This window comes from Mizuhopecten yessoensis, unplaced genomic scaffold, assembly GCF_002113885.1.
Source record: "Mizuhopecten yessoensis strain PY_sf001 unplaced genomic scaffold, ASM211388v2 scaffold357, whole genome shotgun sequence".
NCBI classification, from domain to species: domain Eukaryota; kingdom Metazoa; phylum Mollusca; class Bivalvia; order Pectinida; family Pectinidae; genus Mizuhopecten; species Mizuhopecten yessoensis.
Genome location: NW_018403506.1, coordinates 44,834 through 95,771, shown reverse-complemented (window position 1 = coordinate 95,771; position 50,938 = coordinate 44,834). Strand labels below are relative to the sequence as shown.

At 36.1% G+C, this 50,938-nt stretch overlaps 2 protein-coding genes across 2 annotated transcripts in view; one reads left to right on the top strand and one right to left on the bottom strand.

Moving 5' to 3' along the window:
* LOC110446585 overlaps nt 1–664 on the bottom strand; it is a 16,230-nt gene extending 15,566 nt beyond the window's left edge. Inside the window, exon 1 of the mRNA XM_021491798.1 lies at nt 225–664. Coding sequence (XP_021347473.1) covers nt 225–542 — 318 coding nt within the window. The 5' untranslated portion in view covers nt 543–664. The remainder of the gene's footprint in view (nt 1–224) is intronic.
* Nucleotides 665–9,437: 8,773 nt separating this feature from the next.
* Nucleotides 9,438–39,084, top strand: LOC110446594 (sodium-dependent proline transporter-like). The gene is made up of 13 exons (XM_021491811.1): nt 9,438–9,925; nt 18,287–18,418; nt 20,308–20,623; nt 22,387–22,519; nt 26,360–26,494; nt 29,713–29,816; nt 31,661–31,785; nt 32,466–32,578; nt 33,041–33,169; nt 33,596–33,692; nt 34,042–34,142; nt 35,594–35,764; nt 36,129–39,084. The coding sequence occupies exons 1-13, from the start codon at nt 9,700–9,702 to the stop codon at nt 36,285–36,287; spliced, it is 1,941 nt and encodes a 646-aa protein (XP_021347486.1). The 5' UTR covers nt 9,438–9,699; the 3' UTR covers nt 36,288–39,084.
* Nucleotides 39,085–50,938: the final 11,854 nt, after the last annotated feature.

Genomic DNA, 50,938 nt, shown 5'->3' with positions numbered 1-50,938 from the left:
GTTTTTTTACAATCAAAATACGGGAATTACCACAACCGTATTTTAATTTGTTATTTAGAGTTCTCAAATATAAACATAGAATGGTACTTGGATGTTGGCAAAGTAGTAACACATACAAGGACATGATCTTAAAATCTCAACAGTGAGAAAAAAACCTTATAGATGTCGACAGAAAACAATAAAACATGTGAATACCAAAACAACATACATAACATAAACCAAACCTCATTATCCTCCGGTGTCCACTGGCTGGGACTCGTGACGTAGTCCAGATCCGTTGTTGATTCGAACTCGGAACCTGTACTGCCGTAGAGACACCTCAGGTCACGGAGATTGTAAGTGAAAGCCTCACAAGATGCCGTTGCAATGCAACTTTTTTGACACGACGCAAGTGTGTTTTGGATCTGTGTACGAAACACTGAGGTAATCGACAGCTTAATACCCTTCCTGTGTTCTCCAATGCGAAAATTCAGTGCTGAAGTTGACTGCATGAATTGTAAGTAAACGCATAATGCGATTCCAATCGCTGACATTTTTACCATGTTTTTTTTATAAAAATAAAATATACAACATTTGATATAACGCTCTACCTAGCTAACATAAGCCAATCTAAAGCGCTTTAAATTAAACTTTAGTAGGTATATACACGACAGTCTGCCTGATTGGCGAGTGCCACACTGGTGTACTGGAAAGTGCCGAGCAGTACCTATGACGATTATGCAATATAACACCAACCATAATGTTAATTTATGCTATGTGTCAATACACACATCGTTGAATGCGCCAATGCCATATGCGCTGCTATTCTTCCTTCATGGAGCAAATAACTGACAGCAGACAATCCTTAACTGATTCTATCAGGCAGAGCAAAGTAACACATTTCTCTATCCAATATACATTTGAACTATTTTAATAGTGTGACCTAAATTTTACTAACCAAATAATAATTAAACAAACAGTATGGGCGTATGGTGACTGAATTAAATCTAGTTTTAAAAACAAAACAAAAATGTTTATTTATTTTTTTACATTCGAGAACTCTTATTGTCGCGAACGTTTGAAAAGCTTGACTACTACCAAGATTTCGACCAATTTGTCCGTATCCTACTCAAGTAGCTGAAAGAACCCGCCTATTTTTACAGGATGCATGTTCGTACACACACTACGTGTGTAAGCGTAAATAGCAGGCCTTTCTCATTTGTTTAATGTGACCGGGCGGAATGCTGGGTGACTTCGGCATGGTATTTCAGTGAGATAGCACTTTAAAGTCGGCATACAATCCTTGCTATCACAAGGAGGCAAATACAACATCAAAACCTGCTTCAGGCACACATACACACATGGAGGCACGTCGTTATATGACCTTAGCTGTTGGTGGGACAATAAACCATGATAACCAACCAACAAATTGGTTCGTCAAGAGGAACATTATGTACGCCCATCTCGGTCGATCATGTAACGAATTCTCCTCCATTAACCGGAGAGCGCCCTGTGGTCTAAGTATACAATGGGTTCTGTATCAAGGCCGAGTCATGTCAACGTCCTTAAATTGGTTGTTATTATTCCCTGCTAAACGTTTAGTATTTCGGGTAACCGCATTGATCAACTGGTATTGTTGGAGCACTATTCTAGCGGTGTTAGTGTAGTTCCTTCGAACATGCGCACTATCTTTGTCCTTCTCGTCTCAGCACGCAGTGATCTTATGGCGGGAGGCAACCAAAGTGGTGCAACTGTGCACACACTTACGTCTACACTCAAGTAAGGTTTATTTTTTAAATTCGAAATCCACACACTCAATCATTACAAAAAGTAATCTAGTTATAACATTTCCGATGAAATTGTCTGATCACATATTAAATAGACATCGACTGATTTATTGTGAAATTATCACAGAAGCAAAATATATCAAACGTGTTCAGCAAATGACACTAATGCCCTAATATGCATATATGCTAATGTAGCAAAAAAGGCAAACAAATAAAATTATACTGGCTAATTGAACGCATATTAAAGCTTGGTTTGGTTTGTTTGGGTATTTAAGGACGTGAAATGCTTTGGTAGTGCAGGAAAGCCTGAGTACCCGGAGGAAAATCACGCACCAGCGGCCAGTACCTGGCGACTGCCCCACGTAGGTCTCGAACACCGCGACCCAGTCTTGGGGGGCTAGTGGTAGCAGAATGTCAGACGACTTAACCATACGGCCACCACGGCCATTATTAAAGCAAAATAACCTGTCGTTGGATAAATCAACATTGCTCTGAATTCGTTTAATCACATTCTCCCGCCGCCATGTAAAATTCGTTTCAGTGTTAGATAATGGTCTATGAATAGTTCCAACGACATTAATCTTGACACCCTGTAATATGTACGTATTCCAAGTATTATCATACTTCAAGTAAATTAATGGAGGAATGAAACAAAAGATTCTATGAATAGCAACATGCGGTGACCTTTTAAAACATTAACTCATCCGCGGAATTCTCATACCTGAAATTTGTATAAACTTCTATCAAAGTATGGGATAAGAAATTGAGTAGCTAGATTGATAACACTAATTCATGTTAAGGCTTTATATATAGCAACAGTGACGTTGGCCTTGACCTTCGAGGTGTTATCATACCTGACATTTGTATAAAGTTTGATCAAAATCTTTCAAAGAATGTAGTTGATATATTGTTTACATTGAGTTTCGGCGCAATGTGACAAGAGGAATATCGACAACACTGCACATCTACATAAGAAAGGAAGTTTTAAAAATTTCAAAAATCAATTCGGTGAAAAGTGGCTGCTAATGACGCATGCGTGAATGTAAATTCAAAAGACGGCTTACTTTGACACTGCAGATAAATGTTGCTTTACCCAGAGATACGGTCCTCAATCTCAACACCCAGACGTATTTTTTCTCAATGACACCTGTTTCAGATTTTAATATTATGACATAATGTTAAAACCGTCGTTAATTCGTCATAACTTTTGTTTTGTTACAATACCATTCAAAGCATCAATTTCTAGTTTGAGGAGGGGGGGGGTTGCGGTGGCCAAGTGGTTTAGGCGTCTGACATTCTGCTACAACTATACCTCCATCACTGGGTCACGGGTTCGAGGCCTACGTGGAACAGTCGCAAGGTACTGGCCGTAGGTCGTTGGTTTTTCCCTGGGAACTTCGACTTTCCCCCACCACCAAAACCTTGCACGTCCTTAAATGACCATAGCTGTTAACAGGACGTTAACCACAAACAAACAAACCCAACCCAGTCTATTTTAAGGATTCATTGATATCTTCTTACATAAAACAAGGTGTTCATTTTATTGAAGATGTTATGGAATCATCGAAACATCTAAACGTGTATCAACTTCAAAATAAAAGTTTATAAAACGAAGTATGTATACTCATGTTACTTATTAATTAAAGGAAATCCTTGCTTTGCAATACCTCACTCTTGGCTTTAACGTTGGGTGTTGACTTGGGTAAGGTAGGCTATGGGTTATGTCCCCAGGCCGGGAGATACCAAAGTCCTAAAAAACGGTAGTTGTTATTCCCTGCCTAACGTTCGGCATTTGGGGGCTAAGACAACAACTAGTTCACCCGTTGTCAGTGTAATGTGACCGGGCGGAATGCTGTGCTGGGTGCCTTCGGCATGGAATTTCAGTTAGATAGCACTATTAAGTCGGCATCAGATCCGCGCTATCACAAGCAGGCAAGTACACCGACATTCCCTTATCCGGCACACAGACACACATGCACGATTAAACAACACACATGGATGCACGTCCATAAATGACCTTTGCTGTAAAACAATATAAAACCAAAAACCAAACCAAACTTTAGTTGTCATTCTATTTTAAATGGCGCATATTTCCAAACTGCATGTAAAACAATGACCACTCAAACCGTTTCCCAACGACAATAAGGGGTACGCGCTGTCTGTTTCACTACATTTATTATTACATTTTTAAGGGGCTATCAACAGAGAAGGGGTCATTACGGCCAATAGAAGGTCGAGATGTTGAAGGAAATGACAGCAAACAAATGAAACGGTAATAGACAAACGCCAACTTTGTACTTGTATTATTGTTGCGCCTATGAGTCGTATGGCTCTCAGCTTATAAAGAATCTGAATCTAAATTTGAAGCGTCTCCAGATATTACCTCTGAAATTAACCTATAAAGTAAGCGACATCAGAAGATATGTTATTCCACAGGAGTTCGGTTTCAGGATACTTTCGGTACCCTCAATTTTACAAGGTTTAAGAATGTGTATAAACGCCGGATAAAAAGTGTTGATGTTATTTACTGGTGTGTACATGTTTATTACTGACCAAAAGTATCCCAAAACCGAGCCCCTGTGTGTTATTCATATGACTTTAATACACCTATGTACAAAACTTCGGCTAGATATTTGAAAAATTGACTGAGTTATGATTAATTGAATTTACGATCGGTGGCGTGGCACACGTGTGTAAAGAAATATACAGATCGTGAAGCGTCTTTAAACGATATCTCTAAAATTAATCTAAAACGGAATCGACCTCAAAAGATATGTTATTCTCGCACCTCAGACATACCCCATGCTAGAATTTTCTATCTCGTCTGATCTGTCTTGTACATTTACGTGACATTTCGCGGAATTTTTACACTGTGATGTATTCATCCGCGCGTTAACTGTTTGAAATTGACAATTTGCATTATAAATGTTCTGTTTTGTCGTTATATGTATAATTTTGATGTTGTTAGATATTTGATGTTGTATATATAATCTACACTGGGAAATTTAATGTCATATGTGTAAGGACGGACTACATTTTTACGCGGAAGCATTCAAATGTAGCTTTAGTAGCGAATAGGTCATTATCATTTGAGGCCCAAGGCGGGATACTTGTAGTTTTTAGCAAAATTGAATAGTTCTTTCGAACCAAAAGGTGCGATAAAAAAAAATCAATTACCTGTAACTGAGCGAGATCGGGTTATCTCATCCTCGGGTTAAAATTCTCTAACAGCTTACGCCTCGGTTGGGATTTTGTTACAGAATCTTAACCCTCGACTAAGATAACCCGATCTCGTTCAGTTCCAGATAAAAGATTTTATTATTCATATGACTATAATACACCTTTATACCAAATCTAAGTTTGATATTTGAAAAATTGACCAAGTTATCGGGTCAGAGGCAAAATGTTACGATGTACAAGTATGTAGATTTACAGCGTATCACACATGTATACACACATAGGACTTCGCATATATATATTTATTACATTTTTGCCAGTGAAATATCGGAATCTATCAACTTGATAAAACTGATATCTTTCACAGTGTGACAAATATCAAAAGTGATATTTTCAGTGTGAAAATATCACTTTTTAGTATTGACCAATCATAACGGTATCTTCTATTCGCTGCATTCAAAGGCAACGGATTTTTGTTCAGGTTCAAATGAAGCGACGGTAGAATAAGTGGTTGTTATGGTAAATGTTTGGTACACAAACTTAAGTATTTACATATACATACCAGTTATGACATTTTTATAAGCAATCATACCAGAAAATAGCAGAAAACGTCGAAATTGCGTTGAGAATCCCATTCAAAATGGCGCGCAGCCTTGTTGTCAAGCGTGACGTCATTAAGATGTGGCGCTAATAATTACGCTTCTGATTTCCGCCCTTTTTTAATGCATAACATTTTTTCATGTTTTATGCTTTTAAAATGTAATAAATAGAAAATTCAATGGTGTTTTCAGTAACAACAAATATATTTCACTCGTGTGGCTAATATTTTGATATTAGCCACACTCGTGAAATAGATTTGTTATTACTGAAGACACCATTAAATATCCTCTATATATATAGCTGAACAGGGCCAGTCCGGATGGAACTGCTGTGTAACCACTGGTATATCATTTTGTTTGTTTTGTTATTTTTTGTTTTGTACTAACCACTCACCCCTGTTTTTCATTATTTTGAGCATTTTCCTAAAGTAGGACCTCAACAGTTCAGCAGTTCAAAAATTCATATTCAATTGGTTTTGTATATATTCTATGCCTTTTTGCTGCTAGAAAGTACCCACTCAGTAATATTTTTTTCCGTTTTCATAAATGCCGAGTTAGGGAAATATGGGTAGTCCACCATAGCTCTTTATGAAAGTAAAAAATAATATTATTTTATTTAGCGAGCGAGTTTCTGTCAAAGTGAACATTTGAATACTATTTTTAACGTTACGGTTTTAATGGATGCACAAAATCAATACATCAAAAAGTTGAAGGTTTAAAGGATGCGTCAGTTATGAAATTATTTAGATTTGCTCAAGACAATATTAATGATTTCTGCTTCTGAATACAAATTTGACGTGGTCACAGCTGCAAGGCTTTTAAATTACCTCCAATACAATAAAGTCAAAACCTGCCACGCTACGTTTTAAATAGTTTTGTAAATTCTACACTTAACTACCACAACTGTATATATCTCGATGCGTAAGGCTATGAATGTAAATAACATATTAAAGCACTGCTCGTCATGAAGTTGTGTGCAAACTAATAACTCAATTATTTAAACACCTCACAAACGTGATATTTTTTTTAAAATATTTATCTTGTCTGGACTTGATTTCTGAGGAAGTGTTTGGTCAATAGTCTAATTTAGGTGTTTGTGAACAGGTATCTCAATGGTCTATGGTAAGTGTTTGTAAACAGGTATCTGAGTGGTCTATAGTGAGGGTTTGTAACCAGGGCTCTGTGTGGTCTATAGTGAGGGTTTGTAACCAGGGCTCTGAGTGGTCTATAGTAAGTTTTTGTGTCAAGTTACCTCGGTGACTCAGTTGTCCATAGGTAGTGTGTCTGTTAATGTTCGTGACCAGGTACATGTGCCTCAGTGAACTATTATTAGTGATTGGGACCAGGTATCTCAGTGGTTTATAGTATAATTAGAGTTTGTGACCAAATATATCAATGATCTATAGGTAGAATTAGTCAAAGTCATGGACCTAGGTCTAGTCTAATTCCTTGGTGAAATGACGAATTATATCTACATGAAGCTTTTTTTTCAGTTCTCGTGAGATACGTCCCCTTCACACCTTTCGACTCATAGGTAAGACCACGGAATTATATTGCATATGACATGTTGACACGAACTAACGAATACACGATCGATTTATCACAGGTAACACAATGACGAGACTATCGTCACCAGAATCGATATCATTCTGCTTCGACAAATACGGAACCTTCGGCACTTTCTGTAAACGAGAAAATACGTATTTTCTCGTTTACGGAAAGTGCCGACGGCTCCCGATTGTGCTTTGACATGTGCTTTTAGCTGTCAAAACAAACACTCAGAGACTCGGTTCCGCGTGATTGCGCAGCCGCAACCAAAGACTCGCGGCGTAGCTTATGCCACTGCCTGGAAAATATGATCATGCGTGATTTTGCGAGATCTGCGTGAGTTGCCAATCTCTGCAATACATACTTCTCTGGTACAATGTACTTCTGTGTGCACATATTTGATTAAAATAAAAATAAAATCATGTAATTTTCACTTTTTCGTTGTGTATATTCTTTCGAGTTGTAGAAATAGTCGTTGTATTTATATTCGTGATTCCATAACAACCCCGAAAACAATGATAGTTTATACACACGAACATTTCATGTTATACAGTACAGCGTTATCCCACTGCATGTCGTAAAAGGCAACGAACATGGGTCCCCCTTTTGAGAATTGGGGATTTGCTGATTTGTCGTCTACTGAGGGGACATTGAAAAATCAAATTTTGACCTTCTAGTTCACTTACCCCAATAAGATAGGCTTCAAGCATTTTAGCTCCATATTACGTTATGGAAACGTGACATCAATAGTTCTTTCTCGATGTTATTTTGTCCGCAATTTCTGTTCGGCTCTAGATTTCGAGATGCAAATCAAACATTAGTACTGGTTAATGCTATTTTGCATATATGTATGTTTATATATTATATTTATAAAAAATAATTGTAGGTTCGTGATGTATATGCAAACAACTTATAATAAATACATTTCTTCTGAACTTGGACTAAATATACCTACTTAACATTTTAAATGTTATTTTTTCAATGGGCTTTTCATTTGACGTATGAATACAACAGCATAATATCAACCTGCTTACTCCTTTATTCCGCGGTGCATGGGTAATAGTTCTATAAATAGATTGTTTTCAAATTGTTTTGGGGATTTCTTGTCAGTTTTCAATGGAATTAAAGAAACATGATTTACATCTTAATTTGGTATTTTTCGCTGTCATCAATGCAAACAAGTTATTTATCTAAAAAGGACGACATCTTACAGTGAGTGATGAAGTCATAAGCTCCGGTACCTTTCGTGGTGTTAGACTTGCACAAGAACGATACTTTAGAAATCATCGAAACAAATATCAATATCGCACTGAATGTTAATACAAGGATATGATCCTGTTTTGTTGATGTTTAACAGGTATAAACCTCAATGGGCGTGAAAACAAATTCAATGTGAACGGCTTCACAACTAATAAAATTTGTCTCACGACCAATTGAGGTCTATACCTCATAAACTTAGCAAGACCAACGTAAACGTCAGTCTATTTCTAGCGTCTCCAGTTAATTGACGAAATGTTTCCAGCGGGAGCAGCAAATAAGAAATTCTTCTACAAATAGTTTGGTTTGTTTGTGTTTTACGTCCTATTAAGGTAATAGGATTGTGTCGCCATTTCTCAGTAGAATATATTCAAATTTTGTAGTTATATTGTTTTGAAGTAAAGAAAATTTTCTGCCAAAAAAATTATATATGTTGTCAGAATTTTAAGGATTTTAAATGGAAATTTATGTAAAAAGGAGTGAATTTTGAAAAAAACATTTATTTTGCAAAATTATGTCAATAAAAATGATACTAACATATATTAGTATTGCATTAATGTATATCAATTTCATAAATGCTGAAATTGTGTAAAATTAATCATCTATAAACGATTAAAAATTCACATTTTATAATAAAACCATATACACATAGTAATTGCTTGCAAGAGTTATCGTTCTTGAATAACTTCACAGTAGTGAAATAGGTAGCCGGTTTCCTGAAGTACAGAAAAATGGACACATGTGAATTAATGCCTGGATTGCTTTGCAATACTTTAATATTGAAAGAACACACTGTTATGTCAATAATAGGCATACAATATTCATCAGTTTAATATTAAACATTAGAATATGCGGAAATTGTGATACTGTCTCCCTACATTGGATTTTCAACTAAGGATGTACTTCCTATTTCCGTTTAGCAATACACTCCTATGACCTTAACAGCTATGGTCATTTAAGGACGTGTCAGGTTTTGGTGGTGGAGGAAAGCCGGGGTTCCCGGAGAAAACCACCGACCGACGGCCAGTACCTGGCGACTGTTCCACGTAGGCATCGAACCCGCGACCCAGTTGTGGCTAGTGGTAGAAGAATGTCAGACGCCTTAACCACTTGGCTACCGCGGTCCTCGACTCTGTTGTAACACCGATACAGAAAGCTAATTGAAGGCTACACATATATGAAACAGACTATAACTAAAAATCATCCATGTGTACCTTTTGATATGCACCGATTTTAACGTCTCGTTGAATTAAACAAATCTGTTTTCCAGTCAAAACAATTCCGTGTGTCTACCCGTGTGCTCGGTGACGGTTCGGAACAAAACGTGGTTATATATAAAGATATAAACGAGGATGAATGACAGAGAGCACATCGCTGAAACCGTTGATCTGGTAACAAAAGAAAATACTAACCAAGTTTGTATATCACAGTCTGAGTCGGACAATGGTGATGAGACTGGAGAGCCTCAAAGAGGGCACTGGGCAAACAAAGTCGACTCGTTTCTGTCCCTGCTCGGATACTGTGTTGGCTATGGAAACATATGGCGGTTTCCATATTTTTGCATGCGAAATGGAGGAGGTATGTATCTTTTAACACCATTGACAGCTGAAAAATGTTTAATATATTTCAGTGTTAAATCTTTCAGTGCATAACATTGACGGCAGATTCGGGGTTTTTGTTTGGTTTTATTAGCTCACCTGGTCCCATGGTGCAGCGTCCGTCGTCCGTCACCTTTTTTCTTGAAAACGCTACTTGTCCTTAACGGCTGTGAGGATTTTGACCTTATTTGGTCTGGAGCATTTTTGGCACAAGGGTTCTCAGTTTTGTATAAAAGGAGGGTATGGTCCCACTGGGGGCAGAAGGGCGGGGCCAAATAGGGGGGAAAATCGGTAAATCTTGAAAAATCCTCTTCTCAACCATAAGGAGGATTTTGACCAAATTTGTTCTAGAGCATTTTTGGACAAAGGAGCCTCAAGTTTGTATAAAGGTTTTTTCTCCTACTATTCAGGAGGAGGGATTTTAACCAAATGCAGTTTGAAGCATGCTTAGGGACAAAAGAATCTATTTTGTATAAACTGAGGTATGTGGGCCCCCTTGTTTTGGGCAGATGGGTAGGGTCCATTAGGGGGAAAAGAGGAAAACATTAAATATCCTCCTCTTTCTGTACCGTTGAAGGTATTTTAACCAAACTTGTTCTAGAGAATTTTCGGGCAAAGGGAATTTAATGATTTAAAAATGGAAGATGTGCCCCCACCCCCGAGGCAGAGGAGAGGGCCCAATAGGGGAAATAGAGAAAAATATTTTCCCTTCTGTACAAATAAATGGATTTAAACCAAATTTGGTCTGAAGCATGCTTAGGGGAAAAAAACTCAATTTGTTTAATTTGTATCAAAAGGTGCATGTGAGGCCCAATAGGGGAAATAGAGGAAAATTCGGACATATCATGGAAACTCATTTTCTTGGTGTTTTTCCCACCAAAACAGATTTATATGTAGTTCTTTTGCAACTTTGATTATTGTACTCCTTTGATAAACCTGTACGTTACTCAGCAGGTTTTAAATTGAAAAATAAAATACCTGGTGAGCTATTAAGGCCCATGGACCTCTTGTTTTGTTTAACGTCCTATTAACAGCTAAAGTCATTTAAGGACGTGAATCCATGTGTGTTGTGTTAGCGTGCATGTGTGTATGTGTGCCGGAGACAAGGCATGTTAGTGTACTTGCCTACGTGTGATAGCGCGGATCTGATGCCGACTTTATAGTGCTATCTCACTGAAATACCATGCCGAAGGCACCCAGTGCAGCATTTCACCCGGTCATATCATACTGGTTCCTTTTGGTGTCTGGTTCTACGAAGAGGACATGGAAGAGACCAAAATTGAGCTACTGCGCCCATTAAACACCTGGCATCTTTGTACTTTTCCTATCCTTTCTATCTTCCCCTTTTTCTGTATTTCCTGGTGTTGTCGCTCTAAGCACCTGTCTTTATATGACCCTGAATCTTACAATGACATTAAACGCCGACAAAACAGCATTGCTACATAAAAACAGTGTTGGAGGGCTAGTGCATTTTATAAACACAAATGCAAATATAGCATTTGTTACTAACAAGCCTGGAGGAGGTAGACAGCACCTCTTATCCACTTATCCCATCTACCCGTTTAAACATGTCAGAGCTCATTGCTACCGTAGTATGGAACTGTTTGGTTTGGTTTGGTTTAACGTCCTATTACAGATAAGGTTATTTAAGAACGTGCTTCCATGTGTGTTGCGTATGCATGTCTTGATTATATGAATTATATAATGTAGATTTAATAACTTGTAGTAACGAGTTAAGCCGACATGTTATGTTGTATGATACTACCTTAATTATTTCTCACCCAAAGGTTTGTCGGCAAAGACAGTTAATATGCGAAAATGACCTTGCTGTAGAGAATCTTGAGCTTTTGTATTCCCGAGAGTTGTCATGTTTCACAAGGGCGACTTATGTTTCCCTACTACAAGGGCAATGCCTTGTTTATTATAATGAAAAAGAACAATAACAGTAAAAATCATATATTCAGGCCTACGTGTACTCGTCATTGTTGAATACTTCAGGTACGCAAAACTCATGCGTGGTCTTTTATGTAAGTAAGGCCTGAAATGGGGGCATTGACCGGTAAAATGCGAGCACAAATTGGAAACATAATCTATTTTCTTGTCGTGTAATCCACTCAGAAAAAGCGGTTCAAATTAAATAACGGTCAAACGGTCCCTCCTATCTCAGTATATTACTCTTCCTGCTTCATCTTCGTATTTTGACGTACCCTTGCAAACGAATCTGAATTTCACATTCCTAATTCGGTTGTTGTCACCATGGCAGACGGCACAATGACACTAGATTCGGTAAGCGCCCCCTAGGGTAAGGGATGCCTATTAAAGAAACCCGAAATCAAGGAAGTCCCCAAAGTACAGGAAAATGAAAAACAATGTTTTCGTATCCGAAGAATGTTTTTCTGTGATTTGCTTCAGTTTATTTCTATGAGGAGCGATTATCTTGGCCCGTATTCATGAAACCATTCTCTTGCTCAACCCTTGATTCATTTGTCAAATTAGCTTTCTTGTCGCTAGTATAAATCACTTGACAAGGTCAAAAAGTCAAAACTGAACACTGAAAACAGTATGCGGCTTAAAGTCGCCCGATATATCTTTGAAACATGATTGACAAAATGGTGGGTTTTTTTTATTAATTTTGTATAATGCATCATAACGCTTCCATGGACAATTTTGATACGGATTTGGGCGATTTATCCTGATTTGAGGACATTAATGCCCAATAATAAGTCTCTGTGCCAATGTAAAATGATGTGTTAAATTCAAAGGTGTTACTGAATTTATCAAAAGGGATTGTGGTTTATTCCTAGGGGAAATATTATCTCCCTTGTTGTTTACATTATTTGTTAATGATTTAGAAATTTATTTCATATAAAAATAATTGCTTATCACTAGAAATATAAACTATTTATTTATTTTTACTTATGTATGCAGACGATATGGTCACACCAGAAGACTTGCAGAAAATGTTAGATTCACTATCAGATTATTGTAGAAAATGGAGCTTAACTTTAAATGTAGATAAAACAAAAATAGTTATCATTAGAAAAGGTGTTTTAATAAGAGCAAAAGAAAAATGGTTTTATAATAATGATGCGCTTGAAGTAGTTGATGAGCTTAATTATCTTGGTCTCACTTTAAATTATAATGGAAAATGTACAAAAACCCAAACAAAACTTGCAGAACAGGGTCGAAAGCACTATTTGCCATAATTAAGGTATGTAAAAAGAATTATTTTAATATAGAATCTCGTCTTGCTGTTTTTGACACGTTTGTCAATATTATTTTAATGTACGGTTCAGAAATTTGGGGATTTCATAAAGCACCCGAAATAGAAAAATTGCATATTGGATTTTTGTAATCATTATTAGGATTAAGAAAATCTACAAACTCTGCATTTCTTTATATTGAATTTGGAAGATCTCATTTAGAGCTGTTAAGAAAAGTTAAACATTTTAAGTATTGGATTAAATTACAACGTTCTGATAACTGTGTGCTGAAATTAAGCTTGTTATGTTGATATGGTTGAAATTAAAGAACCCTGGATCCTTAACTTAAAACATGATCTTTCAAGAGTCGGCCTTGGATACATGCTTGTGACTGATAGTATTAATAATTCTAGTGAGGTCTATAAGCAGCGATTATGTGATAGTTTCCAGCAAGATTGTCTAGAGAAAGTTCATTCTTCTTCTTAAGGAGTATTATATCAGCATTTAGTGATAAGTATTAAATTGCAACCATATCTTCATAAGGCAATTAATTTAAATCATCTAAAACATATTTCTAAGATGTGTTTATGTGCGCACGACCTGTTCATTGACCGTGGCCGTTACAGAGATATACCTAGAGAAGAAAAAGTGTATTTTATGTAATGAAAATGATATAGAAGATGAATTTCATTTTATAATTAAATGTAATCGCTATTCAGACCTCCGGTCTAAATATTATTTCAAAAGGCTTTGTAGGTATAAATTCGTTCAATTACTCAAAATCGAAAGCACAAAATAACTTAATAATTTAGGAAAGTATTTATAACTAGCGTTTAAACGTAGAGCAGGTTTATTAAGAGGTCATCACTAGAACAGGTCATGTTAAGATACATGTTGTATATCAGTTTATTAAATACAAATAATGTAATATACCATTATATTTATAAGTCTTGTCTGGGTGAATGAGGGTGAAAAAGGTTCTGGCGTGTGTATGAATGTGAGTATGATGAATGACGAATGACTGCTGCTGCTATTGTTGTTGCTGATACTGCCAGCCCGGATCATATTGCTGTATAAACATTGTTTCATTGGCATACTTATTGCTATGATTGTATAATCAATAATGTAAACGATGAGACGTCTATATTACTATATATTTGAACAAGATGTTGCACCTAAAATTATCAGTTTATGCCTAGTCTATGACAAAACAACACATTGCATTATAAACATTGTTTCACTGGCATGCTATGATTATATAATCAATTACGTAAACAATGAGACGTATATATTACTATATATCTGAACAAGATGTTGCACCTCAAAAGATCCGTTTAGGCATAGCCTATGACAAAACAACACAAGAAAAGTTGATTGGATTGATATTTAATATAAAATCCATTACCATCTCGCAAAAGATTGATAAGTCATAAAGAACACGTATAGAGAAATATAGGTCAGAAAAGACTGAAAAAAAAACAATTGCAAATCAATGAATCACATGATCAAGTTTCAAACCTATGAAGTTCCCGATCGAATTCAAGGTTGAGGTACTTTATACCATTCAACAGTCTCAATACTCTGATGTACCACGGAATTAGATTAAGTCTAAGTCCGTGGATGGTGTACGTAGAAAAGTGAATGTCTAAAAGGTTGAAAAACAACCATTTCTAAATAATGAATCACACAATCAAGCTAATTCAAACCTCACAAGTTCCCGAGCTGATTCAACATGCAACAATCGCAATATCTCTTGATGGTCGTTGGTACCGGTGACTATGAACTGGCCGCGCACGCGCAAAATTTCAAGCTTAGTTGTCTTGCGGGATTGTCAACATTTGATAAAGCTCTAAAAGTTAAAAGTTCCCAAAACATGTGTGTTAGAAAGCTGACTTTTGTTTTACTTCTACGAATGGCATGTTAACAATACTGCAGGAATCGCCCAAAATGTGAAAATACCGACGGTATTAAGCATTTAGCTTTATTAAAAGTTAATTTTTTATTTTGTTTTTATTTATAAGTCTACAAATAGAAAGCAGTATTTATATGATTTTTAAACACATTACATAGATATAGTCACACGAATATATAGTATGGACAAAGAGTCCGTAGCGGTCTGGTTACTTCTACAAAGAATGGAACTGAAAACAAATCAACCATTAACCTGAAAATATCATCCATTCTGACGAGGAAAACAACAAATAATAAAACAAACAAAATGTTATACCAGTGTTTGCACAGCAATTTAATCCGGGCTGGCCGTGTTCAGCTATGCAAAGTCCATATATGGGTGCATCATACTTGTACATCGTAAAATTTTACCTCTCGATAACTCGGTCAATTTTTTCAAATATCAAACTGAAATTTGATATAAAAGTGGCCGCAATTTTTTTTTTTCATATTCTGAAAAATTGGGATAAAAACTTTTTTTTACTAATTCTTGATCTGAGTAACACATGATTTCTAAAAAATCCAATTGTTTCTTCAAACAAATTAAAATGTCTGTAAAATATAAGCAAAGAAAAAATCATCCGCCAAAATGACAATATACTTTATATGGTCATCCGCCACCCAAAGAGTGTTATATTAATATAGACATATGAATAACATATCGTCTGATGTCGCTTACTTTTTTAGATAAATTTTAGAGATAAAGTTTGAAGACGCTTAACGATCTGTAGATTTCTTTACACACGTGTGCAACGCCGCCGATCGTAAAAATTCAATTCGTCATTTCTATGTCATTTTTTCAAATATCGACCTGAAGTTTGGTATATAGGTGTATCATAGTCATATGAATAACATATCTTCTGATGTCGCTTACTTTATAGGTTAATTTTAAAGGAAAAGTCTGAAGACGCTTCACGATCTGCGGAGATCTATTCACACACGTGTGCCACGCAACCGATCGTAAAAATTCAATTCATCATAACTCGGTCGTTTTTTCATATATCTAGCTAAAATTTAAAGTATATATCAATAAAAGTCCATTAATAACATCTTCTCCGATGTCGCTTACTTTAGTAAGAATTTTTAAAGAGATTGTCTGGCGACGCTTTCTAACTGTACAGGTTGATACACACACGTGCCACGCCGCAGATCGTAATGTTCAATTCATCATAACTCGGTCAATTTTTCAAATATCAAATTGAAATTTGGTATAAATATGTACTATAGTCATATTAACAACATATCTTCTGATGTCGCTTACTTTATTCGGTGTTTTTTGTCTGGCGACGCTTGTTGTCACTTGAAGACGCTTTTTATCGGTTGAAGACGCTTTTAAGGAGGACCTGCTGCATATTATCGATTTTCTACCCGACTTTGACGTCTAGAATTTAAGGATTCATGATCAACTCGCTGAGTATTTTTAGTAAATAAGTGAACGATATACGCGTACAATACACACGTATTAAAACAAGCATATTGAAACAAGGATAAAACCACTCACCTCCAATTAAATCATCACACCAGTTTCCCCGTAGTTTTGTAACAAAATTTCCTTCTTTCGCGAAAGATCAGGCCATTGTCAAGGTCGCTGTTAATCAAAATTGGACATTGGGGCTATACTGTCAAAAATACAATATAGGACCATCAAAAGGTCATATGGTCAAGGGTCAATGCCAAATTTTGTTAATCTTAACTGGTAAACATTTTGTTATAACATTATGAAGCAAAGTTGGTCAGAATTAATTACAGGTTTGCATATGCAATAAGCAATCATGCTGTCCTTCCATATGTCTGTCCGTCTGTTTGTCTGTTATCACTTTGAGATTATCTCGGATTATCTGAAATTTCACATGGTTATACATTGTGATACAGATTGACAATAGTGGTTTTAAAAAATCCTTATGTTAAGGACATCAGCTAAAATAGAACAGGTTATGGCCGTGTTTATAGAGTGGACACCAGCTGATTTTTCAGATAAAATACCATACAAACATGATTTGTTCTTAGTGTTTTACTTCATATAATAATGCAATTACTTTTAAGGTTTTAAAGCTAAATACATATGGCTATGTCTTCTATTCTATTTACATACTTTTGCTCACACTTTTAATTTTGTGGCATTATGGCATTGTGGCAAATGATATGATTTGTGAATAACCCTATGACCTATTTCCCGAAGTCCAAGATGTCCAATGTAGCTTTTGCCTGGTTCTTAAATGGAAAATATATAGTCATTCACACAGCGGGGCCCTTGCTGACCTGTCGGTGTTCTTGTGGTTGGAAGCATCCTAATTGAGAGGTGATGATAACAAATGTACAACTGGAGGAGGCTACCCCTCTGGAGCAATGTGAGAAAGGAGCGGAGGGCAAACAAGGATTACTGTATATCATCTATGTAACAGCATGTCTGATTTGATTTTATCAAACACATGACAGGGAAACAAACATCCTTTCATCTTTTGCTAATTGTGTTTCTCCGGGCATATTTCTCTTATGTGGAGTCTTTTCTAGAAAAACCAGCTAAAGGTACCACATCTGAGTTCCGAGTTGATGAAACAGACAACAATGGTGCGGTAGCCAGATTATCTGGTTGTTTTATTGTCCTATATTAGTATATAATAAAGTTATTTAGTGCTCTTGCATTAGGGAAGATGGGTATTTTATTTTTCCCCTCATAAATGTTCCACTCCGGCTTGATCCTTGTGAGGATTTTATCCCTACCACAAGGCCACTAAATGTATAAAATGAGGGAGGGGTTATAATGTGGCTGAATTGTCTGTCCATCTGTCTGTAGACAAAATGAATATGAATAAAAACATGAATTGGAGGTACCTCCTTCTAAATCACTGTACACATTTTAATCATACTTGGTACTCATAATACTTTTATTGAGGGGATAAAGTATGCAAAATGGATGAAGTGATACCACTTTAAAAGCATTACTTGCACTATTAAAGAACACATACTTGACCAATTGCAATGATACTTACTACATATAATGCTTAAATTGAGGGGACATAAGTATTCGATTAGAACAGAGAACTTTAGCTCCAAAATGTATTGAGTTAACTCCCCACTCACTACCGTGAAGTATAAATTAGAATAATAACCCCCCTTGTTATGATTCCTTTGTGTCAAACCCTCGGGGTTTGAAAAGATAATATTGCTTATTTTACTTTAAATTGCAGGGCCTTTCCTTGTTGCCTTTCTTTGCATCTTGGTCCTATGTGGAATTCCTACGTACTTTTTAGACCTAGTGATGGGACAGTTCTCAGGGAAAACCTCACTCCACGCGTGGCAAATATGTCCATTGCTGCAAGGTAAGTGAAATATGATTTAGTTCAATGTATATCATAGATCACAGAAGCTGTGACAAATTCATGCTTGCTAACCAACATTCATAAGTATTAAAAATTATATATATGAGGCAATAAAAGCATCACAGATTGGTTCCCGCTGAATTTCAGTTTTTGAAATCATTTCTTGAGGTCGTTATATTTTACTCAGATATTTCACATCATATTTATCTTCATCTCAAGTCCATTATAATATAAAATACAGTATTAGAACATGACATTTAAAAGCAATTTAATTAATATGTGAAACGCTTCACATTCAGATTCTGATGAAGTTGTCAGCTAACCCAGCGACACATTGATTCTTTGCGTGGCAAAGGACGGTTCTACTTTCAAATATTAAGGACCAAAAACTGTTTTACCTTGCATCTATGTTTACAGTTAATGTATCAACATAAGAATGCAATTTCATATATCCCGTTAATCAAATGAGTGGCATAACAGCTTGAAACATGATTACACATTGACTTAATAAAGTTATATATTTTAAGCCAACCTTTAGTCTCAAAGGATTTTATTTCATAATTTTGTACTTTAAAGTTGACTTCCGTTGTTGGCATTTATGGTAATTGTATAATTTTATACATATTATTAATTTTCATATTTCAGATATTCTGATAATGCCGAAATCAGTGTGCAACCCATCTGTTAAAACCATAATAACTTTTCTATAAAAAACATATGGTATTGCTCACAAAGCAAATCGCATCATATTTAGATATTTTAAAAACTATGGTCTCGACACCCGTTTTCACGCGTCGCCTGCTTTTACGAACTGTTGATATATGCAAATTACCCAGTACATGCAGTTTTCGCTCGGGCATGCGCGGCGAATATTTGGTTATGTTTGACGTCTGCTATGGTGTGTGACGTCACTGGTCAAGATGTCCTTCAAAACCAGAGAAAGTGCTAGTGCTACAAATTCAATTACATCAGGAACATTTCAAACTGTCACTACACCAGGTTTGTAGGAATGCCTTTGGAACACAAGCACCTCCATATTTCTTCTTCCAAAGGAAACGTATGAGGGTCGGAGCTATTCGTGAAAATAGGTAACGCGAGTAAATGTTACAATTTTCCTCATTCTAATTGCCTGATTGAGTATTCTTTGCATTGACTTCAACTGAAGTAAAATATTTAGATTTTAGTTTCTGTATATGTTTGTGTTAAATCATTTATTGTTTTTAGTTTTCATGTGTTTGTAAATATGAATAAAACGTGTGCTGGATATAGTTCCCGTGCACCGCCATCCTCATGAACCTCTGAGCTAGGTAGTTTTAATCTACGGCATTATGTTGTTTGATATTTAAATGTCATAAACTAGTTGGGATCACGTAAATCCTGATTACGTTTGCATTACCTTTCTCCTGATATTTCAGCAACCTTTAAACGTCTCAACATATTGTTCCTAGGTACAATAACTAGAAGCCAGAGTTAATTGCACTTTTGCCTTTCTTTGAATTCGTCAAATAATCATATTGTACTTGTCATACAGAGATTGTATAACTTATCATACTTCTATATGTTCTGTATATTTCCAATATTGCCCAAAGATCTTTTTAATGACAAATAAATTATCTTTAAAGGTTTTTAAGGGGAAACAACCTTAATCTAAGGTTAATAAAATATACAACGAAAGAACGAGAGATGTTCAGAAACCACTCCAGCACGTTGGCTAAAATACAAGTATGCTACAATCTTGTACCTTTATCCACCACAGGTAATGGCGCATCGGTCCTTCTCATCCCATTCGTGATAATACATGACGACAGAACAATGAGATGCTCAGCAATCACACCAGCACGTTGATAAAATACAAGTATGCTACAATCTTTTACCTTTATACACTGCAGGCATTGGTGCATCGGCCCTCCTCGTCCTGTTCGTTATAAACACTTACTACAATCTGATCATAGCCTGGACAATTTTTTACTTGGGAAGCGCCTTCCTTGTACCGTTACCATGGACATCCTGTGATAACAGTTGGAACACGGCGGACTGTATCAACAACAGAACAATGGAATTGGTGTCCCCGTTTCATAATGGTTCTTCTTTGACCGCGTACCATTCTACAAACCAATCAAATGCTGATGAACTGTCCGAATATGTAATCGAAAGAAATTTGACATTGTCTAAAAAGATGGTCACTTCTGAAGAGGAGTTCTGGCGGTAAGACATTGAAATTGTATAGATGTTTAACCCCGAAATATTGTTCAATCAACAAATAAGGGTATCTAACAAATTCTGGTGTGGTTTCTTCTCATCATAAAAGCTCCCAAAATATTACAGTGAATACAACCTCTGATACAGTACCGTGAATAGGATATAATTTATAACACAAAAAATGCCGCCTTCAAATGGTTTTGGTTGTTGCCGTTTTCCGACTCCCGGAGTTCTATTGACAATGTCGCACTGTACTTTCCAAAAAAATATCAGCATCTGTACCGTCAGACATGAGTCAGAAGTCATGGTTGTCCTCTTAGTCATTTGTTGATAACAATGAATTTATAATGAAATCTTACAGTTTAAAACCATTCAACACTTTTGGCCTTTTTTCATGAATATTGGAGACATTAGCGTAAATCAGTATATATAGGATTTACGTGGTAGTTAATAAACACAAAACGCAACATCAACCTCAATATAACAATATCTAACATATTCCCATTAATTTAGCACTGTCTATACGATATGTTGATGGTAATCTGGATAACATCTGGGGTAATTGTGTATCATGGCTCGGTTTATCAAAGCATGATTACCTTTCAGATAACAAAACCGTAATTTGAACTCAATATCGATGTGAATGTACGACAGATTTACACAGAGATCCTCGAAAAAGTACTAAAACCTCAGAACAAAACTCGGGAAGTACAGATGTCGTCTGATTCGTCGACGAAAACCCGCAATAACAATCGGGGTCAAATTCATGTAATGTCAAGTCCTCAAAGTTAGAAATGGGGTAGTTAACGAAACTACTAGAAAAACTAATGATCATGATGGCAGCAGTTAAAGTTGCCATCTTCTTCATCAACCTGCATCTCTCCAAATTGTCTGTTAGCATTTGACATCTTTCACAGAAACCTTGCTCAATCGTGAAATTTAAACAGGCACAATAAGCAGCTGGTGTGTGTTCAAAAAGGTTAAAATTTGAAACGAAAGTTTCCTGTTTAGGGTTGCAAACTTGCCATTTTACAACCAGAAGAGAAACGAAAAGGATTTGTAATTGTTTTTGATATTTCTAAAAAAAAAAAACTATCTGTGTTAAAGATCGTTTGCTCACTTCAGTGTGGTTTTTGGATATAACTGCAGCACAGTTTGTAGTTAAAGCTTGGCCACTTTCGTTGACACTGTAGCTCTAGTGGTTAAAGCAATATCATAGCGATCTAAAGTGAAGGGTTCTAATCCCGGTTTGGCACCGCTTAATGCTTTCACTCAGATTACTTATTTTGATTTAAATTTTGTTTATTTCATATCTAGAATTTCTAATAAAAGTCCAACAAGATAGGATTTTCTTCCATATGTTTTTTTCTTATATAATTTTTGACAGTGGTATGGGGATCACTAACGACTTGATAATAAAATCAGGTCTTGCACATAGAACCTAATACAGGTGGTCAGGTGACGCAGTGGATTGCGCACCCGACCCCGTTGGTTTTCTCCGGATACTCCGATTTCCTCCCACACTAAGACCCTCTTCGCGCTCAAATTCGGGCCAAAAAGATTTATTTATATGATTTGTAATAGTTTGTTTCATAATTATTGACAATATATTAAAATCTATATTAAATGACAGATACAATATTTAAAAAACGGGGATCTTTCTCAAGCTTTTCTCCCCCAAAACAATTAGAACCGTATTTATTTGTATAAATGTTGAAACTTTATTTACAGATTATACAAAATATGTTGATGTTATTTGGGTTTTACAGGTATCGACTTCTAGAGATATCATCTGGTATCGAGGATATAGGTGGGATGCCTTGGCATCTAGCGGTGTGTTTCCTGGGAGCCTGGTTATTAACGTTTTTCAGTTTGATCCGAGGTGTCCGATCTTCAGGCAAGGTATCTACTTTCACGAGTGTGACAACTGTGTAGACGTCTAGTAGTTTACATTTACTGTGTGTGTTTGATTTCTTTTGGCATGGTATTTTATTGAGGTAGCACTCTTAAGTCGGCATCAGATCCGCGCTTTCGCGAGGAGGCAATTACCCCAACATACCCGGCCTCCAGCAGACATCCACACATACATTACACACATGGATGCACATCTTGAAATTACCTTAGCTGTTGACAGGACATTAAAACTAATCAAATTCAACCCTTCAACAATACACTACAGTAACTGCAGATTGCTCTAAACTACCCTCCTGGACAATGGTTTCAATCCTAAATTAAGGAAAGTTGCCAGTATCTTCTTTCGTAAAGGCAGTGGGCAAATGACTAGCCAAGTCCATTAGTACTTTACTTGAGAAAATGTGAATATTCCAGACAAAAGCATAAGTATTTTCCACTTAGTTATCATCTTTTCAACTTTCAATTTTAAAAGGAGCCGTGTAATGGAGGAAAACATTTTGGACGTTACTGAAGCGTGATTTGGCCAGGGTATTAATATTGACCATCTTTGGTTTTATGGTTAGAACGTCAGTAAAGTGTATAATGATAGTTATACCAGGGATCTAATCGTGCTCTTCAATTTCATCTTTGGAACATGTTGGTGGTTTGGTTTTATAGGGTTTACGTACTATTAACATCTAAGGTCCTTTAAGGGCGTGCCTTTATGTATGTTAAGTATGTGTGCCGGAGACAAGGTATGTTGGTGTATTTGCCTCCTTGTGATAACGCAGATCTGATGCCGACCCTATAGTGCTATCTCACTGAAATACCGACATATTCACATTATACTGACAATGGGTAAACCAGTTTTTGCCATTCCCCTTTAATGCTGACCGTTAAGCAGGGAAATTACAACTACCATCTCTTGTGACTTTGGTTTGTCTCGGCCTCGGGACAGAATCCACTGCCATCCTCACCTGGGCAAACGTTCAACACCATGGCTAAAAGCGAGGTGTTACCAAGGAAGGCGCTTTGATATAAAAGGTAGTTAGAAAAAGAAAGAAATATAAAGATTACAAATATTTCAACGGTTGCAGCAGATTATTTTGGTCACTTTTGTGGCCCAAAATAGAGGGCAAGAAAGCAAAGCAAATCCCAAATTCTGCAGGGTGGTGACGCATTAGTCGCCTGTTACGCTACAATGCAGTTGGTAACAGCAGGTGTATTCTTTTCTCGATCCTCGACCTGAAAGAATGACATACAACTACAGCTTTTATAGTTGTACGTGGGTCCTGAATGTATTCCAGAAACGCCTCGTTAAGACTTATTTTCTAAAATATACAAAATAAATAGTAAAGGGCCTAGTATGGATCCCTGTGAAACACCTTTTTTTTAATAAATGTTATAGAACTCTATGGTCGACGAGGACATATGCATATTAAGAAGTATGATGCCTATCAAATAAATTTTCATTATATCCGTTGTTGTATTAGTTTCATTTAACCTGCTTTGGCAAGAGTGACTTACTCATAAAACCAGGGCATGCAGGGTGGTTAAGTTTATATTAAGGATCTCCGTCCCATTGCACTGTGGGTTTTTTTGCGTAGCAACATCCCCTTTATGTCGTAATGGCTATAACTGTAGCACAGTTAGGTCAGGACACTCCCATTGACAAGGTAGCTCAGTCGGTTAGAGCGATAGTATAACAATTGGATTCGAGGTCGATATTTAATTCGATTCTTGGTCTAGCACCGCTGAAGATTTATGCTCAGAACAATGTTGTTGATTTTGTTTTATTCATTTCATCTTTATTAATTTTCATAAAAGCCTACAAGGTATGTTATATTATTTTTTATTCAGAAATGATTCATCAAAGCCATGGCCATGCTGGAAGAAATAGTTCTGTTGATTTAGATTTTTTAATATCTTGTTTCGATGTTCGGGTTTTTAGTATTTGACTAAAACCAAGTGAAAGAAATGAACGTATGTATTTGCAGTACTGTTCTTAATAGTATCATCAGCATCTCTCCCTCATTCATGCCGACGAGGTAGAAGCTTAAATATGCATTCATGACACATTCAAACTTGCTTAAAAGTGAAGACCAACATTTTTGTTTCGCTTGTGATACCATATTCACTGTTGAACATTTCATGGTCACGTGTAACGATCTGAAACGGATTTTTTGGATTTTAAAAATACGAGAAATCGGCCTCTAAGATAGAACATAGCGTTTACAACACTTGTATACTGTTTGTGTACTGTGTGTTTGATATAGAAATAATTCCCGATGGGGGACTATGGATTACCTTGCGATACTCTGCCTTGTTGTCGATAAAGCTTTTTTTTTAAATTACCAAATTCAAATTACACTTTAATTTTTTGTGAAATTGAAACTAACTAAAATTTCACACATGTTGATTTGGTTTGAATCATACCATTCTATAAAGCAAAATACATTCACGTCAATTAACTGTAACAGGTGTTCTTTAAAAATCGATACTAGTTCAATTATTGTTTTTTATGTTAAAATGTAAGCGGTTTAATGCAAGACACTGATCAATCCATCTTTACGTGGCTTTCGTTTAATGTATAAACTAAAACTGAAATTTGACAGCAATGCGACGTTTAGCCAGGACTAAAATAATTTTACTATATGCCTGTTTTGCACATTATACTGAAGCGTCGTCAATGAAAATACCCAATATTTTATGGTTTCGGTTTTATTTGGTTAAGAGTCCTATTAACAGCTGAGACTATTTAAGGACGTGAACCCATATGTTTGAGGTATGTGTACATGTTTGCTGGATGCAATATGTTGGTGTATTTTCCTATATCTATAGAGCGACCGTAATCTTGGTCTTGGTGACGCTTACTGTCATTGATACAGCAACTTGTATGCAAAGTGTTTTACATTATTCTACCTTCAGGAATTTGATTTTCACTTATGATCTCCGCGGTGCGGTTCGGTTTGGTTTTATTTGGTTTCTCGTCCTATCAACAACTAAGGTTATTTAAGGACGTACCTTCATGTGTGTAATGTATGCGTGCATGTGTGCTGGAGGCAGGATTTGTTGGTGTATTTGCCTCCTTGTGATACCGCGAATCTGATGCCGAATTTAGGCGTGCTACCATGCTGAAGGTACCAAGCAAAGTATTCTAACCAGTCACATCACACTGACAATGGGTAAACCAATTGTTGGAATAACCCTAAATGCTAAACGTTAATTAGGGAATCACTACTACCATTTTAAATGACTTTGGTATTCCCCGGCCTCGGAACAGAACCAATTGCCTACCCAAAATGGGTGGACGCTCAACACAAAGGCCAAAAGTGAGTTATTTCCAAGGAAATCGTAGGAGGCAAAGAAGTTTTCAGGTCGTAGAGAGAAAATTCAGTTCCCAAATGTTTCAATGAGTGCAACAGATCAGTTGTGGTTTCTTCAACACACAGAAGAAAGTCCCCGACTCTGCGGGTGGACCACATTAGTCGCCTTTTACATGTTAGATGTAGCAGGCCATGTTTTTACCCGGATCATCACACAAGTGAGGAAGGCAATTGGTTCTGGCCCCATTCCGAGGCATACCAAAGTCCTTTAAAAATGGTATTTGTTATTCCCTTGGTAAAAGTCCAGCATTAGAGGTAATTGGAACACTGGTTTACCCGTTGTCAGTATGATGTGACCGGGTGGAAAATTGTGTGTGCTGAAGGTCTTTGGCATGCATTACACAGAGAAAGGCACATCCCTACGTAATTGACAATAGCTGTTAATAGGGCGCTAAACCTTATAAAACCAAATTTGTCAAAGAAATTAAATTTTATTCTAAATATTATTATTATTATTCCCTAGGTGGTGTACGTCACTGCCCTGCTACCTTACGTCATTCTCACAGCGATTCTCATCAGGGCTGCACTCCTCCCGGGGGCCGGGGACGGCATCCTCTATTTCATCACACCTAACCTACACAAGCTTGTGGAACCACAGGTAAACGCGTAACAAACAGTCAGGTATCATCGATTGTAAAATATATTTGTTGACAATATTTTGCGTTAATCATTGTTTATTCACGAAGTATTTATTGTTTTATATATCATTGTATAATTCCTATCAACAACATGTTTAACAAGCTGTAAAATTTAGTTATATTGCTGTTATATCGCTGTGACATGGTTCACTCACACCTGAGTTAATGTAACTTAACAATTGGCATATTTTTAGATCTAAAAGTAACATTCAAATTATAGCCCTACTACTTCTAGCCAATTTGCAACAAAGAGAGCTATGCAGGAAGAAATTGTATTTATATAACGTAAAACCTCGTATAGGTTTACAATTTGGTCCCCGATAATCTATCATAAATTTCATTGCACTTTTTTTCTAAAATGAGATTTCTGGTTATATGGTGAAATGGAATGTATTCAACAACTTACATTGTTAGTGTAAAACCATTCATACATTTAATTATTTACTTTAAAACTACTTTCAGTTCTAGAAATTCAGTGGGTTTTCCCCCGATCTATCAGACGTTTGTTAAAGGGAAGCAACTCATATTAGTACTTTTAATTGCAATGATGTTCTCGAAATTGATCAATTTGAAATGACCGAATCACAGCAGGCGAAGTGGCAACGTTTCACTGCTAATAAGCATATGTTACCTAGAGTTGATTTTTAGCTCAACTGGCCCGAAGGGCCAAGTGAGCTTATGGCATGGTGCGGCGTCCGTCGTCCGGTCGTCCGTCCGTCCGGCGTCAACTTTTTACTCAGTAACCAAAAGGCCTAGGGGGTGATGATATTTGGCCAGAAACATGCTTGGATGAAGGGCTACCAAGTTTGTTCAAATAAATTACCTTCATCCATTTTCAAGGTCACAGGGGTCAAATATGTAAAAATCTTTAATCAAATTCTTCTGAATAACCAAGAGGCATAGGATGATTATATTTGGCCAGTTACATGCTGGGATGAAGGGCTACCAATTTTGTTCAATTAAATGACCTTGACTTATATTCAAGGTCACAGAGGGCAAATATGTTTAAAACATTTAAACAACTTCTTCTGAATAACCAATAGGCCTAGGGTGAAGATATTTGGCTAGGGGCATGCTGGGATGAAGGGCTACCAAGTTTGTTCAAATGAATGACCTTCATCTTTTTTAAGGTCACAAGGGTCAAATATGTTTTTAACCTTTAAACAACTTCTTCTGAATAACCAAGAGAACTAGTATAATGCCAGTAACATGAGTGGATGAAGGACTACCAAGTTTGTTCAAATAAATGACCTTGCCTTATATTCAAGGTCACAGGGGTCAAATATGTTTAAAACATTTGAACAACTTCTTCTGAATAACCGAGAGACCTAGGGTGATGATATTCGCCCAGTAACATGCTGGGATGAAGGGCTACCAAGTTTGTTCAAATAAATGACCTTGACTTATATTCAAGGTCACTTGGGTCAAATATGTTAAAAATATTAAAACAACTTCTGAATAACCAAGAGGCCTAGGTTGATGTCATTTGGCCAGTAACATGCTGTGATGAAGGGCTACCAAATTCGTTCAAATAAATGACCTTCATCTTTTTTCAAGTTCACAGGGGTCAAATATGTTTTTAACCTTTAAACAACTTCTTCTGAATAACCAAGAGACCTAGTATAATGCCAGTAACATGCTTGGATGAAGGACTACCAAGTTTGTTCAAATGAATGACCTTGACATATATATTCAAGGTCACAGGGCTCAAATATGTTTAAAACCATTGAATTACTTCTTCTTAATAAGCAAAAGGCCAAGAGTGATGATATTTGGCCATTACCATGCTGGGATGAAGGACTATCAAGTGAATGACCTTCACCCATATTCAAGGTCACAGTGGTCAATATATGTTTAAATCTTTAAATGATTTGTTCTGTATAACCAAAAGGTCCAGGGTAATGATATTTTGCCAAAAGCATGCTAGGTTGGAAGACTATCAACCCTGTTCAACCTAATGTCCGTATTCGACATTCAAGGTCACAGGTGTCAAATGTTTAAATCTTTTAGTAGGTTCTTATGAATGAATCAAACATGCTAATTCTGCCTGTAGCTGTATTTTAGTACGCTTTTAAGATTACAAGTGTGAGATTAATACCAGGTGAGCGATGCAGGCCCATTGGGCCTCTTGTTGCAAAGTGTCGAGGTTAATGATAAATCAAACACGACTTAATATCAAAATAAAAAAGAAAATCAATACTTCATCTGAAACAGTAATGAACAATAATGAAATAACCACCAAAAATAATATTTATGAATAAACAAAGAAAGGTTAAAAACTATGCATTAAGAATTATAGAAAACATGACAGAATAACTTACTAAATGTACAATACAACACTTTTATAAAACCAGCAATCTCGTATCAATGCATTAAGTAGAAAGATTCGATATATCAGGACACAGTTTACATTGTAGTCTATCCATAAGATTTCAACGACCAGCGTTGTTACGACTCACTCAGACATCGCTTATTAGACATGCTTATTTTCAGGCCAATAAGCAGGGTTTAATGCTTATGATATATTCATGGTCAGGAACGTTAATGAAAATGGTTAACACTGTAATGAGAAATATGAATATTAAAGGGGAAACAACATTTAATGAATAATTTGATATTATTGTCTAAACTTTACTATATATATAAAACATGGTTCTTATGTCTTCAGTTCTTTGATGCCAACATGCATATAGTAAGTACCGTATAACCGGTTATCTATGCGGGCTTAACTTTTCGCAATTTTGACCTAAAATTTGAAAAGTTTACACGAATCATAATTTCACAATCTAGACATGTCAAGGAATTTAATTTTCAGAAACAGGACATGCGGCATATAAAATGTCAAATAGTCAAATGAATACGCACTATTACAGCATATTGAGTAAAGTGTCAAATAATCAAATGAGCAACGACAGGTTAATGCATTTTGTTGAACAAATCACTTTTGACGTATATGAATCACATACACGCTATTGCAGGGGACGTTATGATTATGAAGTTTATTTTCGTCGCTCATTTTTACGCTTATTCGGAAGATCATGTTTTCGCAATCACGTAATTGAACCGCGAAATGGCGAAATATCAACCCTGCGGATATATCCTACCGTACGGTATTTGTTTAGATGATAAGCATGCCTCATTCTCATAGATAACGAGAGTTTTTTTCATTACTTTAAAGGTGTGGTTGGAAGCTTCCCTACAGGTGTTTTACTCCCTGGGGCCGGGATGGGGGCCTCTGATCACCCTATCCAGCTACAACCATTTTCATAACAACTGCTTCAGGTATATCATTGCACCAACGAGATGTCTGTCACGTGGTCTGGTGGGTTGTGTCATAACCTGAACAAATTACCATAACAAAAATTAGAAGGACTAATGAGGATTATTTGCAGAACATTTCAATAATAATACAAGTGTGATTTGGACAACTTTAAATTAGTCATCTATAAACATTATTTGTCACCCTTCTAATTTTTAACACCCTTTCTGATTGGATATCTTACCGGGGTCTATATTTCTATAGACCCCGCACTGTCGGGGCTTATAAAAGCACGTGCGAGGGGAGATAACTCAAACTAGAATCTCTCTTCATAGCAACAAAGATGGCGTCCGACACACACAACCGTTCGATGTGTGCCAATCATTCACAGGATAAAATAGCCCACTTATTTCATAGCAAATTTAACGAAACAGGCAATGAGGGGGCCGCTAGGGTGTTAACTACAAAGATGGTTTTGTATTGTCCGAAATGTTTCGGAAAAGATGTCCGGTAGGGGCTATTTTGGTAGCAGTCAAGTAAGGTGACCCAAATCGGATCACCAAACCATCATCACCAGGACCCCAATCGGATCAAGACTTGCATTTTGCAGTATCCTACACTTCAAATGAATATTTTTTTGTCAGCATATTAGCATTTAATGATTTAGAATGTATATGACAAAAAGTTTTTCTATAGTGTGAATTTATTCCTATAGTCCAAAACAGAATGCATAGTGGTCGCAGGTCGCGCCATTTTTTAAAAACGTTATCAAAACACTAACATTTGAGTTTGAATTACGTTTTATGGTGCTCTTCGAACTTAAAAACTAATCATCTGTAGACAAAAAAAATGGTACAAGGATATCTATTCTAAGGATACATCATTGTTATAACTGTTTTGTTGACACATTTATTGATTTATAAGTATTTTTGCATAAGGTGATCCGATTTAGGTATTGTCACCTTACAACTCAAACTCACACAGTGACTTATAACTTTACTCAAAAAAGTAATAAACTATCTAAAAGATTGTCAGGGTGACAAATTCGTTATCTCTGGGTTAGGAGGGGTCTACGGGCTCATAGACCCCTTTGTTTTTTATAGACCCTTCGGCTCGGGGTCTATAAAAACCAGACGGGGTCTATGAGCCCGTAGACCCCTCCTAACCCAGAGATAACTAATAATATACTAAAGACAATAAAGTTACTCGGATTGCAAAGTCGCTTTCCAATACCAAGGACGACCGTGGCTTGATTCCTCAATCGTGGACGTGAACATGTATCAGTCTCTTTTAGTGTCTTGACACTTTGACAAAATTTGGTATTTTCATATTATTTATATATAGATCCCTTTTTATTGTAATTATTTAATTATTTTTTTCCGAATTTCAAAATATTTCAAAGTTTATAAAAATTCACTGTTTTCTACCTACATAAGTCCCTACATGTACCTGTACACATACTAATAATTCAATAAGGACCATACCATGTATATCTGAAACGGGTTATAAACCCATGATCACTCAGGTGGGAAAAATAATATGTCGGTCCGGTAACGCGGACTCTTTTCAATTATTGGCTTAAGTGAGAATCAACCCTATTTCTCCCACATCGTGGGTTTTCTCCATGTATTCCAGCTGTGTGCTTCCACCTGGGCCAATACACGTGATAAAGATACGATTTAAATCATAATTGTTTTTTAAAAATTAGATATTATTTTTTATTTTTTTAGAAACGGTAAAATAAACCATAGAAACATGTCATGTCATTTTTACTGTGTAAGTTGAAATGTCCCCTATCGTAGTAGTATGATAGTTGTTTGTTATTCTATGGTTACCGTTATTTTGTATGTGAATGTGTCGTTTGTAGAGATTCCATCCTGATGGTGTTTATCAGCGAGGGGACCAGTATCTATGGAGGGTTTGTTGTGTTTGCTGTCCTAGGATACATGGCCCATGAAACAGGAATGCACATATCCGATGTCGTTACATCAGGTATAAAACAAATAGGAATCACTCTCCAACATACACATTTGTTAGATAAAGAGTCTCTCATTTGCGTCTTTTGGTAATTGATATTTCACATTACACGACGGTGTAGAATTTTGGTAAGAACTTAATTGCTTGGTTCTGACCGCAAATTCAACACCCGATTTTAAAAAAAGTCCATATACCACCTAACTACATAATGTTCGATTTTTTTCTCCCATCTCGGAATCGAAATACAACACTCAATCCAGCATTTCTAGTTAATGTACTCATCAACTAAAATATATGAAGAAATAGAAAGGCAAAACACGGTTTGCGATAGGTATATCAGGAAGTTTGAAAAAAGAGCATTAGAGACCTTCCGAACAAGCAGCTTGTGGAATAGCTCTAATGTTTAGAAGTTGGTGTCAATTGCCGACAGCATGATCGTCACTTGTCATTCAAATGATGTTTTGATGATGTTTACTAGTGACGTCATAATGTAACGACGTGATCTAATTTTGATTATATTAAAGGTCAGTGAGAGATATGGCCACACCCATTGAACCCTAGCAATGTATTTTTCTTTATCCATTAGGTAGGTCTTATTATGAGTATGAATAGAAACATAAGATTATTTGCTAAATGCATATGATAGTATATTAAGCTCACATGGCGATAAGACTTTAGCATGCATGTTCACTCAGGACCCGGCCTCGTGTTCATGACTTACCCAGAGGCCCTCTCACATCTTCCACTCCCCAATGTGTGGACAGTTCTATTCTTCCTAATGATGCTCACCGTTGGAATGGACAGTCAGGTAACGAAAACCTCAGTACATATAAATAAATTTTGGGGCAACAAATGGCATAGAATGAAACCTGAACTTATTAAACAATCCATTACAGATATTTTGATTAAACCCTTACCTCATGTATAGCTAATCTTTGCTATTAAACCCTTACCTCATGTATAGCTAATCTTTGCCATTAAACCCTTACCTCATGTATAACTAATCTTTGCCATTAAACCCTTACCTCATGTATAGTTAATCTTTGCCATTAACCCCTTACCTCATGTATAGCTAATCTTTGCCATTAAACCCTATCCCATTTATAGCTATCCTGAGAGAACCATTAAATCCTATATCATGTTTAGCTGGCCTGTCACTTTAATTATGTAGATATTCACAGGCATAAATCTTTTCACCTGTAAAGCATGTGGCATTAAACCTGTATGCTATATTGCTAACCTGTTTCATGAAACATTATCTTCTATACAGCTATCTTGTGTTGAGACCGTAATATCAGCCGTGATGGACCAGTTCCCCACTCTTCGACGGAGACGAGTCCTCGTACAGGGTGTTGGCTGTATATTGTGGTACTTTTTAGGACTGATTCTATGTACACAGGTAAGATGTCAAGTTTTACTTTTAACATTGACTTCGTGTCATTGGTTTGTACTCATAACTTGTTAGGTAATACCTGATTGTACAAATTAATGTTGTTTCGTATTCAGCATTTTTTTTTACACTTTGTAATTGAACACCTAACTAAGATACTCATAAGCGTTATTAAACTATAATAAACACCCTACTGTATGTCCTTAGATGCGACTAATGTGGGACTTCTGCAGAATCGCGGGGATTTCATCGGTGTCTTCTATTTAAAGGACGTAGAAGAGTCCAAAGTTGATCTGCTTCCCCGATTCCAACACTTGTGATCTCTTTTTACTCTATTGCCCACCCTTTCTTTTGTGTCTCCCTTGATACCCGTCTTTACTTTACCTAAGATGTAGCAAAAGTAATAAATAAATGTGTGTTGTTTGTTTATTCCAGGGAGGAATATATGTGTTTGTTGTGTTGGACTGGTACATTGCCTTTGGTGTTCCCATGCTTGCTTTCATTGAGTGCGTCATCATTGGTTGGATATACGGTAAGACAAAACAGATTGTATTTTTAGATTAATGGATGGTTGGGCGTCGCAGTGGATAGCGCCTTCGTCTTTTACAAAACGGCCGGGGTTCGATTCATCGATCGGGCGTGAAAAGGTTTAGGGTTACTTGCAAAACCACGTTGTTTTCTCCGTTTATTTCTGTTTTATTCCATATTAAGACCCATTGCATGCTGCCATCCGTGCCAACGAAACTGTTTGATTGATAACTGTCGTAATATAAACGAAATTCGTATATATCCTGTATATAATTCACATGTATTGAACGATGTTATTATCTACCGCTGTGTATTAATGTTGATCAGTCCAATACATCTGTTGTTGTTTTTAGGAGCTGAACGATTCTCTCGTGATGCAGAGTTAATGCTAGGAAGGGGAATTCCAGTCCTAATGAGGATAGCGTTGACTTTCATCGCCCCGAGCATACTTCTGGTCAGTGAATCTACGAATATATATAATTATCGTAAAATTCTGTGTTATTCCGATTAGCATTAGGTAATATCATGCGACGTAGAAACACTTGTTCTCTTGTTCCAATGGAGGCAAAACACAATGATTTCTAATGTTGCCTTTCATATATGCAGTGTCCTTCCATTAAGTTGATACGTCAAGTCATGCTGGGCAAAAACTTACCGCTGATCAAGTAGCTCAGTTTGTTAGAGCGACCATACTCTGATCGGAGGTCTGATCAAGTAGCTCAGTTTGTTAGAGCGACCACAGTCTGATCTGAGGTCTGATTAAGTAGCTCAGTTTGTTTGAGCGACCATACTCTGATCGGAGGTCAAGATTTCGAATCCCGGCCTTGCCTCGTTGCATTTTATTACTCTCAGAGCACTGTTGTTGATATTGGTTCTTTGTTTATCTTTATTTTTCCGTGGGCATTGGTTTTTTATTTAAGAAATGTTTTATTGGACCTATTGTCATGCAGTTAAAACGTTTCCAATTTATATTTAGATTTTACGGGTATTCTTCGTAGCATATACGATATTAACAATTGCAGGTATGGTTGAAATATTATCTGTTTGATAAAGACTTAGTTTTCACAGAGGTACACTATTCAAATGTCAATACTGTGCATGAAGTTGCTCCTCAGGAATCTGTTTTTCGAAATATTACAACAAATGATAAAAGCAATGAAATATTTGATGATGGTTCATCAATCTATCCGGTGACCTTTATGTACAAATAAAGTGATTTGAAATTTAATGCAAAAAAACCCCGTATGTTTCTAGCTTTCACCCATTGTCTAAATTATACTGAATGTTATGTAACAAACGTTTTACGAACACCTGTTATATTCCTGTAGAAAAGAATATATTTGCGTTTACAGACTACATGATCGTTAAGAGGCGACTTATTGGGCAACTCTCTGCAGCTATAGTGAATTTCTTTCCTGATCATCACCTTTGGACAAAAAGGCAACCAAAAAAAATATGCTGCACCCATTGCAATACTTGAGATCTGTTTATTTGCTAACTACAATTTTGTTTCTTAACGTCTTACTATGCCATAACTCGCTCTTAAGTTTGCTTTTGGCCTTGGTGATGAGCAGTTATCTAAGCGAGAGTTTTGGTTCTGCCTCATGACCAAAACAAACCAAAGTCATTAAATTCGTACCCAATGTTTAATGTTCAGCGTTAAATTGTTGGTGATATGGACTAGTTAACCCATTATCAGCTTTATGTTACCGAGTTGGAGTGTCGTGTTATCATGTTCAGGTAATGACAGCGATACGGCACATTTGAGTGGTCCATTAACTATGAACACCATTTTCGTATGACGTTTGCTGCTGCGCATAGATAAACGTTTAACAAACTCCATGTACTTAACAAACATCTGTTTATTTGTTATAACGGTTACTAATTATGTACCTTTTGTTTTAGACAATCGCTGTTTCCACCGTAGCAACATACAAACCTCCCACGTATGGTAAATACAAGTTTCCGTACTACATAACTATATTTGGCTTCCTACTTGGGCTGTCGACACTTGTACCTGTCATCGTTGGAGCGGTCAAAGCGATACGGAGTTCTCAAGGAAAAACATTCCTCAAGGTATATTTCTCTGTTTATGTTGAAAACCTCGACTCATAACGCTACAACAATAAAGGTCAATCGTAACCAGGGCCCGTATACATGAAACCGCTCTCATGAACAAGAAAGGAATCTGTGTTCAAACCAGTACTCTTGTTATTCGCTTAAATCATGCAAAAATCATCTTATTTATTTTATCTTATTTACAAGAAATTAGAGTTGAGCACGAAATCCGTGCTTGAGCATGAGAACGGTTTCATTAATATGGGCCCGGGTTCCTACGTTTGGAGTATATATGAGACATTCTATATAAAGCTTTCTGAAAACACAATTGAAATTGCACATCTTCTCATGATGTATACAATTATTTACATCTATTTTTCAGAGGGTTGTAAATGCAAGCAAACCATCAGAAAACTGGAAACCAGCCTCACGTAAACATGCCCGAGATTATACATACGATGAGCTTAGTAACTATAAAAGCTTCTACAGCAGAATGAAGCTAAATATTTTTGGACCAGGAAACACGGAAAAGTGGATTTGACACTGGAACTTTAGAACGCATCATACCAAGTAACCTCGGAGTCCTGAAACTTATCAGTCAGGATTTATCAAAGCTAGTCATGAAAGAATAGCCAGTTATTCATGCATATGTACAGTTTTTCGAGTGATACGGGGTTCCTGATATAATCAACCTGACTAGGTAATATGAGATATTTTTGTTTCTAAAAAAGAAATATATGACAAACTATATTTATTCAGATATTGCATATTTCTCTTGTATCGGTCGATATCTTTTTCAGAATCTGACGAAAATATTACGGAATTAAAATACTCGACGATAGGCATATTTCATATATTTCATTTCATAATGGTGAATTCAAATATACTGCATTTTGTTTATGTCATCCGAAATATCATTTTTAAGTTTTTCTTCTGGTATGAGCTTCGATCTAATATTTCTATAAGATCTCGCTGTCGATGTTTACGATGATGATCTGTGCATGTGAGAGTATGTAGGGATGTCCTGTTCATGTATATTTAAAACATACATTATTGAGGAGAGAAAAAAATAAAGCACAAACTTATATATGTTCATTTTTTCACAGATTAAACATCCAACAAATGGCAGCATGTATACTACCTATCAATGATAATCTATGGAGTAGAAAGTAGTGGACCACGTGATAGGGTAATTTTGTGAATTGTTTTATGCTAGCGAAGAACTATACCGACAAGATTTGGAACATTTTTTTAACGGGGTGATCTTATTTACAAATATAATATTTTCGCAAAAGTTAATAGCAAACTAGTCCAGTCCTAACTTAGCACTTTATGTGATTACTAACTATACGACCTAAGTTCTGCAAAAATAAATCTCACGAATTTGATCATTTATATCAGGTATCGCAAGGGGGGGTAAACATTATTTTCTTGCCATTCGGTGAATGTAGTTGTTAAATCGGTGAGCTATAAAATAACCTTGTAATCCCGTATTTGTATATGATATATCTTTTCTTGGAATTGTAACCACACCCGCATAAGAGCGGTAAAATATCCATAGATACACGAAATATATCCCGCTTACAATCAGAGGGGGTGATATGTGAAGATACCAGATGACATTTGGAAAGATTTTACAGTGAGAGAGGTACAGAGAGAGAATAACGAAGTGTCAACAAAACCATAATTCACAACTAGAAATCGGTTAACTAGAGCAAAGGATAAACAAAGGAAATAGTAAAATGGAGACACTTAAAAGTACAAGGAGAATTAGACAATGTGTTCCGGAAGGGTAAGCGTTTTCTGCTTCACCGACAACACCCGCCATGTAAATCTAGGTCAAAGCATCGACCTTCATATCACGCAAAGAGAAAAAGACATATCTTATCGTTTATGGGGACTAATGTAGTGCCCCTGTATGTATTGTTTATAAACAACCTTTTCCAATTCACCCTAAAGAGACATTATTTGCATACTCTTCTTTAAACCTCCTCTTTTGTTAAATTCAACTGCTACAAACAAAACAAAAACCCACAAGGTTCTTAAAATATTTGTAAATCCTCTTTGCATTATTATTTTCTAAGTATGAAACGTATGATACCAAACTAATCCATGAAAATAACCATCATGTTTACACGTAGCTTCCTTGTCCAGCACACATACCTACATACCTACATTACACACATGGCGGTGCGTCCTTTAATGAACTTAGCTGTTGATAGGACGTTTAACCATTTAAAACCAAACATTCAAATAGAAAACGCAGCATATTGTATCTTTTCTGGCGATAGCTATATCTAATACTTATTTAAAAATATTATTTCTGTTAACTCTCTCTTTGAACTACAACATTTTAGACCAAACATCTGAATACAAGCACAATTTATATGTTGCCAAACAATAAATCAATTATGCGTCGGGTTATGTAACAATGACAGTTGTTTTAAGAACATCTTATCGTTTTATCTCTTGTTGTACAACTTATCTTGGTATGCTAAGGAAACTTGTCATAAACAGTAAACCAAGGATTTAATGTAAAGGTCGATCAACAAACTATGAAAAACATTGCATCTTCTAAACACATGATCAACCAGAAATCGATCACGATGATATTTGCTAGTCCACAAAGTCTAAAACCTTCTTTTATAGGAAAATGAAAAACACCCGATACTGAAGTGTAAACAAACCGATAAATTGAACTCAAAATCAATGAAACTGGGGCAAAATATGAACTAAGTGAAGATTTTAACGGAGTTCCTAAAGAAGCATAAGGAAAATAAGGACAAGATGTTCTGGAAGGTTAAGCATATTCTGTGTCTATGGTTATTGATGATACCTGCAGTAGGCATATATTTGACAGACCGAGATGACGTTAGAATTGGCTGTAAAACATCAACTTTTCTGATTGACATATCAGTTTATTTGATTGACAGCTGATGATTTGACATTTACAGATATCATTCACTAATCGTTTTGTCGATATTACGTGGCTTTTTAAGAAGTTATGTAATACATGTATTGTCTTAAATGATTTAATCCAGTAGTATTCACACTTGAGTGGTTCCTGTTCATATTTTACTATTGATTATTCATGTTTAGATGGATGTTGCACGCATAAAAGAACCTTTTTCATTGCTTTAATCCCATGATCATACACCATATGGATCAGTAAATATTGATGGTCCCAGATGTGATACCATCTTTCTTTTCCTGTAACCGTCTACATGTTATAATATTCCGTATAAGTGTTTTGTATCCTAATTCCTAAAAGACACACTGGAGCAATTAAGTTAAATATAGATCTGAAAGAGAATTCATTCTAGTGAATTATTTCTAAGAAGACATTTTTCTTTGTCCATTTATATAAATAAACATTTCTTTGTTCAACGGTTGTGCTTTTTTATTTGATAACGAGTATGAAAAAAAAAATGTCAAAATTTTAAACGACGGTCGAAAGGCCTGAATTTATTGTTTGCCCAACATTTTGGAATACAATGAAAAATTTGAAATTTGCAGTAAAAAACTCTGAACCAATTGTCCTTTAATGAACTTAGCACCTTCCATGGCTAAAGGTCAACCAATATTGTGAATTAAATGGTCCCCAGCCCCCAGGGGCCTGAGGGGCGGGGCCAAAAAGGGTAAAATTGACTAAAATTTCAAAAATCTTCTTCTCAAGATCCAGATATGGTAGAATCAAATACTCTTCATAGATGGAAGGGTCTTAAGATGTTTTACCAAAATTGGGAATTTCATGACCCTGGGGTCTCAATTTTTCCCCTGGGGAGGGGGTAAACTTAACTTTAGTTTGTATAGGGAAATCACATTTTGGACCAACATTTGTTTAATTTTCATTGGAAGTAATGCAATTTGGGTTAGCATTATCAGTATTGGAAAGCAGTTTGATGGCATGCACATAACAGCCCTGACTGGCTCCCAGGGGCTGATAGGTGGGGCCAAAAAGGGTCGAATTGGCTGAAAGTTCAAAAATCTTCCTCTCAAGATCCAGATAGGGTAGAATCAAATACTCTTCATATATGGAAGGGTTTTAAGGTACTCTACAAAAATTGTGAATTTTATGACCCTAGGGTCTCACGTGTACCCCTGGGGAAGGGGGTGGCAAAATGTATTATTGNTGAATTTTATGACCCTAGGGTCTCACGTGTACCCCTGGGGAAGGGGTGGCAAAATGTATTATTTTTTATATTTGCAAATGATACTTTGGATATCACATGTTCATAACTTGATTGGAATTATAACTCTGAGTGGACAGTTTGATATTGTGAGTCGGCCCTACCCGTAAGGACTGTAGGGTGGGGCGGGGCCCAAAGGAGTCAGTGTGCTAAAATTTCTTCATTTTACTTGTTTAAAATCAGAGGTGCTAGTTTCAAATACTTTTCAGTCTTAAATCTGTATGCTAGATATTGAAAAAGGTGGTTTTGACTTTGAATAATATTTCTGTTCCTGTTTTAAAAACAAAAATCAACTCTTTCCATAAATATATCAGAACTCAGGTGATCGCTAAGGCCCTTGGGCCTCTTGTTGTACATGTTATATGCATATCGATACAGAAATATTTTGAAATTTCATGTCCCTCAAAAAAGATTAATTCTGTTACAGCAACAGCGTCCCAAACCCCATCGACTGCCTCAATCCATCCCTGTACCAGATCCGCACTATCGCACGGAGGCAAATACACCAACATCATGCCTCTAACACAGACACGCATGCATAACACACATGAAAGACACGTCCTGAAAGGACCTTAGCTGTTAAACCAAATCAAACATTCATATATTCTAATTCATGGGGGCAACCAATACATTCATTTAGCTAGGGCTGCGCAGAACAATTGATATCAAAACATATAATGAAATTTAACAACCCTCAAAAAGTGATTGAATATGCTACAGCAACATCTAAAGCGAACGGTATCGTTTTCCTGAATGTAACTGTGTACTGTAATGCAGTTTGTTTTACGAGAACAGTTGCTAATAATACCAAAGCACGAAACGTAGTTTGCCAACCCTCAAAACAATACTGTATATGTTAGAGCAATATAAATGGGATAAATGAGGGAAACCGGAGTACCTGGAGAAAACCCACATGTGTTTGTGGAGGGATCTTCTAAAATAGATTTTGATATAGGAACACTTTAAAATGATTCTGCCGACTTCTTGAATACATTTCACAGTTCTATGTTGTTTCAAGAGGATTTTTTATTTGCCTTCATCAAGAGTGAGCAGAAATTTAAAAAAACAAAAAGTCTTTACAGTTATTTTAAGACCAAGCTTCAATGTCCAACACAAGTTATCCCCGACATTTTCCACCTTTTCCACCGGAGTTATATACACTGTAACTGTAAATACACACAAATCCCTCCAGGCATTCAGTCGATACAATTTTTAACATAACAAGTTTGTCGAAAAGTGGTAAAACATCCCACTGGTCACAACAATACGTGTTTCCTTTTGACTTACATAACATAACGGATAACATTAACCAGCGCAGGTTCGTAAACATAAAAAAAATGTAAAATATCACAGCACATTGACTAGAAAGCCCTGCAAGCTGCTGATACTCTCGTATTTCATGTTTTGCTTTCTTATTTAACTGTGCCATGCTTTTCAGCTTAAAACATGAGAAACGGGGAAAAAAATCACGGAAGTTCGTTAATAAACAAAAAAAAGGAGAGATGGTAAGTGTTGACTAAGATATCAAAACACAATTGTTTTTTCTTTTGATCATTATTATTATAATCATATAAGAGCTGTGGGGTTTTCACCACAATGGTCGAATTAAAACTGACTTCACCATCATTTAGAGATAGCTTTCTGTTGTATTTTGTATATACACAAAACTCGAGTGTTAAATGTTAAGTGAGATGGACATGTAGTAATATTTAAACTCCGAGGTTAGCCAATCAGAGGCCGTACTAGTCATCTTAGATATAGAACCATCTTATAACAAAAAATCGCAACACTTAATCATAATTAAAGCAACAATTAAGTATTTTATAAAACGATGTAGATAACGAATAAAATTGTCGTGATGGAATATCGCAGATATGCCTCTGTCAAGACAGTGCTCACTTAAGGACTTCCCACCCTTCGTAATACAAATTTTATTTTGTCGTATATTCGTGTCGTCATTTTCGTATTGGGTATCGGGCATTCTATTACCATAGTGTAAATTATAATAACACCGGGTAAACAATAGTACACGTGCGTGACGATGATATGTCAACACCCGATATCGAGACTTAACTTGGAAATGTGTAATCACACGTACTTCAGAAATAAAGCTCATGATACAAAGACATTAATTAACTCACGGGAAAACACTGACATACGATCAGATGACTTCAAGAAGGTCGTATATGAGGCGCATGGAATGCAGACTGATGTGTTTTGTTTACCGACCTCACCTGTACGTATCACGTGCTAACAGTAGTTCACAAGCTCTTTGTCGCTACGACTTTTGTTGTCGAGCGAGTTACGCTCTGTCAGATAAATCGGTTCACAAATGCAATTACAATAACTCTGTGAAAATAATGGTTTGTAAAATATCAACATCCCTATAAAATGCAAGTGCATGTGCGTGCACGTAATAACGGCATACCATGCCATAGCCTATGTGTATACCATGCGTAAGCGGGCTATGGAATGATGTCCAAATTGTAAATGATTAAGAGTAATTTTGTTCCATAAAAGAGCAGTAAATTGACAATTAAATATAGTAATTTAATTTATTTCCGTCGTTTTTGGTATAGTAAAGAAAATAAGTGTCAATGTATAAATTCTATCCCTCTTCAAAAAGTTCTAATTTTTTCCAAGGTAGACAACTCTCATCAGGATCAAAATTATTGTAAAATGTAAAGTAAATGAATTTATAAAGACTTTGTGTGTATTTGGTTCAATTTTCACTCTTTTTGTATGAAACTATCTGTCCTGTTTGCTTTTAGCATGTATTTAGTAACTTTTATCCATACAATTTCAATAAAAAATGCTTTTTGTAACATGTTTTAGATATTTTATGATAAATAAAATATTTGTAGGGTTGATTAGTAATGTTTCTTTTCATTATTTTATTGCTGTTATAGTTTTGAACAATGCCACACACTCAAAAAATGTGAAAGTGTTGAATTTGACAAAAAAAAACATTTTTTCGGGGTTTTTTACAAAAAAAATCCCCAGTTTATCGGAATGATTAGATTTCATAAAATCATCTCTACATAGTGACATCACCATTATGTGAAACTTTCATTGAATTGTGCTGGCTAATTGCGAAAGGGTGGAGCCTCCTTAAGTGATTGCGGTCTCCTCCAAGTAACGTTTTTGAAATATGATGAACATAGATACATAATTTTGTTATAATAAGATTTATTTATATAATATCACAATCACGGGGCTCTGAATGCTACGAAAATGATGTTTCAATATGTTGCCTAGAAGTAATCTTATGAATAATAATTTCTGAAAACGAAATGGGAAAAGCACGGATAATAAAATCAATTTTTATTGTGATTGTGAATGAAGTGTAAACAGACATTGTGGTATAAAAACTATATTTACTGTACAATATCAACGGTTGTTAAAATACACTTACCAGAAAATCAATAGTTAGATGAATGTGTTCAGTATTCAGGCCCTGAAAAGAGAATATATTCTTATCGGTCTTTGTCATCTGTCGTTACATCTTGTATCCCCATGTCAGCAAACCTTAGTATTACTCAACCGTTTTTTCTGTGTTTCTTGTTTTAATACGATGGAAGCTAATTTGAGGACATCTGTGTGTTAATAAAAAACGGTATGGACCAGAAATGCTAAAAGCAGGTGCTGAACAGCAAAAATACACCGTAAAAAGTAATTTCTGCCTTTGATTGGATATCATAATATTCACTTTCACTTAACATCGGATTTTCTGTTTACATTTTGTTCAGTAATCACATGCTTTGGTGAAATATATAAACATAAATACTCGAGTCGAAATTAAGATAATGTGTGAACGAACCTTTTATCTGTTGGAGTACTGTAATTTCACCTTTCGTGACTTTTCAGCTCACCCAAAAAAGTATGACATTAGGTGTTATAGGCAAGTTCCCCGAGGGGTAACTATGCAACGAAAATGTGCCGAGGCTAAATTCAGATGGGCAGTAGGAATAACATAGCACCGAAAATGTGCCAAGGCTAAATTAAGAATATTTTGATTTTTTTTTTTCTTGCATTGCTTTCAATCACAGGAAAGCTCTATCCTACATGGCCAGCTATTTAAGAAAACATTATTATGATACAAGTATGGGAAAATTACATTTGCTCAAAATCATTACGTAAAATGTCTGACAATTTGTTCTTGAGAAAAAAAAGGTCGCAGTATAAGAAAACTTCCTAACTCAAAGAGCGTTCTGTATTGGAAATGTAAAAGAATAAGCCTTCTGCAATTAATTCAACAATGTAAGTCAAAATCGTGATTTAACATACATTCTTTTTAGGTTTTCTTTCATTCAATTAACATTTGTGGATATCTAATCATTAAATATATTTGCTTTCGTGTATTTGAGCATTCTTAAAGCTAATGTGGTGGATTTTTTTAATTCTGAGGCGAGATTTTTTGCTTTCAGTTTAAAAAAAAAAAGTTTGATAGACTGTACAGTTTGTTGATAATATTGTGACAGAAATATTCCATATCTTTTTAACATATAAAGAAAATATAACAAGAGTCATTAGCTGCCCCCCGCTAAAGGCTCTGAACAGATGTTGTAAAACTGACACGTAAGGAAAGTCGACTGTATTTACATATATGTATATATACATTTTATGTATTGCGGCAGTAAGAAGACTTGTCACAAAAGAACGAGTAATATAATAATAGTGTGTTGACAGTGTCTTACCGATAAATATAGAATATTTACATTTGGAAAGAAGAAGACTAAAAAGGACGTCGTGATAGCAATATCATCGTGACCATGGTAACAGGGAGACGCTGCAATCTTTTCTCTGTGTCAGTCACTGTGATAACGGTGCTTATTGTCATTAGTTTGTATAGCTTTTCAACAAAAGTACGGAGTAAAATGATTCGTTTTCGACACACAGACGAATATCCCAGAAACCAATTAAACAAAATTGAATTTCGTCGTGAAAAATATCCTGAATTACCAGTGGATAAAATGCCCGCGAGGATTGATTTCAAACAAAGATTCTTGGATTATGCAAACCAGGATCCTTTGCATATGGTAAGAGTTATCTTTCACCTTGCTGCTGAATATTCTTTAGTATTTTAATAATAAAAGACAAATCGGCTCAAGAGACCACTTCTATTAAGGGAATATCCGTCTAAAAAGACGATTTAATACTCCCCATCGAAGTTATTTAAATGTTAAATGAAGATGTTTTAAGAGACCAAACACTTGCAATAAGAGATCGCTTTTTGGGGTTTTTCAAAGATGGTTTCTCAATACAGATTTGACTTATATAGCTTTAGCAACGCTAAAAACGATTTTCTGATTTTGAAGAAAAAAATTAAAACATTTTCACTTGATTGATATTCAAAACACATATTTTAATTCAAATTACTTTTGCATGCTGACGTGGTATATAGAAGACAATTGAGAGAAAAAAGGAGGGTAAAATCCTTTAGGTTTCTAACAGGAATTTAAATATCAAGGTTGTTCGAAATAATCAATAAATGATAAATAAACGAATGACAACACTCTAATTATAAAACAGCCGTGTACGTAAAACTAAGTAAAAGATCATATCTTCTTTTTAGAGAGGGGCCGCGGTGGCCAAGTGGTTAAGTCGTCTGACATCTGGGTCGCGGATACGAGGCCTACGTGGGGCAGTGGCAAGTCCTTTGAGCACGTCCTTAAATGACCATAGCTGTTAATAGGACGTAAAACACAAACAAACAAACATCTTCGTTTTATATCATGTACGCTAGTTAAATATTTTTTTTGCTTGAAAAATACGATGTGTTTATCGATCAAAATCCAATGCATATGATAATAAAAGCTGTAACCCTACAATGAACTTCTGTGTCTAGGGCAAGCCCTGTTTTGCAAGCTTTCGCCCTTCGACAGAATAACTCATATTCGCCCATTGTTGATTTCGCCCTTCGCATTTCAATAATATGCCTAGTAAGATGTTTACTAATGCTCACTGTAATGACAAATTCGCCCTCATTACGGCAGGCGAAAAAGGCGAAATTTAAATTGCGGCGAAACTTTCTCGGCATACAATATTATATACGCGAATATTTTTCATAAATTGGTCAATACATGTATATGCATATCTTCATAAGTCCTGGAGACTAACTGTATACATTGTTGGATGGCAATTGTGTAGCAGTAAAAGGGGTAGTTGTAAAGATTTCCAATTTTTTTCAATGTAGCACGAAAATGGGCGAAAGAGAGATGGTTTATCGTCATAAGACGCCGTAGTTGTCCGGCTTCGTTCGTATGACAATATTTCCGGGTGAAGTATTTCAACTAAAGGATTTGAATGAAATTTGATGACGATAGAATTTTTATTCTTTTGATGATTGGTACCACTGATGAGTTCTAAATGGAAGAAATAATCATACGATACTGTAAAATGTTTACTTTATTTGATTATCTGCATTGAGAAAAGAATGTTTGTTTCGCCGCCACGAAGAAGCGGAAGCGAGACCAAAGTGTTGCTTTATCCGGCGGCGGCGTCAACATTAAGTTTTTTGCGTTTAAGTTAGTTTCACTGAATGTATAAGTGCTAGACCAACCAATCTGGGACCATAGATGCATCTTAGGTAGTACATCTCAACCCATGCATCAAATGCTGGATACGGCCTACTTTTCATGGTCCATTGACTTTGTCAGCATCTCCATCAACATAAAGTTTTTGCGTTTAAGTGCTCTGAAACTATAATTGCTAGACTAACCAAACTTGACATGTGCAGTGATGGTCAAAGCGGGGCACAGGCGAGACATATCCATCTGAATGGCTTGTAAATAGGTTCTTCTGTATTTCTAGTCATTTATTTTGTCTTTATACTCCAAAATCTTCCACACATTTAATGAGGTTGCTGCAAGGTGTTTGGATTTTGATTATTTGTTGATAAATTACATGTTAGTCCGGATTTTCGCAAGCTTTAGTCTGTGTTGAACTATCTTGTGTATGGATTTAATCAAGGTTAAAGCTTTCGTGTGATGGCGTGTTATCTGTTAATGGTGCTAGCCCATGGCCACCATCATTCAAATCGCCCTTGGTCCGTGGTCCGTGGTCAGTCGTCCGTCCTTAAACAATTCTTGTTATCGCTATTTCTCAGAAAGTGCTGAAGGGATCTTTCTCAAATTTGATATGAAGGTTACCCTTGGTACCTAGAGGTGCAAAATTTGTATTGAGGCTGATCTGATAAACAAAATGGGCGACAGGCAGCAATCTTGGATTTTGACTGTGAAGGTTTGTTATCGTTATTTCTCAAAAAGTTCTGAAGGGACCTTTCTCAAATTTACTAGGAAGGTTTTCCTTGGTCCCTAGTCGTGCATATCTAACTTTGAGACTGATCGGCAAAACAAAATGTCCGACAGCATGCCATCTTGAATTTTTGACGGTGAAAGTTTGTTAACACTATTTCTCAGGAAATAACAGAGGGACCTTTCTCAAAATTGATATATAGGCTCCCCCTCGTCTGTATTTGTGCATTTTAAAAGTTGAGACTAAGTAGATAGAAAAAATGGCTGACAGGCAGCCATCTTGGATTCTGACAGTAAAGATTTACTATTGCTATTGCTCAGGAACTACTTGAGTGATCTTTCTCATATTTGATATGTAGGTTCCGCCTGGTTGCAGTTGTGCATGTTAAAATTTGAAACTAATTAGATAAATAAAAATGGCCATCTTGGATTTTGACAGTGAATGTTGTTATCGATATCTGTCAGGAAGTACTTTGAGGATCTTTCTCAAATTTCATATGTAGGTTCTTGTTAGTCTGTTATTTAACATGTTCAGTTTTGAGATAATTTGGATAAAAATATTGGCAGATAAGGGACTATCTTCGATATTTGACAGTGAATGTTCGTTTTCGCTATTTGTCAGGAAATACTGGAAAGATCTTTCTCAAATTGCTTTTGAGATTTGGCAGAATTGAAACAAAATGGTAACCTCAAGGTGCATTTAGTGTTAACATGACTTAATCAAAAAAATAAGAGGAAAGAAGAGAAAAGATCGAAATGACATAGAACTAATGAAGACGGCACAATAGTGGGCGCCAAGATCCCTCTTGGATCTCTTGTTTTAACAATTAGTTTTTAACATTTCCTTCAGAGAAAAAAAAATGTTTTGATAGACGAAATCAAAAACTTAAGTTTCAAAAATCATAACAGTGCAACCAGTATTTTAAATGTTTTTCTTTCGTGCTTAATAAAGCTTCATTGCCTTATTGTTTTTTTTAATAATGTAGCCGTTTAACTTGATCTTAATTCCATGGTTTTTACGGTTTTGTGCAGAATGAATTGATAAACATCTCAAGAAATGCATTATGCATACAAAGATTTACGAATATATTTTTCTCATGTTTAAATTACAAAAATACATCCTATGACGATATAAGGACATTTATCTTGTCTTGAATTTAATGAATGAAAAATGTAAAATCAAACCAAACTTAACATCGCTCAAAAACACACTTTTATGCTTTGTACATTTTCCCTACATTCCCATTAGTTACATTAAAATCACGTGGAGGTTTGTGATTTGTGAAATTAACTTGGTGTAACAATTTGAGAAACAATGGGTCAGTATTCACTTTATGACGTCATTTTAGTTGTGACGTCATAATCATACTGCCAAATGTAGTACTCGGTACATTATTTCCTACGTTCCCCCTTGATTAATTATTTAAACATTACTTAATATCTAATACTACGGTTAAATACTTTTATTTCGGTAAATATGTGGTTATATGGACAGGATGAAGTGGTATTGACCTCGACTTCGTCTCAGTAGGTACATTCTCAGGTCAATATAACCATATGTTCACCTCAACAATAGTCCATAATTAATCAATATCGCTAGTACAGGAACTATATAACTTCAGATAATTATTGCTTAGTATATATATTACAATAGAGAACAATAGCTTAAATCTCTCACGGCTTATTTCAGTCCGATAAAATTATCCCGATACTTTGCGGCAAATTGATCTCACGCTTCAGCGCATACAAAGGTTTTTGACTGCATCAATCCTATCAAAATCAATGTGCCGTGTGTCGTTTGATTGCTTTCAATGTCACTGCCTCCTGTTTACAAATTACATTTATTCGTATACACAGCTTACAGGAGTGACTACTTACACTTCATCCTATAAAAACTGCTTTCGTGTCTTTTCATTTACACAACGATTCATATTTGTGGTTGTAATCACCTCTTACGGTTAAGATTGTTTACGTTGCGTTGAATACGGTACTTTCAGATAAACTAGATTTAACTCGAAGCGTGGGCTTTACGAATCCCCCCTCCCAATGTATACAATTTTTAAAGCCCATTCATATACATGACCTAATTTTAGGATGCGACGCACCATCTTTCCATGATGTACATATACAAAGCTTTTGGCGCCAGTTGCAAAAAACAGCAGCAGGGATATGCTAAGGAAACCATTATTTTAGTACTTTAGGTCAAGGTCAGTGGTCAAATTGAGGTCATTGTGACCAATTTTAGGATGCGACGCACAACCAGTATATGTTGTACCTTTTCAAGCTTTTTCTCCGTTTTGATGCCAATGCAAGAAAAAGCAGCAGGGATATGCTCTGGTGCTCTGGGAACCATTATATTAAAGTCACAGCGGTCTGGTTTTAAGATGCGACAAACTGCATTTCCATAATGTACTTAGTATGATGCCGAATCATGAAAGAGTGACTGAAATATGCTACGGGAACCACATTCAGCAAGGACGCACGCACGTGCGTACTAAGAAAATATGACGTACCCCGACTTCGTCGAAGCGGTTATATTAAAACTGTACCTTCTGATGGATTCATTCTTTAAGTTTATATTATATTCACTCTGTTCTTTACACTTCTGACAAAGATTAATGTTAACACACCCATGTGAGTGCACCTATAAAACTTGGTAATATATATTGTATGCCAAAAATGAATTAATTACGCTTCACCATACAGCTGTTTCGGCCTTCTAGGGCTAATCGGTGATGCTAGAGGCCGAAAGATGGAAAACCAAATTCTTTAAGCTGCTTAAACAAAAGAGATTACTTTGATCATCAAGGTTACGGAAAACTTCGGGTACTAAGAAATCTAACGCCAGCAGAGAATAATATATACATGGTTTTCCTTCTTTTCAGACACCTCCCACCTTCTTACCCGAGTTCAAGAACCCGTGCTGGTACGAAAACAGGAACACGAGTGTACCTACCTTGCGCTGTTTACCATTCTTCATGTTGCTCGGTCAGAATAAGTGTGGGACCTCTGACCTTTATAACAGTATACTCGCCCATCCTGACGTAATACCAGCTCGGGATAAAGAACCCCAGTTCTGGGCCCGACACCGACACTGTTACTGTAAGTATTGATAACGTCTAATATTCCTCCAGTATATGTTGTCCACTGCATTCCTAAATCCTAAAAAAAATTGAATCCGGCAATAGTTTTATATCTCATTTAAAATGTTATTTATCCCTTTTATCTGTATTATTGAGGCCAACTTAGACATGCACCCATTTATTCCACATGCGATTAACGTAATCACAGTTTAACAGCTTTTTCCAACATATGATAATTTGGGTAATATGAAAGGTTTAATCTTGTACTTTTGCATATAATTTTACTGAATTAAAATATTTCTATATTGAAATTTTTACCTCAGTAAATGGTTGTATTTAAAAAACAAAACAAAAAACTTAAGATATGCGTATCACTGACTCAACTAATCACCTTTTGAACATTTGGGCCCAGTTCCTGGTCCTGAGACTTGGGCCCAGTTCTTGGTCCTGAGACGGGCCAATATTGATGCGTTACAGCCGAGCCTTTTTAGGTCACCTGAGACAAAGTCTCAAGTGACCTATTGCGATCGCCTTTTGTCCGTCGTCGTCCGTCGTCCGTCGTGCGTCCGTAAACAATTTACATTTTCGACTTCTTCTCCAAAACCCCTGAACCAATTTCAATGAAATTTTGCAGGGACCTTCCATGGACAAAGGTCAACAAAA

Coding starts and splice junctions, on each gene's coding strand:
- LOC110446594 (XM_021491811.1), top strand. CDS start 9,700: ATGAATGACAGAGAGCACATCGCTGAAACCGTTGATCTGGTAACAAAA. Junction 20,624..22,386: donor TCTGAAGAGGAGTTCTGGCG/GTAAGACATTGA, acceptor TGGGTTTTACAG/GTATCGACTTCTAGAGATAT. Junction 29,817..31,660: donor TTTCATAACAACTGCTTCAG/GTATATCATTGC, acceptor TGTCGTTTGTAG/AGATTCCATCCTGATGGTGT.